At 37.0% G+C, this 64,788-nt stretch overlaps 4 protein-coding genes across 9 annotated transcripts in view; 3 read left to right on the forward strand and 1 right to left on the reverse strand.

The window, feature by feature from the left end:
- LOC129249443 (chromodomain-helicase-DNA-binding protein 1) overlaps window positions 1-22,082 on the forward strand; it is a 23,215-nt gene extending 1,133 nt beyond the window's left edge. Inside the window, exons 2-9 of the mRNA XM_054889260.1 lie at window positions 13,057-14,015; window positions 14,085-14,252; window positions 14,354-15,464; window positions 15,903-17,369; window positions 17,694-19,570; window positions 19,745-20,059; window positions 20,128-20,250; window positions 21,011-22,082. Coding sequence (XP_054745235.1) covers window positions 13,057-14,015; window positions 14,085-14,252; window positions 14,354-15,464; window positions 15,903-17,369; window positions 17,694-19,570; window positions 19,745-20,059; window positions 20,128-20,250; window positions 21,011-21,239 — 6,249 coding nt within the window. The 3' untranslated portion in view covers window positions 21,240-22,082. The remainder of the gene's footprint in view (window positions 1-13,056; window positions 14,016-14,084; window positions 14,253-14,353; window positions 15,465-15,902; window positions 17,370-17,693; window positions 19,571-19,744; window positions 20,060-20,127; window positions 20,251-21,010) is intronic.
- Window positions 22,083-30,612: 8,530 nt separating this feature from the next.
- Window positions 30,613-54,589, reverse strand: LOC129249440 (A-kinase anchor protein 200). 5 transcript variants are annotated; one of them, XM_054889256.1, is made up of 6 exons: window positions 54,374-54,589; window positions 35,701-35,869; window positions 34,152-34,544; window positions 33,514-34,086; window positions 32,071-33,384; window positions 30,613-30,845 (listed from the first exon to the last, which is right to left on the reverse strand). In XM_054889256.1, the coding sequence occupies exons 2-5, from the start codon at window positions 35,851-35,853 to the stop codon at window positions 32,167-32,169; spliced, it is 2,337 nt and encodes a 778-aa protein (XP_054745231.1). In that variant the 5' UTR covers window positions 35,854-35,869; window positions 54,374-54,589; the 3' UTR covers window positions 30,613-30,845; window positions 32,071-32,166. The 5 variants fall into 5 exon arrangements, with proteins under 5 accessions (XP_054745231.1, XP_054745228.1, XP_054745230.1 ...); XM_054889253.1 differs by adding an exon at window positions 31,093-31,182 and having other exon boundaries at window positions 32,071-34,086; XM_054889255.1 differs by having other exon boundaries at window positions 32,071-34,086; window positions 34,152-34,535.
- LOC129249442 (uncharacterized) lies at window positions 53,223-57,606 on the forward strand. Of its 2 annotated transcripts, none has more exons than XM_054889259.1 (3): window positions 53,223-53,414; window positions 53,482-54,094; window positions 57,488-57,606. In XM_054889259.1, exons 2-3 carry the CDS (start codon window positions 53,793-53,795, stop codon window positions 57,525-57,527), a joined length of 342 nt encoding a protein of 113 aa, XP_054745234.1. In that variant the 5' UTR covers window positions 53,223-53,414; window positions 53,482-53,792; the 3' UTR covers window positions 57,528-57,606. The 2 variants fall into 2 exon arrangements, with proteins under 2 accessions (XP_054745234.1, XP_054745233.1); XM_054889258.1 differs by having other exon boundaries at window positions 53,513-54,094.
- A 14-nt stretch (window positions 57,607-57,620) lies between these two features.
- On the forward strand, window positions 57,621-60,578 carry LOC129249441 (uncharacterized). Its single transcript, XM_054889257.1, has 4 exons — window positions 57,621-57,928; window positions 57,987-59,557; window positions 59,618-59,660; window positions 60,135-60,578. The coding sequence occupies exon 2, from the start codon at window positions 58,014-58,016 to the stop codon at window positions 59,535-59,537; it is 1,524 nt and encodes a 507-aa protein (XP_054745232.1). The 5' UTR covers window positions 57,621-57,928; window positions 57,987-58,013; the 3' UTR covers window positions 59,538-59,557; window positions 59,618-59,660; window positions 60,135-60,578.
- The last annotated feature ends 4,210 nt before the right edge of the window (window positions 60,579-64,788 follow it).

The raw sequence follows: 64,788 nt of genomic DNA on the forward strand, positions 1-64,788 counted from the left end.
AGTTAACTTTCATATAATTTTTTTTAAATACTCGATTTTTAGAGATTTTTCGAGATATTCTTAGTCAAATCTTGAGATGGACCATACAAATCGTGGTTTTTTAAGACAAATCTCACAATTTATTGTCCTTTTCCACGGTTTCTGGTGAGGATTTGCTTTTGTACTAAAGACAGCTGTGAAAAATTTGCTGAATACGCTGTATATATTAATTTTAAGTCTTCTAATCCTAAATAAATCCTAATTTTAGATGCGTGTTTATGTTATTTTAAAGGTTTTCTTGTCGCATATATTTCTGGAGAGGATTGGATGCTCCAATACTAAGTATACTTCTGTTTAATTGACAACTTCCTAGTACATTTATATTAAATACAAATATTTTTCTTAATTTCATAAAGACAAAACATCCATTCCATCTTTGTTTTTATTTATTTTTCCGAGAATCCCTAGAATATTTTAATTTTGAGTTTGTTAAGCCCTATTTATGATAGATACACTTGGTAAAGTATAAGCAAAACTTAATCAGATTAATGGTTTTAGTCTCAAAATAAGTTTATTCTTGATTCATAGTTGTGCCCTATGACAATCGTTCAAAATAATTATAATAACACGATCGGCTAATCTGTTATAAGAAAGCCTAACTACATTCGAAATGTTAAAAGAGTATCAACAAACACAATATATATAATAAATGGGTCAGGGGTAATCCAATTGTTTTAGGAGGTTTCAATATCTGGGGTTTTGCAAAAATAATCTAATTATTTTTCACATTTTAAGGTAAGCTTATTAGATTTACATAAACTGTACATATTTTAAAAATCATATAATATTTACTACTGCATGTTTTTAAAAAATATACCAATATATAAAACTATATAGTCCGATAACGAACTATAGTACTCGAGTGTTATGTTAAGAACTATCATTAATTGAACATTCTTTAAAGACAGTGACTTCTTATATATAACCTTGCAATTTATTGGGCGTCTTGTTTCCAAGATAATCGAAATAATGATATCGGAAGTAGATGTATCAATAGTAATAGTCCGATGATTTTCTTCTCTAAGAAGAGACCTCAAGTTTAAGCAATTTTTATTGTATAGAAGTAGAGCGACTCGATTCGATCTATAACTTTTACTCCCGGGACCTCGAGACTCCTCTTGGCAAGACCATCAAAGCAAGCTAGTAATTTCTTGAAGTTTTTTCACCTCCTACCACCAGCAAGTAGGACATCGAAAACTTTCATCTATTCGTTGTAGCAGCATGGTGTTCCGTCAAGTATTGTCATCAAGGTCATATAATGTTCCATTACAGCCGCAACTACATACGTTATGGGACGACCTGGATTTATATCCGGTCATAGACTCAGTCCTACAGCATTGCCCAAACATTTATGGGGAGTTTTTATGCTGTTATAACAACAACAGATCATGTAAATGTAGGTTGTTGCAATTTTTGCAGCATCGATGGGGGAATGCTGCTGCAGTGACGGTTCTTGACCAGATATAAATTCGAGTCGTCCGGTAACGTAGAACCTATAAACAGAATCGTAGATTCGGTTTATTTGCTGTTTCGATGATGCCAGACCATAGGTTTTTGACGAGATGGTTTGTAGCAGTCGGAGTTTCTTCACGAGATTAAATTAGAGAACCCCATTGTTTCTTTAGTCGTGGTCCGAATTTCTGCATTTTACAGTGGAACGGATATGCTGAACAGTTTTCTGTCGGGAGAAGACTTGGCTGTTCAATTGCTTACTTAGTTAAAAATAATACTTGCTGGCCTGGGTAATTCCCCGCAATTTCAACATGGCGCTAACATGTGATTGCGTTGATTCTTCGTTCTTCGCCACGAGTGTTGGCAACGGGTGGAGTCCCTACACCACTTCCTTTAGCGTTAGCTACGGGGAAAATCAACTATTTATACAGTAGTTATTCAGTCGTTGTAGTTCCAGTAGAAAATATTGTACCGCTACCGGAGCGCTTTCATCAAAGTCGATTAAATAACTGGGTACGTGGATTGGTTGAGCATCTCTACCTCGGGTACCCCCGAGTCTTCCTTTTCATGTCGACCGAGTGACACCTGCTTGTTTAACCCGTTATATAAATATGGTTCAGGACTAGCCATTAATAGCTAATATTTATTGAAACAATATGCTTCGACTTGTCTTTCTACGTTGGTAGTTATGGGTCTGGACGTGCCGAACCGACTTATTAAACACATTCAGTTATACAGTTTCAGCTGTCATATCAGGAAGGCGAATGACTTCCAAACATCTTGAGAATCGGTCTACATGGTCGGAAAAAGTTGAAACCCTGTCAGTGTAGTGTAAATCACCAGCCGTCTTCGTCTAGCTCATCTAACGGTAGGCCCAGGGAACTTCCTGCTTGGACATGTTGGGTCCAAAGGGAGATGAGTGGGTTTGATGGTGCATGTGAAGAGGTGGTTAGTACCGTGCGGGGTGCCCTCACATTACCATGGCAGCCGGTTCTACGTTACCGGAATGGCTCGGGTTTTCCCCGAACAGAGGGCTGAGCCAAAGCAAACTAGCCCTGTCTAGTGTATCATACTCCAAATTAAAACTCTCTTTGGGTGGCTCATAACTTTGCAACGTTTGTATGCTGTACTACATGTCGCAAGCCGCTATACGTTCTTTTCCAAGCGAAATTTTGTAATTAGGTTTTTTCTAAAAGCGGACGTCCCTTCGCATGCCTGGACAAACGTCCGAGTGTATTTCTGCCATGCAAAAGCTCCACGCAATAAACCAATTACTGTTTTGAAGCGGTATCAAATTAGATTTTTTAATTTGGGGAACAACATCAATATGCGAATCAAAAATTGGAGGAGGAGCTCAACAAAAATTCTAACAAAGGATATACTACGATGCGTTTATACAGGGTGGCCCATATAGTTAGTGCTTTTATTCGAAAGAGCAATCATTCTCATTATTTATGGAACACGATTTCACTTATGCTTTGTGGACGGTTTCTGGGTCTTTGCCACGAAAGTCTTGCTTGATACTCGCCTTAAGGGACTGAATAGTTAATAGATTGTTTGCATAACATCCGTCTGTTTTTTTCTAAAATTGATCGCTCCTCAGCAGGTATTGACAAACCTCCGAGTGTATTTCTGCGGTGGCAAGGCCCCTCACAAAAATCATCTGTCATTCGGAATCGGCTTAAAACTATAGCTCACACCATTTTTGGAATGACATCAAGACGCACACCACAAATAGGAGGAGGAGCTCTATCAAACACTAAATAAAGGGTGTAAGCGTCAATTAAATATGTGATATATACATAACTCAGGCTGAGGATTTTGCCTATAAGGAGATTTCGAAATTTGTTAGGGACAAAAGGTCGAATACGGTTACCAGAAACAACGTATGTTAGTCCGGTATAGGTAACGACTGAGTTGAATACAGAGTTCGTTCCCACGACAGTCTGGCTGTGTTCGTAAATGCAACATGACTTGCAGCATAAGCATCAGTGGCAACACTGCAAGTTTGACATTTGATACTTCTTATAGAATTTTTGACAATTTGCAAATACGTTTGTTTGCATTTTTGAACGCGTATAATACTAAAATGGAAATTTTGCTGAATCTAACACTAGACGAAATTTGTGAAATTGAAGTCAAAGAGAAAAATGTTTAGGTACAAATGTTTGTCTTTAAAAAGAAAAATACCTAAAAACGAATCGTTTATTAAAACAATAAAGTCGTTTCCCGAGGACATTTTCTATTCCCATTTCAAAATGAATTGGCCCCTTTTAAAGTAAGGTTTTATAAGTTTTATGAAAATTATAATAATAATTTATAGTTTCACTTTAATTAGGCTTTGGAAAAGTCTTTGACTCCACACTGGGTAACTGCAAGGCTTGGCCGTGATGGTCATTCGTTAGAGAACTGTCTGTACATGACATTATGGAAGCTATGCAATAGCAGGGTGACGTTCCGACAGCTTTCGGATCGCTTCAACATTGCAAAAGGAACATCACACCGTGTATTTAACAAAATAATCCAAGCCATTTGTAATCTTAAAAGCGAAATAGAATGGCCATCTGTTGACCGTCAGCAAGAGGTCATGACAAATTTTGAAAATAGCAGAGAAAGCCCCTTTCCTTTTGTTATAGGATGTTTAGATGGAACGCATTTTAACATACCTACTCCAAGTGTAGATGCGATTAGTTATTATGATCGCAAAGGAAACCACTCAGTATCCATGCAGGTTTGATTTACATGCTTCCACCTCATTATTTTTATCACTTTAATTTATTATCTTCCAGGCTATATGTGACAGCCAATATCGTTTCCTAGATGTGTTTATTGGATATCCAGGGAGCTGCCACGATGCCAATGTTTGGACAAATGGCCCAATATTTCAAGCAATAACATCTGGCGAGTTACAGCTGGCACCAAGTGCTGTTATATTGGGGGACTCTGCGTACCCCATATCGCAATTTCTAATGATACCTCACAGAGACAATGGGCATCTCAGTAGGGAACAGAAGACTTTCAATGCCCGTTTAAGCTCAACGCGAGTATTTATAGAACAAGCTTTCGGGATTTTTAAGAAAAAGTTTAAAATTTTAAATTATATTGAAGCTTCGAGCATTAAAGCCACATCTAATGTTATATTCGCTTGCGCTATCTTGCACAATTTTATCATAAATAGGGGAGGTTATTTTGAACATATTAACGATACAATAACACATGCCGATATGGAAACCAACAATTAAATCGGAGGAATTCAAGATGCCCCCATTCGCCGTGTTGATTCAGATGATATCAATGGAATTGATAGAAGAAACTATTTTACAACTCTGTTTTCATCATAAAAAATTTACTTTAGCTCACCTTCATTTATTTGAATAATTTTTTGATTACTTTTTCTGATGAATTTCATTTTAATTTTTATTGTTTTCATTTAAAAGAAAAAACATTTATTTAACTTAACCTAGTTTCAATAAAAAAAATATGGCGAGCTTCTTACACATATAAAAAATAAAAAGGTACATTTCATTTCTCTACCACAGGCCAACTACTTATCTATTTATATTAACACTATTTTTTTAAATAATCTGCCAACACCGATTTCATGTCTAGTAGAGCTTTTATTCTTTCTTTTTCTAGCGACAGCTTTTCCCTCTCCAAAGCCATGACCTCGTTATGTCGAACTTCTTCTTTAACCGCGTCTGCTTCCAAAAACTTTAAAATGTCTTTGTTAGACGTCGCTCGAGGACGAGTGGCTCTCTGACTGCTAGTCGGTGGAGAATCTGGTGGCTGCTGCTGTTGTTGTGGCTCGTTATTCGAAGTCGTTCGAGTACTGGCGGCCGTTTCAGTGGTAGTCGGTGGAGAATTTGGCGACTCATATTTAGTTCACTTGAAGATGTGGACGACCTTGACAGTACCAAATCCAAAGAGGCTTGCAAATTTGCTGTTGGAGGAGTCATTGAGTGCCTTGTACCATAAACTTCGTCGAAGTCCTCAAAATACCTCCAGGATGTAGCTTCTCTACCGGAAGAATTATTTCTTTTTTTAATGCGCTTGTACGTTACCAAGAGATTTAAGAATTTTCTCTGCGCTGTGGTGCTGTCCAGTCTTATATTGGGATTTACATTTTTAACTTCGGTCACAACTTTCTTCCACAATAAATTTTTTTTCCTTCTACCCGATTTTAACTCGTCCTCCATATTCAACCGTACTCTCAGCAATAACTGTGTCTCCGCATTACTGAGATTTTCACTAAAAATTTAAAAATAATAATTTATACAATTATTATTAACATAATTTAACTAAATTTCTATACAAAAATTAAAATAAAACAATTTTGCACTTACTTTTCATCAGACGTCGTAGCTAATGCAGTAAATGCAGTAAACAATTTTTTGATAGAAATTATGAGTAACAACTGATAGAATTGTTGTCTTTTTGAACGCTTGATTATTGCAGTGCTGCCATATTGGCATTTCTGAACGTTCTGCTTGTTATGCAATTGTAGTTTGCGCGTCATGTTGCATTTACGAACACAGCCTCTGTTCTACGTAACCAGAACGACCCGGATTTATATCCGGCCAAGGACTGTCACTTCAGCAGCATTCCTCGTATATGCACGAGGAATGTTTATGCTGCTACAACAACAACAACTGAGTTGAATACTTGTATTGTTGCTGTGATACAGTGAGTGGAGTGACTTGTTCAAAATGTATGTATCCTAATTCAACAGAGTCGATTCTTGGGGGCAAATCCGGAACTATGTTGCTATTTCCTTGAACGTGGCGAGTGGTATTTGTGAATTCACTAATATAACTTAATTGCGCTGCAGACGTGAATTAAATTTTTCGCTAAATTTAGTGAATGCAAATAACAATGGCTTGTGATCGCAGTAAACTTCAAAATCGTGTATTTTATTGAACGATATATTGCCAACGGCTTTGCGTTTGCAGCTGAGTGAACTAATAACGAAGCAGTTGCTAACTGCTCCTTGTACTGTTTGAAAGCCTGTCTTGAATCTTCAGTCCACGTGTGAGGTATTTTATTGTTTTTCTAATTATTCTGAATTAAAACTTATAATCTTTTTGCGTTTCAGCTGCATTTCTAATAAAGCGACGGTAGAAATTAATCACTAACATGAATTGTTTTAAGTCTTTCGCTATAGTCGGTTCTTTGAAGGACACTATTTTTTCCACCTTTTCAGGTAGCGGCATAACACCTTCAGCTGTGACTTCATGACCTAAAAATATTATATTTCTAGGAGCAAATATACATTTTTCAGCGTTAATCCGATTGTGTGATTATGGACACACAAGCGCTTGAACACGTTTCGAATGTGTTCGATATGCTGTTCGCATAATTTTGATACACTAAAAATTTCGTATATGCACGCAGAAGCTTAGTCGAGTCCACTAAGCACTTCATCAATGAATCGTTGAAATATTTGTGACGCATTTCGCACACTAAATGAAATAAAAACATACTCGAATAAGCCGAATGGGGTTATGATGGCCGTTTTTTGAATATGCGACTCTCCGATTGGGACTTGATGATAAGCTTTGCGTAAGTCGATGGCGCTGAAGATGCGTTTTCCGTGGAGGATATTTGCAAAACCTTGCAGGTGAGGAATAGAATATTTATCGGGTTTTGTGCGTAAATTCAACTGTCACCGCATGGACGCCAGCCTCCATTAGTTTTTGGTACCAAATGCAGCACCGAGGCGTAGTTGAAAGTTTCCACGACAGTCGGTTCTACGTTACCGAAACGACCGGGTTTATATCCGGCCAAGGACTGTCACTCCAGCAGCATTCACCGTATGTAAGTATGGGGAATGTTTATGCTGCTACAACAACAACAACAAGGCGTAGTTGAACTTTGATGGTATAACCGTCTTGCTTTTGCTGTGAGCGATGTTCTCGTACTTTCGATAAAGTGCATATCATTAGCCCTTCTTTATCTCGCAAAAAGGGTTTATAATCAAGTATTGCTTTAAACTTAGGTAAAAGAACTGACATTTTTTAAGTTGCATCGATTGTAGTTACTTGGGGTGTAATTGAAGTATCTACTACCTTTGGCAGACGCTCAATTCAATGGTGCCTTTACCCGTTTACGTTGGACGTTTACAAGCAAACCATATTCGTTTAAAAACTTTGAAGCCATTATTTATGATGCTCGCTCAGTAAACGTATAACATAGTATGTATGTTTGTATCGACGATCCGTTTGTGGCGTAGTATTGTGCATACTCTTCTGTATTGCTTTTGTTATATAGGGCCGTCGAGGTAAATCCGGAAAACATTTCGAAAGCTCTGGAACAGTAGCGTTAAGTCTAAAACCGCTGATAAAGGGACATATTTTTAGTGTATTGTTCCCTGATTGATATTGGAGTGCCGGAGTAAGTGCTAGTGAAACGATGAGTCGAGAGCAGGACAGAAGAGCTGCGATACTATAGTCACTTCGCGCCGGAAAAAGCCCTAAAGAGATAATTGAGGGGTTTGGCTACAAAAAAACGCAAGTTTACGAAATTGAAAAAGTTGCTGGAAGAGAATATGTGTTTCAGCAGGACTCCGCACCTGCTCAAAAGGCAAAGAAGACTCAGGCTTGGCTCTAGAATAACCTACCCTACCACTGGTCACCAGATTTTTGGCCACCTTCAAGCCCAGACTGCAATCCTCTTGATTATTACGTGTGGGGCACAGTTGCAGCAAAAGTTACGGGGAAGCCTCATAACACTAAGGACGCTCTGAAGACAACCATCGAGGAAGTGATGACTACAATGGACAAAGAGGAGGTAGCTCGCGCATGTGGGCGCTTCAAGTCCCGGCTGGAGCAGGTAATTGCACGAGATGGAGGTTACATTGAATAATTTTCAACTAGGATATGTGTACTCACATTATACAAAGTTAAGTTCAAATAAAATTATTTTTGAGTAAATATCCAATAGTTTTGTTTTTAGGTAAGTTCAATATTCCGGATTTACCTCGACGGCCCTGTAGTATAAGTTCCCTTATACAGTAAGTTGATTTTAGTATAGAGTCATCAGCACCTGAGTCTATTAAGAAATCATGCTTGGAAGACGTGCATAGTGTAGGCGCCTTGAGAACGCACGAATTAGTGTTATGCCTGTAGGTCGAATGAGCATGGTGGAAGATATTTTAGATGCAATCTCCTAATTTTTGATACCGACACAAATTATTGTCATCGTTTCTTTCTTTTCCTTTTCGTCTGGTACTGGATAAACGGCCACGCTGCCGATGTAATGGTATTTCTCGACGTATAAACCGGCCAGGTTCTGCGTTTCAATTGCATTCAGACGAGTGGATAATATGTCTAATTTTTATTGTATTGCATCCAGCGTCCTTTCCAATGGAATAGTTCTTTCCGCACTTTATCAGAAACTTCTCAAACTAGGTGGGCGATTTGAGCTAAATCATCTAGTCTGTCTTTTGATGCGACCAGGATCCCACGACACTTGGTTCTACAGTTGTGCTCATAGAATTAGGCCACTCGTATGACCAAACCAACGTGGCATGGTAATTCATTGAAACAAGGCAAATAAAAACAACAATTACCATTTTAAGAAAGGAAATTAGTTTTATTTAATTGTTTTAACTTACAAATATGCAACAAAGTACGCATTAAAAAAATAAAATACAAATATCTTCATGATGATGAAATTTTAGTGCTCATGTAATTAAGCCCCCTGTGAGAAAGTTGTTGTAGTTAAAGGAAATTCGACATTAACGTGTCAAAAACTAACCAAAGCTAGATTAGTATTTTGTTGGGAAACCCTTTTTCAAAATAACTTCCCTACAGCGACTGCTCATTGTTCGGACTAGTGTCTTGCATTGGTCCGGTGTATTTTTACCCCATTACTCGTGTATCATTGCCCACAATGTTGCTTTATTACACGGTTTTCTAGCAGAAACTGACCTTTTAATAATGCCCCATATATTTTCAATGGGGTTCAAGTCGGGGCTTTGAGCCGGCCACTCCAAACAATTTATTTTCTTTGCCACAAACCAGTCCTTAACAACTCTGGAGCAGTGCTTGGGGTTGTTATCTTGCTGAAAAATCCAAGCTAACGGCAGATCATCAGCATAGTCGCCATCCAAATGTTCCGCAAGGATATCTTTGTGCATAACACCTGTCATTTTTCCATCTATTTTAACAATTGGGCCTACGCCAGATGCGTTAAAACATCCCCACACCATTACAGAAGACCCCCGTGTTTCACAGTCTTCTTAGTATACCTTGGACTTAACTCAGTTAATGGGGGTCGCCTTACATAGGGTCTGCAATCGTTTCCAAATACATTGAATTTGGATTCATCGCTCCATACCACTAGATCCCAGAATTTTGCGTCTTTCTGTTGGTGCTGCTTCGCAAAGCTAAGTCTTCTTGCAATGTTTTTTTGGACACGTTAGGTTTCCTTCGTGCGATACGCCCATTTGAAACTTTTACGTTATGGTACTCCTCCATTCGAGTCCTTATTTCAGTAGAAGTCAAAAAAGGATCCACCTTACTCATGTGAACAATTTTTCTGTCATCGTAACACGTGGTCTTTCTTGGCTTTTTACGCGGCAAATTCTCAAAACTCTTTTGTTTTGAAATGTTTGAGTGCATTCTTAACTCTTCCTCTCGAAAAAGTCAGAAGCTCTGCTACTTTTGTAACGTTTTTATGCTTTTGAAAGCATTCCCATATAATTTTTCTTTCCTGAGGAGTTGAACTCTTATTTTTCCCCATACTGACGAAAAAATTATTTAAATTATCCGAAAACCCGTTCAAAATAACTTAAAAGTAACTACTTTGTGCTTTACTTTTATAATAAATTATTATCTTCTTTACTTAACCTGCACTGGCTTAATTCTGTGAGCAAACGTGGCTTTACGTATTTTGATACTATTCTGAACTTTACCCAAATGCATTGTTAACTTTTGTTTTTGTTTGTCTCCTTATTTTCGTCATAGGTAACAGTTCTTAATTTTATTACCGTTATGCAAAAGCTTGGTTTATATATGTTGTGTTTTTGTTAAATCCACATGCTCTATGTAGTGGCCTAATTGTAGGAGCACAAGTGTATGTTACCGAAAGGACCCGCATTTATATCGACTATGTATGGGGAATATTTTTGCTGCTACAACAACATAAATCGCCCACTAGGCTTAAGCACATGGACGCGCTACTAATGCAGGCGAATGAACAAATATAACCTTTTGCATAGTTTGCTTCTCTTCCATTTGATAATTCGTTATGATAAGGATCCGCAAAGTCGACTGCGCTCCACTAGAAGGAATACGCAAACGTGCCCTCGACAGTCGGTTCTACTTAACCGGATTGACCCGGATTTATATCCGGTCAAGGACTGCCACTTCAGCAGAATTCCCCGTATACTTTCTGCTCAAATATGAACGAGACGTTATCAATAAAACGGTCCGCGGATGACATATGGCAAAAATAAATTTTTTGTTTTTTGGTAGGACTGTTATAAGCTTACATGGGAAATTTCAGCGTGATATGTTACATAGTTTGTTTTCTGTGCTACTGTAAAAAAGTCAAGCTACCAAAAAACAAAAAATTTATTGTATTTTTGCTATATGTCATCCGCGGACCGTTTTATTGATAACGTCTCGTTCATATTTGAGCAGAAGGTATGTATGGGGAATGTTTATGCTGCTACAACAACAACAAGGAGAGTGCAAAATTGACACGGTTTCATAGCAAATCTCCCATAGATCCACGAAACACTTCAAACGCCCATCAACGGAGAGAATGTCTTTTCATCAAGGCATGGTTAAAAGCGCAGGAGGTTATTTTTAAGCTGTATCGGCTTTTTTTCTCTGCAATGAGAAACTTCTTATCTCAATTCTGAAAGTATTGAAGAATCGTAGGACATAAGCGACAACTCTTTTCAATTTGGAATATGATGAAAACCTGTTGAACACTGCCCCATTGTATATTTGTTGCGTGCAGTCCAAAATTCTTGTGAATCGCTAAGGAACTCTGGACCAATCCACCATAACCGATGCTCCATCAGTTCCAGCAGGGTTAAACCTCTTGAAGCGCAGTCAGCGGAGTTAAGCTCGGACCATCTTTTTAGCTTTAAGTCTGAAAGCAACTTCAACTGTTCTCGATGATGGCACCCTTCAGGGACTATGGGCGTCGACACTAGATCATCCAAATCCACTTTGAAGCGCCACAAGTCCAGAAGCCAAATTTTTTACTGTTTCTAATAGAAGTCCGGGCAGATCAAATAATAAGCTCGAATTGGAAAGTATACACGTTTGGTGAGGAGAGGTGCTGGCCTGTTTATATTTACTGCAAACGACAGATAATGTCCTGTGTTCCAGATTAATGAGAAATCTCCTTTGACGTGTTCGGTATGGATGATACTAGTTGTGGGCAATTGGACGTCCAGAGCCTTAACTCGAACCCGCCACTCCCAACCATGGTACCTTGTGAGGAAATAATCCATATATAAATCAGGCAGGATGATAAACGCAGCTTTGTCGTAAAGCCATGCATATGGAATCCTTTGGGATTTGTTGAATAGTTCTTACGGCAAGATGTGATGCTGTAGCTACACCGTACGCGACTCGCCATTTGCAATAATCCTCAATAGGCGCGGATGGGCCTGTACGTCGCACAATACGTTGTAGATCAGCATGCTGCTTTGAAATGTATACTTGTCTACATTTTCGGCACATTTGCATTATAAGCATACTGATGCATTTTGAACCTTATTCGAATTGAGCATAGGGCAGGTTGGAGCTGATGATGAATAACCAAGACGTGGTTAACCTGTACTTGTTTTCGCGAATACATTACACACTATCCTTAATTTTGTTGTAACTGAATTCCTTGTCAAAAGATGTCGCACATAATAGCAATTATGAGAACAATTAGAATTTGGAGCCTGCTCCAAATGGTTCATCTCTATTAATTCGGCCATAGTCAATTCGGACATAGATAAATATATTATTGCGCATCGCGAAGCCGCCGTAGCCGAAGGATTGGTGCGTGACTATCATTCGAAAGTGTATTGATTCGAGTATCCGTGCATTAAACACTAAAATAATAGAAAAGATTTTTTTCTAATAGTGGCCGCCCCTCAGCAGGTAATGGCAAACCGCCGAGTGTAATTTAGGTTGTAACAAACACTATTCACTTGTAAAATAAACTATATATCTTGCTAAATTTGACAAAAATATTTGATGTGACTTCTAACACTTTTTTGGAAAATGGGGAATTGTCGTTTTTTCGCAATTGTTCAGAACTATGTGAAGTTAACATGGACCGTATTTAAACATACAGATATTTTTATGGGTGTGGCTATATGTCCAAACTTTCGTTTCGACTTAAACTACCATGTCACAGATATTAGCATATATGTACATATACATGTATAACTTTCTATGTATTTGGTGCTAGTACTACATCGGAATTGAGCCCATTTCTATAATTATTTCTTAATCCCGATGAAAGTTTAAGATTACTACCGAAATATTTCTTGAAGCTCACAAGCTTTATAAACTCATCTATTTTATTTAAATTTCATTTTCTATTTAGGAACACAATGAATCCCTCAATAGTATAGGACCAGAAGAAAATGATGATAATCAAGAAGAACAAAACGCGTCTGGCAGTGGTAGCCTAAGTTCTTCAGGATCTGATTCTGATTCAGACAGCTCAACGTCATCTTCAAACTCGAGCCGAAGACATAGTTCTGCTGATCATGAGTCACATGACAGCGACCAAAGCTATGATAGCGGTGACAATGCCCAGCATGGTCAAACCCAACAACAAAGAAAAGCCCGCAGAGTTACACCGACCGAAAGTGGGCCAACAGCAGATGGCTTTCCGCCCACAGCTGCAGCAGCTCAAGAGGATACAAAAACTAACGGGTACTCCGATGACAACGAATCAGACAGCGATTCCAATTCGGACACTAATTCAGACAGCAATGAAGAAGAAGATGAGGAACATCGTGGTGAAGAAATTGAGAAAGATGCTGCAAAATCCACCCGCAATCTTACTAACAACACATCAGCCACATCTAATACAACCACAACTACATCTACGGATAACAATACCTCAAATACAACAAATGATGGGGATGAAGATTCCCAAGATGAAGATGCAAGTGTTGAGGATGAGTGTAATGGAAACGAGAGCACAGTTCATGACGGACAGGACAAGAGAAGGGCCGGTAAAATGGCAGCGACGAAATCGTGTTCAAAGATGGTATCTCAGTCATCCTTAGCTACAAAAGCTTTGTCTAAAAATAGAACTCAAAATGAAGGCGATGATGCCGTTGATGATGATGACGCCGAAGCATCAGAATCATCTGCTGATAAAAGTTCTTCGTCAGCCGCTCAGTCACCAACTTGCAGCAGTAGCAGTAGTAGCGAAGACGATGAGGATGACTACCAGCCTAAACGTAGCACGCGCACAGCAAGAAAGACGCAAGCTGTATCATCAAACGAGAAGGCCACAAAAAAGGCAGCCAAAAAAAGGAAGAAGCAAAAGTAATGAAATCCTGCCTCGTAAATGGAGACAAAGTTTATTATGAAATACCAAATTTGGTTTGTTTTTAGTTGGGACTCAGATGAAACTGACGAAAGTGAAGCGGATAGCGGTTTATCAGCACCACAAAGACGAAAAGCGAACACAAAGGCTGGCCATGCCAAAGCATCACAACGTCGCGGTAAAAAGGCTTCCTATTCTAGCGACGAAAGTGATGATGGTGAGGAAGACAGCAAACGGTAAGATTGAATGATTGAATATAAAAAAATATATAAATATTGCATATCACCCAGTTATAAATAAATAAATAATCATAGAAATATATTATTTCTGCACTCAGGTTTGGAACACGTCGAACTGCTGCAGCGGTCAGCTATAAAGAAGCTTCTGAAGACGAGAAAACAGATTCAGAAGATTTGTTAGAGGTTGAATATGATGAGAGTCAAGCGGCAGCAGCTGAAGAGGAGGAGAAATGTGAGACAATCGAGCGTATATTAGCGAAACGTCAAGGTCGCAAAGGCTGTACTGGAAATCCAACAACAATTTATGCCATAGAGGAACAGGGGGCCGATCCTAATGATGGGGTCGATGAGAATGATCTGGCGAATACTGAAACACAGTATTTGATTAAATGGAAAGGATGGTCGTATATACATAACACATGGGAGTCAGAGACAACTTTACGAGAGCAAAAGGTCAAAGGCATGAAAAAACTTGATAACTTCGTTAAAAAGGAACAAGATATTGAATATTGGCGTCGTTATGCCGGTCCTGAAGATATCGACTACTTTGAATGCCAATTAGAATTACAAAACGATTTGCTTAAGTCGTACAATAATGTGGATCGCATTATAGCGCGTAATGAGAAGCCGGACGGTATGTCAGAATATCTCTGCAAATGGCAATCGCTACCATATGCAGAAGCCACTTGGGAAGATGGTGTATTAGTTCAACGCAAATGGCAACGTTGCGTAGAACAATATGAAGAGCGTGAAATATCCAAGTGTACACCGTCACGGCATTGTAAGGTGCTCAAGTATCGTCCGAAATTCTATAAAATCCGCGAACAACCCGATTTTTTGACCGAAGGTTTAACTTTGCGTGATTATCAAATGGACGGTTTAAATTGGTTATTACACTCATGGAGCAAGGAGAACTCCGTCATACTTGCCGATGAAATGGGTCTTGGTAAAACCATACAAACCATCTGCTTTTTGTATTCTTTATTTAAAGTTCATCACTTATATGGGCCATTTCTGTGCGTAGTACCGTTAAGTACTATGACAGCGTGGCAACGAGAATTTGATCTCTGGGCGCCCGATATGAATGTGGTGACATATTTGGGTGATGTGAAATCACGGGAAATGATACGCCAATATGAGTGGCAATTTGATGGATCGAAAAGACTGAAATTCAATTGCATTCTAACCACATATGAGATTGTGCTGAAGGTAAGTTGAGAAAATAAACAATTATATTTAAATTTTACAAAAATATATATGTATAGTACTTAGACAGTGCTTACTATACTGGTTACGGTGTACAATTATACAGGGTCTTTCAAGCTGAGTTTCTTTTTAACGTTGCTTTGTTTTGATAGCTGTCACAGCGCGAGTACGTTTTTTTTACAGACGTATAATAGAAAAACCTACAATTTACTAAAATGAGTTCCAGATCGTTCGAAAATCGTATAAAAATAATTAATAATACTTAGAAATGTTCAGCCAAAGTTCGGTGGTTCCTTATATATACATTATAAAAGTATTTTTATAATTGCATATATATATTATTTTAGCAAGCAATAGCTAAGTTCACAATAAATTTTTAATTCTTATATCTTATAATAACTTAAGCAAATTTTCCGCCTTAACCCCTTTTATTTCTACTAGGATAAGCTTTTCCTCGGCACCTTGCAATGGGCTGCATTGCTAGTTGACGAAGCGCATCGCTTAAAAAACGACGACTCTTTGCTATATAAATCTCTGAAAGAATTTGAAACAAATCATCGTCTACTAATCACAGGCACACCATTGCAAAATTCCCTCAAGGAACTATGGGCTTTGCTTCACTTCATTATGCCCGATCGATTTGTTACTTGGGAAGATTTTGAACTAGAACATGGGAATGCTGCAGATAAAGGGTATACTAAATTGCATCAGCAGCTTGAACCATATATTTTACGTCGCGTTAAAAAGGATGTCGAGAAGTCGTTGCCAGCAAAGGTAGAACAAATATTGCGAGTCGAAATGACGTTACTTCAAAAACAATACTACAAGTGGATTTTGACGAAAAACTTCGATGCCTTGCGCAAAGGTAAAAAGGGTTCTACGTCAACATTCTTAAATATTGTCATTGAATTGAAGAAATGTTGCAACCATGCTGCACTTATACGGCCATCAGAGTTCGAATTGATAGGTCTGCAGCAGGAGGAGGCACTGCAGACGTTATTGAAAGGGTCCGGAAAATTGGTACTTTTAGATAAGTTGTTGTGCCGTCTGAAAGAGACCGGCCATCGTGTGTTGATTTTCTCGCAGATGGTACGTATGCTGGACGTGCTTGCTGATTACTTGCAAAAACGTCATTTTCCTTTCCAACGTCTCGATGGTAGCATAAAGGGTGAAATGCGACGTCAAGCCTTAGACCATTTCAATGCGGAAGGCAGTCAGGACTTTTGTTTTCTATTGTCTACACGTGCTGGTGGATTGGGTATTAATTTGGCAACGGCAGATACCGTTATAATCTTTGATTCGGATTGGAATCCCCAAAATGATTTGCAGGCACAAGCACGTGCACATCGGATTGGCCAGAAAAATCAAGTAAATATTTATCGGTTGGTAACGGCGCGTTCTGTTGAAGAGCAAATTGTGGAGCGAGCGAAACAGAAAATGGTACTTGATCATCTTGTCATACAGCGTATGGATACGACAGGTCGTACAGTTTTAGATAAAAGTGGTGCAAGTTCATCAAATGCTACACCCTTCAATAAAGATGATTTGTCAGCAATTTTGAAGTTTGGCGCCGAGGAATTATTCAAAGACGAACAGGAAAATGATGATGAATTGGTATGCGATATCGATGAAATCTTACGCCGTGCAGAAACTCGCAATGAAGATCCAGAAATGCCTGGAGACGATTTGTTATCTGCATTTAAGGTTGCCAGTATAGCGACCTTTGAGGAGGAACCTAGTGAAGCGGCTAAAGACGATGACAATTTGGGTGGTGAGGAAGAAGATACCAAAGACTGGGATGATATAATACCCGAGGATTTTCGAAAGATAGTCGAAGACCAAGAACGCGCCAAAGAGATGGAAGACTTGTATTTACCACCACGGCGAAAGACCGCAGTAGCCAATCAGGTATGTCATCTTCTACTTACATTAAGTACAACACAAAACATGTAATAGCTTTTTATAAAAAGTTGTCACTATTTTGAATTTTTGAAAATAGATTTTTTTTCCTCTTTATGCCATTCTGTTTATTTAATACAATCAAATGTTGAAAAAACTGTACTTTTCTTGGGAAATCACTACATAGTGATTGAGGCTGGAAAAGTAATCGGAACAGATCTGATATAAATTGAGTGTGTTTAATTTTGTGCTATTGTGTAAACTACTTATATATAGTACTTCATATTTAGGCTAACGGCATTGTTTTTTTTTTTTTTTGTTTTTTTTTGGAAGGACTCCAACGCGCCGGGTAAACGTACCGGGAAGAAGAGCCAGGCAGACGAATCAGGCGCGGACTCGGAGTATGAAGTTGGCTCGGATGCCAGCGGAGAAGATGGTCGGCCGAAGAAGCGTGGTCGTCCTACCAACAAGGAGAAGATAATTGGCTTTTCTGATGCTGAAATACGACGCTTTATTAAGTCATACAAGAAATTTCCAGCACCGCTCGAGCGCCTAGAAGCGATTGCTTGTGATGCTGAGCTGCAAGAGAAGCCATTGACAGAATTAAAGAGGATTGGCGAAATGTTACACGATCGCTGTGTACAATTCCTCGAAGAACACAAAGATGACCCACCAGCTACACCTAAAATTGCTGCCGACGACACGGTAGCGGCGAAGCAGAGACGTACTCGTGCAACATATTCCGTAAAATTGGGCGGTGTTTCATTTAATGCCAAAACGCTGCTATCTTGTGAAGAGGAACTAAAGCCACTCAACGATATTGTACCAAATGCAAGTAGTGAGCGGCTTAGTTGGCAATTAAATATTAAAACTCGACCTGCGAATTTCGACACGGACTGGGGTGTTGAGGAGGACTCCAAATTGCTATGTGGTATTTATCAATATGGCATTGGTTCATGGGAGCAAATGAAAATGGATCCAAGTCTGAAGTTGACAGAGAAAATCCTCTCCAACGATGCACGAAAGCCACAAGGAAAGCATTTGCAATCACGGGCGGAATACTTACTAAAAATTATTAAAAAGAATGTAGAACTGAAAAAAGGAGTCCAACGCAAGCAACGCAAACCGCGTAAGCCGCGCGAGGCAAAAATTAGCGGAACTGCTGTCGGAGGTACGGCTGTATCAGTGACACCCGAACGAAAACCCAGAAACATATCCGAGACCCACATTGGCGATGACGCATCACAATCCGCTCACGAAGGTGCGGAACGTAAGCCACGCTCACGCGATAGTACATCAAAAGCTGAAACTGCTGAGCATGATGTTATCGCTAATACTACAGAGTCTACAGATGCTACCTCAGCTACAGCTATGAAGAAAAAATCTAAACGTAGCTCTGGAAAGGAAGGCAAAACTGGTGCTCGTACGAAGAAATCAAATGCTTCTGAATCGGCGGCGAATAACAAGCCCATGCATTTTACAGCAAATAATGAGCCACGTGCACTTGAAGTGCTTGGTGATCTTGATCCTACTATATTTAACGAGTGCAAAGAGAAAATGCGACCGGTTAAAAAAGCGTTAATTGCGCTTGACCGGCCAGACACAAGCCTTTCCAATCAAGAACAAGTGCGGCACACACGCGAATGCCTACTATCCATTGGGCGTCAAATCGATGCTTGTTTAGAAGCATATAAAGAGCCCGAAAAGAAAGAGTGGCGCAGTAATTTGTGGTATTTCGTTTCGAAATTTACAGAGTTCGATGCGAAAAAATTGTTTAAGTTGTACAAGCACACGTTGAAGAGTACAGAGGAAACAGGGGGCGTAATTGGTGGTGCTAGTGGGAGTGGTGGTGCGAGTGTTCCGAGCTCAACAGAGAAAAGTGCCAAGGCGAATTCCCAATCGCCCACAAAACGTACACGCAGCGATGCCAAGGTGCAGCATGAAAATGGCATTACAGCTGTTAGTGAGAAAAAGAAGAAGAAAAGGGAGAAAGATAAGGATAAGACAAAAGAAAAAGATAAAATTCGTGATAAAACCGAAAAACATATCGGTGCAGCTGGAACTACAGCGAGTACGGATAAATCAAAACGGTTGTCAGGCTTAGAATCGCCCATGAAGAGGAAGCGGGATGAAAATGACGTAGGTGGTGTAAATCCCATCGACGGAAAAGGCACACCGTACAAACGCCAGAATATGAACGCTGTTAACAGGTATGACTAGTTACAGTTCGAGTATGTGCATGTTTATGTACATCAGTATATACATACATATCTGTAGTGTTTTTTTTTTTTAACAAAAGACATGTAAATATTTATGTAGTTGAAAGTGTAATTTTATTCTATTTAAATAAATATATTGATTACTGTAATTTATCTCCTACATAGAAGCCGTGATCGCAACGATGAGCGCAAGAAAATTTACGGTGGTGATGGCTCTGGTCCTCCTGTTCGTGGAAGCGGAACCAGTTGCATACCGCCTGTTGGTGGCGGCGATCGACGAAATTCTATGAATTCACCGTCAACTCCAAACAATCGTGGCATCCATGGTGTTAACGCACGACTACCGTCGAATATCGCGGGTACGCCTGCTGGAGTTGCAAGCAGTGGAACTTATAGCACGCCTGCTGGTGCAGGTGAAGCGCGTAACATGTCATCACCTTACATGGATGGCAATGACCGGTGGGGTCATGGACGTGATAGGTAGATGTCTAAACAAAATCAAATGTCTAAACGAATCAATTATGGCAATGTTTCATTTGTAATTTTAGATACGGTAATTCGGATTACAAACGAGATCGTTACGAAAATTACGGTAGTCGAAATAGCAGCGGTGGTGGTTATCATCGGGATCATCGCGATCGGGATAGAGATCGGAGACCCGATAAAAGACGGTAAGTTATAGTGTTTATGAACAATATGTATCTCTTAACAACAATTCGGAGACGTAGGTTCGAATTTCCGTGCGTGAAACTCCAAAATGAAGAAACAGTTGTTTTTAAATAGCGGCCGCTCCTCGGCAGGCAACGACAAATCGCCGAGTGTATTCTGCCATGAAAAAGCTCCTCATAAAAATATCTGCCGTTCGGAGTCGGCTTGAAACTGCAGGTCCCTCCATTTGTGGAACAACAAGACGCACGCCACAAATAGGAGGAGGAGCTCGGCCAAACACCCAAAAGGGTGTAAGCGCCAGTTATATATATATTTACTTTGCCTTTTTGCCGCATATGTTTTAAACTCACAAGATAACGTTGTATTTAAGCTAATTAGAAGGAAATCCCAAGATTTTTCGATAAGTGAGTGTGTGATTCAGGTATTTCTAAACATCGTACACAAGGTTCCATTTATCTCGAATTCGAAAAATATGCTACCTTCACGAAGATAAATATTTTGTTCACTCGATAGGTGGCGCTGGAGTCGAGACATCTCTAAGAATCCTATTTTCGGTCTGAGTTAGGTAAAATTCAAAACACCTAATTGTACTCCTATGATTTCTTCTTATATTATACCCTTCGTTGCCAAATTATAAGCACACCACTTAATTTTTATAAAAATATAGTTCATATTAGATATAACATAATGATAATAATCTGTTTCCTGTATTTAAATTTTATATGAAAATATTTAACAATTTTAATATGTATTTCCCAACAGCTATCATCCAGCTCATGTGCCACCACCCCCACTTTCGTATACCGGTTATCACATGCCTCCCAACTATTACATGGGCAATGGGGGCTTGCCTCCTGGAGCAGCACCGCCACATGGCCAATATCGCGGAGATACACGCTATGCATCTGCAGGTGATTGGCCGCGCGACAGTCGCATGGATTTCCCGCCAGATTATCGAAGAGGGGACTACGATCGACGGCCGCAAACATAAACTCCCTGCCAATTCATTACAAGCACTTTATTGCAAACATTTCTTTTACTGTGTTATGATCATAATTTCTCGTCATATGTCTATAGTTACTAAAATGCTAAAAACGCAAAGAACAAGCCGAAACTATTGGATAAGTGGATATAAAAATTAAAGCATAAGTTAGTTTTCTTAACTTTAAAATATTTATAAATCTGTAAAAAGTAAAGTAGTCGTACACTTATTTAATCACATCCAATAAAAAATTCCAAATTGGAATTTAGAATATTGTAATATTTCATTTAATTCAAACTCAACTCTAAAATATATACGTACTTGTCTATAAATTAAAGCGTCAACACAATTTTTACTTCTGCATCAATCCATACACCAAACATATTAATGCATATGTATAAAAAAGTGGGTGATGTAAATTAGTTAATTAGTCTTTAATGAGTAGATTTAAATAATGTGTGTAATGAATTAAAAAATATTAATTATTTTGTATTTATATGCAATGTTAATAAGTTTTATTGTAGCCTTAATTACTTTGCTCTATATCTGTAGCCAACTGATACAATATTACTAGTTAACGTGTAAGTTTATAAGAACAAAAAACTTAAAAATAACATAAAGCAACAAATACATTTTGTTAAGCTGTAATTAGACTTGTACAGATGAAAAAATATAACTTGATCGTTTTTAAACTAATTTCAACAACTAGATATTAGGTCTAAGCAACAGAATCGCATAGGTAACATTATTTTTTTAATAGTTTGATTTTTTGTTTGGTTTAGTTACAGTCGCATTGTTGAAACGCATGTGATTGGAATTCGGAAAAATAAAAATGAATAAATATAAAATTAATTATAACATACTTTTTATATATTATATAAGATTTTTCCATAGTTAGGTATGGCGACCGAAAGGGGGCGGCAGGCGATAGAATAAAACAACGTTATAGGGTAATTTTGAACTTTTGTTTAAATTTGTGCCAATCGAGGAATGAAAGACGTAAATAGAACGCCAAATTAAGGTTGTCTAAATTTTTTTCGAATTGTAAAGAATTATTAATGGCAATGGTTGTACGGGTCCTTCATGCACTGCGACCAGATTAACCTATTCTGTGCGCCTAAGTGGTCAATTTTAATTATTTAGTATTGCGAGGAATCGAACCAGCTTCTTAGGAGGGAGCATTTGTAAGTCTTCATCCACTAGTAGGTACGGAATTCTGTGTCTCCTGTGACCTAATGCTTCAAAATTGAGGATTTAGTGTTCCATAAGACTCCTCTTCATCACCGCAGAACCTGCATAAACTTGTAATAGATAGTCCTGTTGTATGTTTAGTGCAGGCAAAGTGATCTGTAAGTGCTCCACAGAGTAACCCGAGTCCGTTTTTGTCTAGGGTTAGAGCAAATTTTGCTCTGTTGGTATTAAAGTTCAGAACTTTTTGGAATAGTTAAGGCCGTTTGTGCCGCTCCAGTATTCCTTGGTTTTTATTTGGGTCCATTTTTTGGTTGTTTTTGTTAAAGCCGAAAAATGAGGTTACTCCAATAAATGATTCTTCCACCCGGATATAGAAGCCTGCTTTCTCGTTTCCTTAGTGTCCCTCATATGTCGTGGAACTCAAAAGCAAAACCTGATTAAGAGTCTCCAATTTTTTTAGTGCACTGTTACACTTTATAAAGACCATTACGGCGAAAAGTTCCGCATGGAAACTTGTAGTATCTGTACTCGGAGTTAAAGATTTGTATACTACTCTGTGCCCCGCTATTCCCGCTCCTACCCCCTGGAACGTCTTGGATCCATCTGTATACCATTTTTGCGAGTCATCATGTAGCCATGTTGGGCTAATGTTCCACTCTTTTCTAGCCGGGAAGATATCCTTGTATCTCTAAAAACGGTGAATAAAATAGTTCGAAATTCAGTGCATTCTAATAACGGCAAGCAAAGCACATTTAGAAGCCATTTGTGCTAGTTTTCAGTCCCAATAAAACAGTTTCGGATTTCCCTTCCACTTATTGAATTGTAAATTACTTAATTATACAAGACCACAAACCGGTAAGAATTTTATGAGTTGAGAAAATAAATTTCGACGGCTAAATTGTCAAAGAGTCTAACGTTTTCTATGCTACTTTCCACTCCAATATATATATATATATATATATATATAATTGACGTTTACACCCTGTTTGGGTATTTGACTGAGCTCTCCCTATTTGTGGCGCGTGTCTTGATGTTTATCCGCTCCATTAAGATTCAAATAAGAGGCAATTTCATCCATTTTTCAACCCTTTGGCAGATTCTTCTAAGGAAGTAGGTAAAGTACTCAACTGACGGTTACTGTAAAGCGAGATTTTAGACAAGCGAATCTAGTATCTGGGTAGCTTCGTGTTAAAGGCAATTATTATTGAATAAGTATGAGTATTCCAATAAACCTGTTTTACTCTGTATTATTGAATTTTTTTTTAATTTTTAAATTCCTAAATGCAAAATTTGAGCATAAGAAATGAGCTTCGCGCAATACCAAAATAGAAATATTTCACTACAGAGCTCATATCGCAATGAAAATGTTCTTCTTTTCAACAAAATTATGATATTGACATCATCGGCCTTATCAACCGCGCTGTTAGTTCTGCCTTTTCCAAACAGGATAAAGAGGCAAAGCGAAGGTCTGGTGGTGAACGAGGACAAAACCAATGGAGAAACTCTCTTGCGAAAAAAAGTTACTTTGGACTAAGTAAGCAATTGAATAGTAAAGTCCTCTCGTCGAACAAAACTAACATTTTATAAGGCCCTCATCATGCCCGTCCTATCGTATGGCGCAGAAGCATAGACGATGACAACATTCGATGAGGTGCCCCTTGGAGTGTTTGGAAGGAAGATTCTGCGGAATGTTTTTGGACCTTTGCACGTTGCTTATGGAACCAGCTGGTGGTAGCAAAGGAAGGGAAAGGCCTACTCTGCGTTGGAAAGATCAGGTAGAGAAGGACTTGGCTTCACTTGGTGTTTCCAACTGGCGCCGGTTAGCACGAGAAAGAAACGGCTGGCGTGGTTTGTTAAACTCGGTCAAAATAGCGTAAGTGGTTATCGCGCCAATCGAGAGGAAGAATAAGTATGGAGGAAGAGAAAAGAAAATTCTCAGGACGAGTTATAGAGACGAGCAACGATGTCCTTGTTCTTTAGTGGACTAGAGTAGGCTAAACCCGAATATCAAATTTATTTTTTCAGGATTAAAAATTTTTTTCTGAAGCATTCCTACAATACCAAATTCATATTGGATATGGGAATAAGTTTCCGTCCTTTCTTTACCAAAGTTACGAATTATTTAAACAATTAAATAATACATAATATTATGTGAATTATGTGCCATTGGAAGCTACAACTTTATTCCATCTTTCAGGCAGCATACGGATTCCTCTGACGAAAAATTCGAGTTCTTTTGACTTGATCCATTCATTGACCAAGTTTGCGAGGTTCTCGTAAGAAGTGAACCGCTCTCCAATAAGGCCTGACTGCATTGATCAGAACAGATGGTAATGCGAAGTTGCAATGACTGGGGAATACGGCGGGTGGGGCAAAATTTACCAATTCAGTCCCTCTTAATATTTCTGGACCGATTTAGCAACGTGTGGCCTGGAGTTGTCATGCAGCAATTCAGTTTGTCATGCCTACCGTCTCATTCCGGCCGCTTTTCTTTGAGATCTCGATTTAAACGCATAATAGATGATCCCCTTCTGATCCCACCAGATGCGCATGAATATTTTTTTTCGCGGTCGATGGACCTGGTTCACCTGGCAGGCTCCAACATTTTCGATGCTTGGGGTTATCATAGTAGATCCATTTTTCATCGCCAGTGACGATGCGATGCAGGAAACCTTTTCTTTTCTGCCGTTCAAGAAGCATCTCACAAGTCGCGAAACGTCTCTCGATATCCCGCTTCTTCAATTGATGTGGCACCCAGTTACCTATTTTCTGGACCATTCCCGTCACGTACAAACGTTTACCGACGGTTGATTTGCCAACACCCAACTCTTTAGACACATCATCATGGGTTCGACATGCGTCTTCATCCAATAATTTTTGAATGTTGTAGTTGATTATCTTCGAAATTTTTCAGTGCCCCTTCGCGATCTTTATCACTTACGTCGAAACCACTCTTTACAAGTTATATTTGGTGGAGCGTGATTATTGTAAATATTGATCAATATACGACACGTTTCAACTGTACTTTTCTTTAAAAGGTAATAATAAACCCTGACTTCACGCAATTCTTGTTTTTTCGGCACGAGCGTAGACATTTTTGACGTCAGATAAAAAAGGATATTTACGCTTCAAACGAATGTTAACTACTGCGATCGAGACCTCGCACCTTCAAATCATCAGTATATTACTAGAGCCCTCTTTTACGAGGGCAGAAACTTATTCCCATACCCAATACAAATAACAAATGCTTTGCTTGCTCAGAAAGCGCTGTCCAACGCAAGTGCAGTGCCGGACACACACAAAAATATCACGATTGGCTAAAATCTCTCACGAGTTCGCATTCGTGTCATAAGCAAAATATAAATGTAAGCATATGTAGATACACTACATGCAAAAAAACGGCACTCTTGTTTTAAAGTAAATTTGTAACCTCACGGATTCTACTTATTTCGCTATTACATAGAGACATATATTAAGGAATGAATTTGAAATTTGTAATATTACAAAATGTCGAAGACGTAACTCTTATATGAGCTAAAGGTCTTTTTTTTTCCTTTTAGTTTATACTCCTGCACCCACTTGACACACATAGCTAAAGCTATCACCATTTGCTGCGACTGTTGCGCACTTAGTAGACGCATTTACACACATAGGCAGGGCCGTAGAGAGCATATCCGGGCCCCGGGGGAAAATTCCGGGCCCCGGGGGAAAATTCCGGGCCCCGGGGGAAAATTCCGGGCCCCGGGGGAAAATTGCAAATGCGGGCCCTTTCCAATAATGTCTAATTCATATATATACGTATAATCTCGAGTCCGGGCCCCTCTGAGAACTCCGGGCCCGGGGGAAAAAGTTAGCTGTGTCGCTCCATTTACATACATACACTGCGTCGCAGAAATCGAACGATGGCGAGTATGGTCGTCAAGCGCAGAGTAAGTGTCGCTGTTAAAGAATTGCATGAAACAGATAAGTTTATTTCATAAAATTGCCAATTTTATTACTAATATTTATTTATTTCACTTATGTTAATCAAAAATGTAAAACTACAAAGTTCAAAATTTATTTTTCTGTTGTAGATTGGTATTCCCGGAAACAAGGTACAACACACAAAGGCACATTGCAAACAGAACACCAGTAATGAGATTCTTCCCTGATCTTACGTTTATTATAACAAAGGGAACGCCTTCGTGTGGGGTGGCTTGTACTCGAAATTCCGGGTATATAATCTGGAAAATAATTCCCCAGTAATTGGGTTACTTAATGTGTAGATTGTCGCATTGTTTGTGTTTCCTCGTTGTATTGGATACGTCGCAATAGTGTCCTCAATAAATTCCATCAAAAAGCTTATTCGGGTCCGGCACTCGAAGTGTAACCAATTAAAAAGGCCAAAAATTTAGTTTGGAAAACTACTTTTATTCAATTCGAAGCAAAAAAAATAATATAAAATTAAGAATTAATTTACTTTTGCTCGATATGACTACCTTTTGCCTTGACTATAGCCTTAAGACGGTCCAGAAACGAAACGCAATGGCTTTTTCAGTGCCTCAAGACTGGTGAATCTTTTAGTTTGACCTTGCTCTCCCCAAAATGGCCCAAAGAGAATAATCCATCGGACTCGCGTCTGTTGAATTTTATAGCCATTGTGTGAACGTTATGAAGTTCGGAGCGTTGTTATTTAGTCATTCATGGTTCATTCGAGCTGTGTGAGACGGTGCCGATTCCTGTTGAAACGTCCATGGTCTGCCACCGAAATATTTGTCTGCCCACGGCTCCAAAGCAACCTCCAGAATAGTTTGCCTTTTGGCTCTTGTAAGGCTTGATTTTGGGATCATTTTTCAGTATTCGGCGGATGCTACGGTCAGATATTTTTAGTTCTTTCGCCATTTGATTGGCACTTCGTCGCGGGTCGGGTATTTCGCTCAAGTCGCTTCTTCACTTTTGGAACCATTCCACGTGACATTGCAGTCTTTTGACGACCACCTCCGTGACGTTTCGCGATGCTACTAGCATCATTATAACAAGTAATGGTGCGATGAACAAAGGCTTTATTTACTTTAAGGTACTAGAGCTCACGAACAATCGCTGGTCGTGATTTTCTAGCCAACTATATTATAATGCGATCACACTATTACCTTTGAAATCCATTACATATATATATATATATAATTGGCGCGTACACCCTTTTTTGGTATTTGGCCGAGCTCCTCCTCCTATTTGTGGTGTGCGTCTTGATGTTGTTCCACAAATGGAGGGACCTACAGTTTCAAGCCGACTCCGAACGGCAAATATTTTTATGAGGAGCTTTTTCATGGCAGAAATACACTCGGAAGTTTGCCATTGCCGAGGGGCGACCGCTATTAGAAACATGTTTTTCTTAATTTTGGTGTTTCACCGAGATTCGAACCTGCATCCTCTCTGTGAATTCCAAATGGTAATCACGCACCAACCCATTCGGCTACAGCGACCGCGTTTACTCTCGGCAAAATGCTTCCGCGCGTTTGTCAATGCTCTGGACTGTCATTTAGCCAACTAACAGACAGCTGATGCCCCGTACGTCGTGAGCCGTGTTCTTGCTGGGGAGTACGCTATGAAAACTACCATCGCTCAAATCCACGCCGCCCATTTTTTTATTAGTCAATCACTACCTCTGGTTTTTTGTTATTATTTTCCTTTTTTCTATTTGCATAGTGTCGTTATTACGTAGGGTGCTTGCGAGATAAACGTTCTTCTTTCCATTTCATAAACATTATTTTTTGTTGAAACCTAACAAAATGTTCGCCTTTTCTAATAGGCGTTTTTGTTATATCTGAAAGAATGGCAGTCCTATTTTTGAGAATAGTTCCAACCAAATCCGTCTTATGCTCGCACAATTCTTTTATCAGTGGAATGCTAGTGTACCAATTGCCTATGTATAGTCTATATCCACGATGTTGTTGTTGTTGTAGCAGTATCTTCGCCCTGTCAGTGTAGTGTAATTACCGGTCGTCTTCGTCTAGCTCATCTAACGGTAGGCCCAGGAAACTGGCAGTTTCGACGGGTTGGGTCCAGACGGAGAGAGGTGTTAGATGAGTGGGTTTGATGGGGCATGTGAAGAGGTGGTTAGTGTTGTTGTTGTAGCAGTATCTTCGCCCTGTCATTCCCATGGCAGCCGGTTCTACGTTACCGGAATGACTCGGGTTTTTATTCCCGACCAAGGGCTGCCGCCCCAGTACACTAGCCCTGTCTAGTGATCCGTATCTATATCCACGATCTAAAAGATCGCTGCATAATTGAAGCACAATACGTGCAAAAATTGTAAATTCTAAATAACGCTGGTCATAATCGGGATCTTTGCGGGTATATATGTATAATATGTATGTAAAAATTCCATACATATCCTATCACATAAAAAAAATTCATACCGAACCGACTTCGTTTCAACGGAATATACTGCTTCCAGGATAATCGTCCTTTCCACATTAGCAGTGACTATACAAATATCAAGTTGCGGAATATATAAACTTTTACACTTTTCTACAATATTGTCATAAACCGTTTTGATTTTAGCCAATTGGTTCTTGGCGTTCTCTGATCGTGAAATTAATTATTTTCAAAGTGGAGAAATTTGCACAACATTTGTAATGTTGGCTTTTTACGATGCCCTGCAAAATCAAGAGCGCAATAAAGCATCAAATCTCATTGGTATCCATCAGATACTATTTATTCAAACTTGAGCCTCGTCTTTGTAAAAATTGATTAGCATATAAATTCGTTTACTCTACTATAATACTAATAAGCTCATCATGATTATATTGTTCAATATAGAACTTTTACCTATTTCTAAAATTCCTTGGTATTATTTGTTACAAATAAGGCTTCGCAGAAAATTCAAACTCTATATTTCCTCCCCTGATATTCCACAGACCATTTGTACCCAGATCGTCAATCTCACTAACGTTGTTGTTCTGAGAGTCAGTTATACTGGAATTTCACGATCGCTCTCTTCATCAGTAATGTTTTCAGAGGACGATGAAAATGCTTGCAACCGCTTCTCTACATTGTGGGCGAAGTCACGTCATCGTCGCTATCGGATTTGCTCATCATGAGGATAAAAAAATTAAAACTAAAAAAATAGTAATTTACAAATATTTTCTAGAAAACTTTATAACTTTATTAGATTCCGTAATATCAAGGATGATAGATTTACAAGGTTTGCTCTTTAACTGAGCACATGAGCGAAAACTGTGTTCATTTTTTTCGTATATCACTAACACAATCTTAATACACTTGTCGTTCAGACGGCAACAAAGTGTCTTTTTTTTCGTATATCACCAACACAATCTCTGTTTTTTTGTAAACACATCCCATGTGATGTCAGCCAATCGGCTGATTCTGTCAAATTTGCTCGGAGCCGAATAACGGTCTGTGCACACCGGAAAAAAAATATTTGCCATGCCAATATCGCAGAAGTTATTTCACGCCGAACATGAACTTAATTTTGCGCTAAAAACAGTAAATAAACATTATTAAACTTTAAGTAGTATTTATTAAATAAAAACTTTTATATTGCCATTGATTAGCTATAGTAGTAATGAACATCGGAGTGTCAACATTTTACTGACAGAACTTTGGGTTCTGTTGCATTTTTCACAACAATAACACTACATCTCATAAAAAGTAGCACTGCCGCAACTATTACAGCTCGAACACACTCGATGTATAAATATTATATATAGTATTGGTTGACAAAAAATATTAATGTCATATGTGATTATAAATTATTTTACTCATAATTAAAAAAAATTGAATATCTGTAAGAATTTTTTTTTTAATTATTTAAAAATTAAAAGCATCTATGCTATTTATTAGGTACCAAAACTGTTCATTGATCATGATCATTCTATTATAGAGGCTAGAATCATGGACAAAATCCAGTGCGGCGGCCAGCAAAGTGGTTGAGAGAAAGGTTCCGTGGATTAATATTTGGGCGTAGTGCGAATGTTTATACTGCTGTAACAACGATTACTTTTTTGGTTAGTTATCGTGCTTTTCTTAAGTCAATTAGTGCATGCAGTTCACATTTTGCTGATGTGAATGTAAATGCGCCCTAGGAAATTATTCAATGAGGTACTTTTTGGTAACGACAGAGGGCCTTCTCTACATGGATCGAGTGAACTCGACCAAGAGTATGCACCAAATAAAAACATAACAATAATTTGTTTTTAGAAATTTTGTGTATACTTTATTTTGCATATAATCTTGGATTAGGGATATGAAGTTGTACAAAATGATTAAAATATGTAAATGTTAAAAATGTATTTTCTTTCGTTTTTTGTTTTTGTTTATATAATATAATTATGAATAGGATTATTCGCATATAACGGGAAGATCCTGGGTTGTGACCTCTGCCGCAGCACTCTCCTTTCGATCCTTAGTGTTGGTAATATCCTGGACAAAAAACATTCAGAAAAAAGAAACAAATTTTGTAGAAGCAATTCAAACGAAAATATTTTTAAATTAAACATTTAAACACTATGAAGCAAGAGAACACATTTCGTATTTAACTATAACATATGAATAATGCGTTTTGAAACGTTATGCCTACAAATGTTAAAAATAGAAAAGGGAAAAGGGCGACTAGGAGCTTGTACTAATCAGTTAGCACGTGAAAATGTGTAAAAAAAATAAGACTCACGTGATGAGATAGTAGGGCGAGTAGAATACAGCACATTTGAAGATGTTTTTTCATGTTTAATACGAGTGATTGCATTGGTGCAAGGCGTTACTGAAATACGTACAGGTACAAACACGTTATGAGTTTAAGTAAGGTTTATTTTTTGATTTTGTTGACAGGACAGACACAGTGAGTGTAAAAAATAAATTTAAATATTCAAATAAATGAAGATTATTTAATTCAGTAAGATTTAATTTCTATTTCCAAAGGAAAATCCAATCATTCAACATTTCGTTAATTTCATTAAAATGTGTGTTTAACAAATAAATATGAGGATGCTGAAAATAATACTGCTCGTGCCAGCCGGTTTATTTACAGTTTGGCAAGCAATTTTGACATGAATATTTGACAACTTCCGAAAGATGTATTATGAAAAATTGTTAATCAAATGTTCTAGTTACTTTACTGCGCATTTCGAAAATGTTATATAAAGAGGCGATTGTTAGTAACGATTCTACGAATCAGTTGACCGATTAATTTGAGGTAAAATTTCGCCTCAATTGCTTGAACCCCTTTTGACTTTCAAACTAAAGTTATAGAGTTATATACGCCGGACAAGTTATCAAACTTTAGAGCTTTTCATTTAAACCCAACTAAATTATTACTTCAATAATTATGGTATATTTGTTTCTAAATATCCAAATAATCCCAAATATTTTGAAACTCAAACAATTTTACAAAGCATTATAAAAAAGATACTGGACATTTCGAAGTCGACAGCCGTAATTAGAATATGTATTTATGTATGTTCATTTCATTAAATCAATCGGCCAATCAATTCGACTAATACGAGTAACAGCGCAATGAACCATGCAATCAGTTATCCAGAAGCAAGTACAACAACAAAATGGCTTATGGAGTATGCACGCATGTCTTTCAAATTTATCTAAACCTCTTACAATGCGATTAGTCTATTTAGTTTTGAAGTTTGGTATTCACCTTTGATGCACAAACGGCAAATATTTTCGTTTTCGTATTTAATCATATATTTAAAGTGCTGTATTTATTGTTCGTTAATTGCATGTTGTCGCCGCATTAATTTTGATTATCATTAACACTGACCACACTGTCACTACAAATTTCTGTAGAAAATGGATTTTCCTCCTCAACTATATGCTTATCAGTCGTTTTTAGGCAGTCATGTAAAAGGGACTCAACAGCCAACGGCGCATTTTTGATCGAATCTGTATCCTCACTTTTAGTAGAAAACGATTCCATTTGAGATTTTACTTCCTCTACGGGAAAACTTTCATCATCATTAACATGATTATCAATTCCGGTAGCTTTATTATCAGTCTTAATATCTTCATCATTTGTTGTAATAATTTGGTCAGATTCCTCAACTTCTGATTGTAGATGTACATCTTTCTGTTGTTGAATTAGCTCTACAGCTTTTTCTGTTATTTCGTCTACCACTGCTGTGGCTGCCTTTACAAATTCATCATCTTCATTCTCCGAAATGTGCTCTGGAACCCGTGCAACTTCGTGCGCCGAGTTAGGAAAGTTGGCCGTCGAAGGTTCTTCATCGGTTACCAATATATTCTGCTGAATATATTTACTGGAATTCTCCGGCGCTTCGGAAGCTTCTGGTTGCTCAATGGTATCTTCCACTTGTTTGATGAAATATTCCGGTGTAATGGCCTCGATAACAATAGTTTCCGTGTCAGATTCACTCTGAACACAAGAAGATGGAAGGTCGCACGTACCATCTTCTTTGTTCAATATTTTTTCATCCGTAGATTGTAAATCAGGCATGCTAACGATATCATTACATAGAGCGGTGGAGGGTGGTTTTGACGTTTCGATTTCAGCAAGAATATCCGTGGAAGGAGCACAAATTCCTTCTTCCTCAACTTGATTGTTGTCATTAAACGCAAAAACCGACACCTGTGAAGGTGGAGGGGAAACAGGTAGCGGAGGAGGTTTTGGGGACTCATGAGCCGTTGACGTTGCACTTACTGCTGTATTCGATTCGTCACCTTCGGTTTCACAATGGCTTTCGGTTGGGCTTTGATCTGGGCGCCTTTCATTTTGGGGTTCAGGCTCCGGCGGCTCTTCGTTCCCTGCATAAACATTACCGTCTACAATTGGATTTGTGTCTGAGACTGTAGATGTTGATACAGGTTCGATTGCCTTAAAAGCCACATCAACTACAACACTTGCGGCACTTTCAGTAGCAATAATTGCTTCTTCAAATTTCGTTTCAGTCAAATCTCTAATCACACTTGTGCTGCTTGGTGCGCAATTCTCGATCTTCTTTGATTCAGTGTTGTTGGGATCAGGGGATAAAATAAGGGTTGATTTGGGTGAGGAGGAAGTAGTAGCGGTAGTTAAAGTAACTAAATCATCAGTGAGGGCAGCTTTATCTGTTTGGAATATTACCTCAACTTGTGATTTGGACTCGATTTCGGTTTCGAGCTCTTCACCATTTGCGCTCGTGCCATTTTGATGTACACCGTTGTTATCGGACACCTCGTTTGCAACATTTGGAATGCTTTTCATTTTTTCGACAACGTCAGACGTTTCAACAATTAATTCCGCTGCTTTGTCTATAACTTGATCTTTCTGCTCATCGACAGTCGATAACGTGTCTGTTCCGTTATTTTCGATTGCCTCACCATTACTCACGACAGCGGGTGCGCTTTCAAAAGTGTCTGCGGCTGCAATAGTGGCAGTGGTAGTAGTTTTCTTCTCAGTCTGATTAGTTTCAGTGGTAGTGGTTGAGTTATTCTCAACTGAGTTTGTTGTTTCGGTGGTGTTTTTCGTAATGTTGGTGGCGTTTTCGTTGGAAGAGATTTCCTTTGCTGGCTGCTCTTCGATTGGTGTGGTTGATGTAGATGTTTTCTCCCCATTCACTTCTTTCTCAGAGCTATCGCCATTTTCAATGGGCTTTTCACAAGATTTTTTTGCTTCAGGGTCCCCAGCTGCTTCAGTATTTTGAACTTTTTCTCCCGCCTATAAAACAATAATATTTGTAAGTCAATAATAAGAAAAACTAAAAAGTATTTATTCAAATCCACCTCTTCTGTGGCTGCCCCTTCGCCAACTTGAGCTGCGGTTTCATCATTTGTGGCCGCCGCATTTTCAGTTGCTGCGTCTTCGGCCTTTGTAGGCTTTTGTTTATCTTTTTTTCCGAATGAGATGCTGCGGAACGACCATTTCTTTTTTACCTTCTCCTTCTTGGGCTTTTTGTTATTCTCGTCGGCAAGAGGCGATATTTCCTCTGCCGTTTTATTACCATCTTTAGAGGCAGCCGAGTCGTCTTCCTTAGAAGCAGGCTCCGCAGCACTTGTATTACATTGGCCAGTATTACTGTCACCACCGCCATCTTGGGCACCACTTTCGCCGCCACTCTTTTCGGTTGTCAAATCTTTATCATTTTCAGTTTCATCGCCCTCCTTTTTCTGTAATGTCTCAAGAAAGTACACATATAAATAAATAAATATTTATTATAAACATAATTACAATATAAAAAGGTTGCGCAATGTGAATTGGAATATTTTTATAAGAAAATCAGCACAGCCAATGATGAAAGAGAAAAACACTAAAAACTAAAATATTAAAAAAAAACATAACTTTTTAGGAAAAGTATTGCGACTGAAAGTAGTATGAATAGATATCTCTGCAGGCCGAAATGTGTTCCGAATTCTGTAACAATTTCTTAGGAACTCGTAAAGATATTTCTATAGGATTTCTGAAAAAAAATTCTAAAAGATCCCATTAAGAATATTTTGTCCACTTTGTGAAAGAAAATTTTAAAGAACTTATTTAAGAATATCCCATTTATTTTTTTAAAGAAAATTCTACATATCGTAAAATTCTTGATTTTTTTTGGTGGAAATAATCGTCGAAATGAGTCGACAATTTAAAGGTTGGTGAAAAAATTTAAAGAAATTGGTTTTTTCGAGAATAGAAAAAGGGCTGGCAGAGCAAAAACTGGACGTTCTGTTGAGAACATTGCTGCTGTAGCGCAAAGTGTTGCTGAACAATATTCAATATCGGTATCTCGACGTTCTCAACAATAAGGCATCTATGAATCGATTGCTTGGCGGATTTTACCTGTAGTCGTACTCATAGTGGACATTTAAGCGAAGTCATTTTTCACATATAATTGGTAAGAGCCGTATTTTGAATAAAAAACAATAATGAAACCTGAAGGTTTCAGGTGGTCTCGAAGAAGCTCTTTTGAAGCCAGAGCTGAGAAAAGTACTCGCTTGGCGCGTATAAAACTCTTTTACACCTCAAAAGGGATTATAAATGAACTAAATCTTTATATGGACTAGTCAACAATCAGAGAGAAACTCATTGCAGCTGAACTTTGAGGAAGAAACACGAGAAAGTTATAAATTTTGTTGAAGAGCACATGCATTATTTCTGGTTGATAACTGTTTTTCTTATAAACTTAAACATCAACAAACAAGACGAAATAAAATCATAGATGAAATATCGTTCTGATTTATTTTTCCTTCGATAGAAATGCCGACTATATAAATACATATGTATATGACGCTGATTATTTCGAAGCGAATTTTATTTCAATAGATATGAATGCTTGTATTATATATGTACCTCCGTTTCAGCATTATCCTGAGAGCTTGCATCACCATTTACTTGCTTCTGATCGAGATCTTCGATTTTTTCTAACTTTCCAACCTCTTCGTCAGGGGTCTTCTTGGCTTCGGTGGTTATATCAACGGATCTTTTGCTTTGAGTTTTACCCATGTTGTCTTTTTGATGCCTATAACATAACAAATATAATATACTAACACATTAGAAATGATGTCAAATATATACAAGAGAATCGTATAAACTGGCCACTTTCTCAATGAGGCGTGTTTATTTATAACTAACTGATTCGATAAATAAAAATATATCTCATGCAACGAAAATACTCCTTTGTAGTGCATTCAAAATACAATCACTTTGGACTCGTAGGTTTCTTATCAGACTACAAAATGGTTGCAGAGAATGCTGTAAAATATGTGAACATCAAGTGCATATGCATGTATGGTTGCATGTAGGTATGTACACAAGTAAAAGATGCATCGCGCATTCTTAAAGCTACATAAGTATCTGTAGAATACAACGGATGTAAATAAACTATAACCGCGCCTGCCTGCTGCCTAATTGATTACGAATTGCAGTGCGAGTAGATGACTCTTTGTTTCAATCGTATCGCGCGACATAAATTTTCAGCCCCTGTATACATACTATGTACATTCATGTATATATGATATGTATGTGTATGTGTGCCCATACATATCAGCCGGGGTGTCATGACTCATATCGACTTACATGTATAGATGTGCATATAATTGTATATAATATATATATGTATATGTACTTATATAAGTATACATATATATGCATATATATGTACATACATAGTATATCGTTTTTAATTTGGACAGACTTCCAATTTGTGCAAGTTTCTATAGGTGTCACTCCATGCTCGAAGTAAACTGTAAGTTTTCAGCTTTTCCACTGCAGCCTTACATCAATTCTGAACCATTAAAAATAGGAGAATTTTGAGATTTATTTCACGGTACACTTGGAATAATCACAAGGAACCTTTACTATATACATATATTACATGCGAGAAGCTGTCTTGTAATATCCCGACTGTGCTGGCGTAATATCATTCTGGACATTAAATCGAATTAACTTTCAACCTACCCAGAATAAAACTGATATAATCAACATATGTATTATATATGTATACAATGCGACGCACGCAAAGAAAATATTTTTCTCATGTAACTTACTCCCTCTGGTCTAAACCCAGCCGATACAACCTGTTTCCTAGGCTTAGATATATAGGTTTGAGGTTTGCGCTTCAACCTCATGGTATTTCTAGGCTTACCATTTAGTGACCTCGATGACAACGCTTGAGTTTCAACGATCTTACCTATGTTTTGTAAAGCAAAAATAAAAAACACTCAACATTTGAGACACCAGGCAAACACATAAATATTCACATACATATGTACATATGCACACACATAACACTAATCACCACATTTTACTTTTTCCCTTATCTAATTTAGAGGCTTACTTTTTATCATAATATAATTCGAATATATGTACATATGTTGTTGGCCAACGCCTTGCAGAACCTTAACGAAATCTTTGATAGCTTTGGAAGTTAATGAAGATAGCATTTATGCATACATTCGAAATATTATCATTGAGGAGTCCTGACTGATACTTTCATTATTTTGAATCACATAACACATTACACATAACGATACAATTTATATATGTATGTATATATATATTTTTATGTATTACACTTGTATAAGGCTAATTTAAATAAATTAAGGCAAGCAGAAATAGGGAGTAATTGTAGGCGAAAAATCTTTATCTCATCGAATTATAAACGGGGTGAGAAAATGACTCAATTCGAAAACCCACCCTTTAAATGAAAAACAAACAATGAATCATTCATATCAATTTCGTTACGTATGTATGTACATATGTTTGCAAATATATCATATATGCATATCCATATCCAATTTATTATTGTATTTTACAAGAAATAATAAGATCGGTCTCAATATGTCCCACTATTATTCGTATTAAATCCAAGGTCATGAATAAAATGTCTAAATGGCAGATATATACAAATTAAATCCCTTTTGGTAAAAATTGTAGCGAAAAAATGGTGTTGTTGTTGTTGTAGCAGTAATACAAGCCCGTCAGTGTAGGGTATATACTGTTCACTAGACAGGGCTAGTCTACTGGGGCGGCAGCCCTTGGTCGGGAAAAACCCAAGTCATTCCGGTAACGTAGAACCGGCTGCCATGGCATGGGAATGAGCGAAAAAGTGTGCTTGTTTTTACTAAAATGAAAACAAACTGGAAGCGGTCTAAAAAATAAATTGAAGTTAATATTTGAACATAAATAACATATTTTATTGCCAAGTTTGAATTAAAAGGAAAAATGGGCTATGTGTTAATCCTAGAATTATATTTTCTGATCAAATTTTTAAATTAAACACCAAGCCATGATTATTCCTACATTACTAACTACTTGACAAAGGACCTGTACTTATTGAAATTAATTATTATTATATATTTACAGGGCTTTTTAAACTTTTTATTTTTATATTGGATTTATATGTGTAAATTTGTAATTAATTGATACATTCTTATTTTTGAAAAAGCTTCTCAACATCGGCGCTACATTCACGTGCTCTGGACACTTTATTCACAAAACTTGCGGACTGTCATTAATTACTTATTGCTAAATATACCATTGTTGATCATTTCTGTAAAGAAGCAAAAAGCAATCTTTTTTATTAAGTACTTCCGCAATCTATATTTGAAAAACATCGGTCTCAGATTGTCAAAAAGTCTACCTTTCTCACGCATTGGCCGAAAAAAATGCTCTATGATGTCCAGATTTAAGTAATATGTCAGGAAGCATTCCATGTCATACTGATCCTAGACATACCGATGGAAATTGCTGGGCTAGTTTTTCCTATAAATTTCACTTATCCTCCACTTTTACTCGAGAGTGTTTTTTAAACGTGCCATTAAAATATATACCTACATAACCAAGTCAACTATTGACTTTTATTCCTCGAGAAATTATTAACGCAGTTGAAAGGTTGAGAATAATCGAAATTCCTTAAATAATCTCTCTTTCCATGTCAGTCGCAACACAATATTATTATATGAAATGACAATGACAATTATACTTCTAGCGGTTAAATGCAATGATTCCTCTATTGTCATTCAATTTCCGACACTTTGTGGTCGTAAATTTACTTTCATTTGTAGTTGCACTATATTGTTATTCATACTCGGTTTTGAATAAATATCGTGAAAAGCTTACTTCAACCCTGACAGAATTAATATGAAAATAATACATGTATGCATACGTATATTATGTATGTTTGTATTTACGAGTTTATCTTCACATACGAATAGTACGCGTTTTTACTTATAAGGGTATTTTTTTAGCTGCATGAGAATGATCGATATCGATAACCATGGTTTGACAGCTGAGAATGGCAAATTGTGTTGGCATTTCTGCTCTGTAAGGTTTGGCAAACCATCATGAATCATAGCCGCGGCGGACATATGTCGGATGTCGTATTAAAAAGATAAATTCCATGCAATTATCTACCAGATTATAATAAAAAAATAATTCATTTCAGCAATATTTCTGTTTTGTATTATCATTTTAGGTTCTCAAGCCCTTCAAATACACCAGATACTATAACATCAAAATAGACCAAATTTTAGCCATGGGACTTGAAAATTACATTCGTTAATATACAGCTTTCAATCATCATTTAGAAAATCCATAGCATATATTCAAACTGAGGTTTTAAAGATTATAACTCAGTGATCAAATAAAGCTCCGCAGAAATAATGTAAATTAATTTCAACTGCAGCTTCATTCAGCCGTGTCACTGAGTCCGTCGTAGAAAAGCTATGAGTACAATCCACCGCTACGAATATGAAAAATTTGACATCATTGAATCCATGTGAATTTAAAAAGTGCTGCCACAAATGCCATATTTTGATGTTTCGACATCAGCTGGCATGAAGGAAACAAGCAAGTTTTACCGTAAAAGTTATTTCTTTAACGTTGTTTTACAATTACTTTTCTCTTCTTGCTAATATAATTGATTATATTGGATTGACCGCATATCTAATATTTTTTAAATGAAAAAGGCAGCAACATTTAATAATACTTCGAATGCAGCGAAAAACATTGTGAAGACCCTTGAATCCCTTGGAAGTGGATGACACTTTGTGAGGAAATTCTTGGTTGGTAAAAAATATAATTTTAGAAGTTTTAAGTTAAAGATTTGTTAAAAATTTACGGTTGATCAAATGAGAATTTATGCATGTACTTGAGGTGCTAACGGAGGATGTTGTTGTTGTACATGCACGGGGAATACTGCTGGAATGACAGTCCTTGGCCGTTCCGGTAACTTAGAACCCACTGTCGTGGGAACAAGATCGTCGTCAATGCATTCGATTCATAAACTGGCTCCTGAACTAAGACTTTTCTCGGTAGCCGGTTACTAGCACGATGTTTATGATGCACGAAAGATTATGATGTACTAATGGCCCAATCAACATTTTCTACAGTTTCGAAATACATTTTGAACACATTGCAGTCACAGCTATGCCTCCTATGGATTCGGCTTAAATGAGTGATGAGGAAAAACGCAGTGCGAAAATGGATTTCTATGCAAAATATGGATTTTCGGTGAAATATTATGCGTGGACGGAACGCTATAGAAATAGTTTCATGTGCGAATAAGTATCTGTACTAACAAATGAAATATTAACATTGGTGGTTGTATATGTTTAAAAATATTTTCCACGACGACACAATCTTCGCATTCCTTTGAATCCATTTGTCCAGGGCTTTTTAACTTATGGCTGCAATGGGTTATTGATGCTCGTCTTACCATCTGACGATCTTGCATACATCATTTCACGCACTGCATCGATATTTTCCGATACAATAACTGGTCCTGGGCGACCTTCCCGGACTTCATCGGTGAGTGAACATCCACCACGACAAAATTCGCTGCATCAGTTTCTCGATATACATATTTATTTATTTTTTCATCAGACAATGTTTATTTTCAACAAGACGGCGCTACGTGCCACACAAGCAACGAAACCATTGATCTATTACGGGAAAAGTTTCCGGACCGTGTGCAGAGAACAATACTAGTTGGACGAAAAAAGAACTTGCTCGGCGTGCACCTTTAAGCATCTACTTAACTACTCAAAGAAAAACTCGAAGGGGACAGAGCTCTCCTTCTAGACGCATATAACCGCAATTGCCACTAAAGTCCAAAACCGCAATAAGGCCCTCAAATCGCTAACCGGTAGAACTTGGGGCAAAGACAAAGCAATGTTGCTGGCGACATTTGAAACAGTTGGTGGGCCGGTTCTGAATTATGCAGCGATGCCTCCTGTTGACCCCCCTACCAACATTTTCACAGTGAGGCTATGCTCCCAGTTAAGGATCACAATAGGATATTTAGCAAACAATTCCTGCTGGGATGCTACCGCAGGAACCACTCCTACAGGCACTTGCTGGAGGCCGAGCACACAACACCTACCAGACCTACCTGTTTACAGACAGGCTATACACGACATTCATCAGGATCCTCTTACAACCTTCTTAATCTCCCGCCTTCCGAATGTCGTAATTGGAGTCCAATAACCACCCATTGTAGACGAAGAGCGTCAACTACCTTGTAAGACTGGCGCGATCTTGGCACAATTGCGTTCAACCTCCCAGCAAACCAGGAGACGTCTCTTCAACGACGTTCCCACGACAGTCGGTTCTACGTAACCGGAACGACCCGGATTTATATCGCGCCAAGGAGTCTCACTTCAGCAGCATTCCTCGTATATGCACGGGGAATGTTTATGCTGCTACAACAACAACAACAACGTCTCTTTAACTACACTGCCGAGGTCCAGGTCCGAACAACATATAGACAGGCATTGAACGGCATTCATCGGTGGTCTCTGCTCACCTTACTAAACTCCCGCCCTCGAACGGTATAGTAGGTTAAACTCCTACTTATACAAAACGGACCCCGACATACTCAACATATGAATAACCGGCATGTACAGGCACTCCACTCGACACTAACCATTAAATCACGTGTCCCCTTAAACTTATTCACCCAACACCCCTTTCCGTTTAGATCCAACTAGCCGAAACAGCATTTGCTGCAAAAAATTGTACTGTTTATGGACCCATCATCGAATGCAACAACGGAGCGGTGATTACAACGATTCCGTTACGGTCGTTCCCCCCCACTGTCGGTTCTACATTACCGGAACGACACGGAGTAATATTCGGCCAAGCAATTTTACGTCCAGAAAATGTTGAGAAAATACTCGAAAAATTAATTCTAACTCTTCGTACTTGGAGATTTTACAAAATATCGTTAAGAATTGTGCGCGCAAGATAAATTATATATATATGTGTGTAGCAGTTACATATGTGCACCCATAAACATCATTCACTTTTTGGTAACTTAAAAGCTCATGTGAAAAATATTTGAGTGCTTTTTTGTATATGGAATCTGCAACATACAAAAAAAAAATATTGATCGAACTGTTTGCTTCACCGTGTATACTTTCCGTTCTTCTTTGTTGATATGAATTGTGGTGCTTTAAATTCATATCATAGCCTCAACTAATTAGGAAGTATTCAAATAGTAACATCCGCTTTAATGCCTTACAGTCATACAAATATACATATGTATGTATTATAAGTTTATATGTATAAATATGTTGCGAGTATTTTCTTTTGGAAGTTTCATTTCTTTTAAGATTTAAGCGCGCATATGGAATCACAACTCGGTTTGCCTGTTTTCATTTCACGATATCTGTAGGATCTTCAACATTCATGTATAATCTTTCATCAACGGATGAAATGCTCAAATTAAACGCAATATGCCGTTTCGGAATTCTAAATACTTTCATCTCAAAGTTGCGTATGCCGAAATCAGACAAAAAACCAAGCATGCAATGTATGGTACATATTGATATGCAAGCATGACATATAACACAAAAAAGCAACTGAAAATAAATCTTTCAACAAAAGAAATCTATGCTTGGTGCGACTTTTATAATATACCCCACTATAAAAGGCCAAAGCATCTTAGTTCCCCTGCTCTTTGTTTTATTTATTAATGATATCAATAGTTGTTTTTCCTTTGCTAATTTTCTTCTACATCCCTACTTAAAATATTTTCTGCTTTAACCAACTCTTCGGACTCGCATTGACTTTGAGCCGTTGATAATAATTTAGCTATTTGAAGTCATAATTCGCGCCTATCTTTAAATATTTAGCTATTTGAAGTCATAATTCGTGCCTACACCCGTTATTGCACTGCAGCATGTTGATAAAATAACAGGCGTTTTTTCGATTCGCGTTTTACATGCCCAAATCATATTAACTTTATTATCTTGAAATCGTTTTTCATCTTACGTTGTATAAGAAGTAATAGCTCAAACTTTTCGCATCCTTATATCTTAAAATATTATTTACTGCTTTCGTTCATTCCAGATATAACCCATTCCCCATTGATAGAATTGAACGTAAGCAAAAAGTTTTCCTCAAGTTTGCTCTGTATCGCTAATTTTCTCTGATGCCGTAGCTTCTTGTAAGTCCCGATTGCTTCTTATTAATCTTAAGCCGTTGGAAAGTAGAAGAATGAGTTCGTCCCTATCCTCCTGGTTTAGTTTTATAAAGCCAAGACCTACTCCCACGATCTATTAAAAAGCATTCACTTTACCGTCCACCGGCCGCCATAGCCGAGTGGGTTGGAGCGTAACTAGCATTCGGTAATCCCCAAGTTCGGAACATCGGGCATGAAGCACAAAATGATAGACCAATTTTCTTAATAGCGATCACTCCTCGGCAACAATGGCAAACTTCCGGGTGTATTTCTTTTACAAAAAAAACCATCAGACGTTCGGTGACGTAAAACTATAAGTCCTTCCACATCAAGACGCACAAAACAAATAGGAGGTGGGTGTAAGCGCAAATACAAAGCAAAATTAATCACTCTATCAGAAGACTTATAATTTTTGCAAAAAGGGTCGCACGTCAATCATATTACACATTTGACTCTAGAGAGCTGTGTATATACCCAGACAAACAATGGGACGCTTCAAGATCAAAATAAAGATGCCCATCACTCAAAATCATTTTTATTTGTTCAGTAAAAAAGTTATTTAACCACAAAATTTCTTAATTTTGCGCCACCTTGTATATATAACTTTTTCGCCCCTGCCAGAGCATTTACATAATAACCATCCGTTCTATTTAAGAAGATCCAGACCGAGTTGCTCGTCCCTTTCACGATTTAAATGAGATCTCTAATTCAATAGAACTTGATTTTTCAGGGTCGAAATAGAGTTTTTCTTCACAATCAAACTCTATATTACCGATAAACATGACTTCAATTATGTTACACTATTAATAATCAGCAAGAGCGTATGTTTCTCGAAATAATATATTGTTATGAAATGAATGAATAAACCCAACGAATTCCGTCTTACGAAAATATTTCTTTCAATAAATCTGTACATATAGTATACCACAAAATAATACTGTAATATTTTACTACAAAAGTATATGTATATTACTACTGACTTTAAAATAAGAAATTAAATGTCCAACACTATTCAATAATTCATAACCATTCTTACTACTTCCGGTAGAATTTTCCCGTTTTCATTCAACATGTCAGTAATGTAGACATCTACCGCGGTGATGGCTAAAACAAATATGTGCATACATATGCGCATATATATGTGTATACGTAGCGGTACGCTATTTGTAAACTGCGGCAAATTCACCGCGCAAAACTATGTACATACATATGGACATTCGTAATGACTAATCATCGCTCCGCCGCCACCGCCTTGGCATTTAACGTATTTGAGTTCAGAATTTCTAATGTAGACATACACAACCATGTGTAATTTCGGCAGGAAAGAATTTTAAGGAATACAATTTATTTGGTAATTGGCAACAATTCGGAAGTACAATGGCCCATAGCCCACACCGATTATACCTGAAAATAACCGTTATAACAACGACTTTTATTTGCCACAGTAACATGTATTATTAGAAAATATCTAGCACACGTTACTTTCCAACAATTGACCTTCACATGGCACTAACCGCCAAATTAGATAAAAAGAAAATACCAAGCGAAGACCGGCAAATAAATTAACGCATAGAAACACTCACTAACATACATACATATGAGCGAGTACGTATAAACACATAAACAAGGGCAGTTTATCTATAACTAATATGTATGTGCCTACATACATTTCTGCATATGTATGCACACACAAAATCTATGTATATGTATGTATAGTATGTAAATTAGAGTCGGTAAACAGATACCACTCTGCGAGTTAATGCGCTTCAACTCGTAAACGAACAGCCCGACGCAAAACACTTTGTTGTACGTTCATTGACCACTGCACATGGTTACGTATGGATGTGTTGATTGAATGGCAGCAGTGAGTAAACCGACGGTCAACTAAGACCGAAGACCTAATCAAACCAGCGATGTCTATGCAGTGACGTAGCAAAACATAAAATATTTACTTTACTGCTCCATCGGCCTCTGTGTTCAATGTCCTTTTGACTAAGGTAGTAATAAAAACTTAGAAGTTGGATTATATTTATATTATTACTAGTATAATGGGCAGGTTCTCTGATTCACTTCCGAGTGAATTTCAATGCAATTGCCACGAAATTTCAGTTTCTCTGATTCACTTCCGAGTGAACTGCAATGCAATTGCCACGAAATTTCAATGAATTAACTCGTAGGTTAATCAGAGAACCTGCGTGTATATAAAACGTTGGCCGTTTGTTTCACAAGCAACGTACATAGATTTATAGTCAAGGCGAAATGCATCGATGGTTTGCCATCGTTGTGGAGACCAAACCGATATTAAAAAACCTTGTCGATATATATATAAAATATATGTATATAAATAAAAAAATATCAGGGGGAACGATATGAGGTGTTACCTATTCAAAACACCATAACTTTTTTCTGGGAAATTAGTTTTTATTGATTTCAAAGACAAAATTGTTCAAAAATGATTACAATTTTAACATATATTCACTTTATCTCGATATGACCACCTTTTGCCTTGACTATAGCCTTCAAAAGGTCAAAAAATTAGTTGCTTACTGCACGAATGTGATATTGAGGTATTTTGGCCCATTCTCGTATAATCGCTTTCTTCATGCTGGCATATTTTTTAGTCCTCACCTTGCTCTCCAAAATGGACCAGATGGAATAGTCCATCGGATTTGTATCTGGCGAATTCGAAAGCCATTGTGTGGACGAAATGAAGTGTGGAACATGATTTTTTAACCATTCTTGGTTCACACGAGCTTTATGAGACGGTGCCGAGTCCTGTTGGAACGTCCATGGTCTACGGCCGAAATGTTTGCGTGTCCACGGCTCCAAAGCAACTCCTAAAACATTTTCCCGATAATAAGCCGCATTCACTTTAATACCAGGCTCGATAAAAACGATTGGAGAGTGTCCATCAGTGGTCACTGCGGCCCAAACCATTACTTGCGATGGCAAATTGCTTCGAGTGGCCATACGTAGGCTCAAATTCTCGTATGAGCGTTCGGTCAAGTAAACACGATCGTTTTGAGTGTTTATGAACTGCTCAATTGCGAAATTTTTTTCATCAGAAAACACAATGTTAGGAAATTCGCCACGTTCGTGCAAGCGCAACAACTCCTTTGCTCTTTCGCACCGAACTTTTTTTTGGTGGGGTGAAAGATCGTGTGCTTTTTGGAACTTGTAAGTCTTGACCTTGAGCTAATTTTTCAATATGCGTCGAATGCTTTCTTGCGATATTTTCAGTTCTTTGGCAATTTTTCTTCGACTTCGACGTAGATTTCGTTCAAGTCCAGCCTTCACTTTCTGAACCATTTCTGGCGTTGTTGCGGTTTTTTGGTCCACCTCCATAGCGTTTTGCAATGCTACCAGTATCATTGTAGCGTTTTATAGTGCGATACACAAACATTTTATTCTCTTTGAGATGACTGAGCTCACGAACAATGACTGGTTGTGATTTTCCCGCCAATATAACGCAATCACACTATTACGTTTGAGTTCCATCACAGAAAAAAAAAATTCAACAAAACTGAGACGCAAATGCTTTTGATGGCTTATAAACAATATATTGAACTGTCCTTAGAACAATTTTGACGTTGATGTCATGAGCTGTTTTACAGATACAATCAGTGTGAAGTTGGTAACACTTCATATCGTTCACCTTGTATATATAGAATATATGTATATAAATAAAAAAATATATATATATATTTATATATAAATATTCGTAAAAACTAGAACAAAAATACATATTTATAAAAACAAATTAAAATTAAAAAAGTGGCCGAAGATTAAAAACTGTGCTTAAAATTTGCGTCAAATTATAAAAAAAATTCAAATGGACTACTGAAATCTATCGCTTTATATTACAAGTCAATAAGAATTATGCTCAAAGTAGAGGTGCCATAACAATAAGGTCATAAACTTGGTGATCGAACCAAGCAATGGCAACACTGAAGGTGACATGCCATGTCGCTGTCAGCTCAGAATGAAACATGGCGAATTCATTATTTGTGTTATACAGTAGGTTCTGTTTTTATGCGGTAGATACGTTCCGCAAGAAAGAGCATAAAAAAAAAACAGCATAAAAAAAGCTACTAGTTCTATAGTAAAACTATAGATACGTTTCAAATGCTAAAACCGCATAAATCTGAAATAATGTAATAAAATCGCATAAAAAAGGGCACTAGTCCCATATTATAACTATAGATACGTTCCATAGACCGCATGAATCTGAAATAATTAAATAAAATCGCATAAACAAAATATTGTATTTTTGAAAATTATATCTTTATTTAAGAAACGTCAGAATCGAAAAATAAATTTAAGTCAGAAATAGAATCAGACAATACCCATATGTTGCGCGTTCGTTTAGGATTTGGCGTAAAATCACTTTCGTCACTTTAGGAAATGTACACGTCTGATCTAGATAGTTATGCAGGCGGTTCCATACTTGTAGGGTTAGCATTTCTGATGTAATCTGTGATGAGTTTTTGCTTAGTTGGTTTAGAATCTTGTTTATATGTACAATTCCCGATAGGTCGACATGCATTTTGTAATTTAAAAAAAAACCGCACTATTTCAAAACCGCATAAAAACAGAACCTACTGTATTTAGTTTTTCAATACTTTGCTTTCAAACGTACAGAACATTGTTGTTGGTCTAGTGCCATCACCTATAATGAATGCTCCTCCAACGAAAATTTTGAGCGAATTTAAACTTGCACTTGGTTACACTAAAATATAACAGCACTTAATTATACTAAAATGTAAGTTTCGTACACAAATTTTTCTATTTTAATTCAATGAAAATTTGTCGAACCTTGTACAAAGACAATCTTGGAACTTTGATTATTAAAGTCTTTGTTTTAGACTGCACCATATTTCTATAAAAAAAAAATTGAAATAAAGTAAAATAAATCAATAGTTAACCCTTGCCAATATGTGGTGCCTTTATAAAAATTTCGATGAGGTAAAAGGACAACTCACAAAAAAAAAAATTAGACAACTCAATAATACAGCTTTCTTGACCTCATGTACGCCACCAGTGATTAGTTTACTTTGGTTGGGCATTCATCTTGGGGTATGAACAACGTCGCAGAGAACAACATGGGGCCTTTAGGAGGGGTGCGGCAACGTTGGAATGCGTTTCCCCTAAAAATTCTTGTACAATTTACGAGGAATGGGTCGACACGTTGCCGTCGTGCAAAATTCAGCTATTTCAGCATTTGATACCATTTGAGATATAGATTTTTTTTATTTATTCAGAAACACTTTGAAATTGTCTCTTAAATCATTAAGTATGCAGTATTTCTAGCTTATAAGCATTTTCCGCCAATAAAAGCACTAGAAAAACTGAAGGAATATGTTCCTATTTAAATATACTCTTGAAATCAAAAATGATTAATTACCACGATTGACCATCTGCTGTTGTGAAAAATAAAATTGAGCTAGTAACTTCGGCTGCCATGTCACCAGGGATTCGGCAGCAAAATTCTGCCCGCTCATTTCACACGCATTCACAGTCGTGCCATCAGTTGTTGTCCAAACGCCAACGAAGATGAGCAGGGACTGTGCTGATTTTTTTCGTATATCACCAACATGTACAATGCCAGTTTTTTGTAAACAACCCGCTTCCACGACCCTGGTTACGTTAGCTAATCCACCGATCTTTTCAAATTCGCTGAGAGCCGGTTAACGGTCTGATCTTGGCCACACCTTCTGAATACTTTTCAGTCATGCAATAACGATATAAGCATTCCGCTTATAAATATAATAAGTATTTCCCGCTTCCAAGCAAGGAAAAATTGATCACCTTCTTCTCTATAGCAGTGAAATTTAATTTTGCACTTATCTATACAAATAAATGTATGTTTCAGATTGAGCGGCTTTTTTAAACCTACTACCTAACGAATTTCTACATAGTATAAACATACATAAATAGAACACAGTAAATATTTTTTTTGCGGATGAGAGGGGTTTATAAAGTGCCTAATGCATCATCAAAGTTGCCGTTGCAGCCAAATTACCGGAGACTAAATATTTCCCCCTCGTTTGGAACCGTCGCCGACCATGGAACCGCTTTCGCATTACTTTAGAGTAGCATTCCATCTTCCTCATAACAAGCTCTATGCTTGTGTGCTTGCGCCCAGGTTCCGCTTTTTCATCCGGAGAATTTTTGCTACGAACCACTGATGATTCCCCGCGATTACTCGCTGCTTAGCATCTTGTCTATTACATTTTCAGTTGTTATGACCGACTGCATTCTCCAATGTACTACGTTCTTGTTCGCAACGCATGCATGTAGAACCCAATGAATGAACCAAAATTCGGTATAACTGTTTATTGATCTCTGTTCTCTGTTGAAAATTGTAAATATATTATTATAAATAAATAAAATTCGATTGTTTATTAATGGACATTTTAAGTAGTCATTCTTTTCGTTCTATCAGATGCCGCAACGGACTCAATCTGGCGCGCCTGTGACAGCTGTAACCTTACAAGAATTCAGTTCGCTCATCGTTTTAATAGAGAAGAGATAAAAATGGATACTGATGTAGTTGCTATACTTATCATCAACCCTAATTTAATTTCTAACTCTTTACTAAGATTACTCAAAATTTCACTATCTGGACACATAGCCATTTTTTAAACATAGTTATAGATATCACACTTGCACTCTTCCCCCCGATTGAAATAGGACTAATGACTATCAAATCATCGGTCAAATGACTGTTACTGTTGTTGCAGGAAAGTCACCAGCACGTAAAATTCCTGTAAGTACAAAATCTTACTGTTTTCGTTTGTGGAGGTATTTTCATATACATAGTTGCACTTTTCGAGGCACATGTGGCAACGCCTAAGAACTGATATGGGGTTCTAGCTTAATTCACAGTTATAACTAAATTTCTGGAACTTAATTGTCACACCGAACTTTAAAGTGAAAGTGTAGCATAATAAAAATATTGGTTATTAATATCGGCAGATAATTTCAATAATTGCACGATCATTAGGTGAATTTGGCTTGTGTTTTCGATGATCTACTGCCCAAACATAATTGCATCAAAAACCTCATCACAGAAAAGGTTTCTAAAGCCAATATAATATTAATTTTCAAGTGCTATTTCTGTTATTGTGAAAGCCACTGAAATACATACGTATTCAACCACAATAGTCGGGAGAAATAGCTACACACTCATATCCCTTATTATCCATTGTTTGTAATCGACAAATTCAACACTGGTGGCCCCAGCACCAATTTGATATTGTTTATTAATTCAATTGATCAAATTTCCATTTTCTATTCTACGCATACATATACTCGTATATCCTCATAATAGAGCATAATATGTGTAAATATTCTATAATATATGGTATAAAATATACACATCCAATGAGTATATTTACATATACAAGTGACATTCAATATATATAAAACGCTAATATTTAATCAAGTAACTTGAAGGTAAGCATTACAGATGGGTGCGGAAAAGTGCATTCCATCCCGCCTATATCGACCAACCTACTTTGAGATTTGGCTCATGTCTTTGTTTATTATTATTTTTTATTAGGAATGAAGCTATCTTTATATTGTTAAAATTAATATTTTTTTACTTTATTCTTGCATCTGCTACAACGCCAAGCGAACACCTAAGACCAAGTAATTTCGGTGTCTAAAGTTGAAACTGCATTCACATATTTGAATGCGATTTCCTATGTCTGGCAGAATAGCAGAATAAATATAAAATTCCTATACTAAAATATATTATATTCTAGTCATGATATAAGCGCGAATCTTTACTGGCATGTTTAATGGTAAAAATAAATTCATTCAGTAAGCTATCAGCGAAGCTTCTTCGTATGACTTTCAGATCAGTACTGAATTATCTTCACGACAACATAGATCTCACAACAAGAAAATAATTAATAGATACTGATGGAAATATGGTGAATTTGTGAAACCACTGTATGTCTCAAAAAGGAATATATTATATCATCATAAAACATTCCCGACAAAGCTTTGGAGAATGCCGTTGAAGAGGCAGCCTTTGTTCTCGGAAGCAAACATCATAACGTAAATTAGAGAAGACGAGCACATTCAAAGAATTACTAAGGGTTCTCGCCTCTCGGGAGCTGTCATGAACAATATATTCATAAAAATTATCTGCTATATGGAGTTGGTATACAAGTGTAAGTGCCTCTATTTGGTCAAAATCAAGACGTATACAACAAATTTGAGTAGAAGCGCAGCCAAAAAACTAATAAAAGACACAATGTACAGTATGCAGAGGTGTGGCCAATAACGGAGCGTTAAAAGACTCTCAGCGATTTTGAAGGGATCAGCTGATGGTCTGACCTAATTTTACTTACGAAAAAAATTAAATTGTGTTAGTGATATCAAAAAAAAAAAAAAAAAAAAATATATATATATATATATATATATATATATATATATATATATATATAGTATATATATATATATATATATATATATATACTATATACTATATATATATATATATATAGTCTCCACTCATATTACTTTGTTACCTAAATAAGGACTGATTTGGCAAGTGTGCGAATACGTGTGAAATAAGTTCGCAGAATTCTGCTGTCGAGTACCCGGTGACGTAGCAGCCGAAGTTACTCTCACAACTTTGCTTCGGATTGCCAAACCTGGTAATCTACCATCCTTGAATAAAGGATGGCGGCCTAATTATACACTAAACAAGAATACAAAACAACAGCATAGGCTTAAGGTGACGGTATCTTAAATGAGGGCGAGTTTTGTTTGAATCATTGAATTGGACTTGTTCACAATATTAGCAGTATTGCCATTAACCGACTCCCGAGCCGAATTATTCTTATGCTAAATATAAATACATGGGACGTTTCAAACATTGTACCTATTCCATTTCAGAACCGCAATAGGATTTTAATGAGCATTTTCGTCATGGTAGAAATATTTATATACCGAGGAAAAATTGTTAAGGAAATTTGTCAGGCGATAGATGCATAAAAACTACAAAACATTCACAAAATCCAACCGTAATATTACCTATCAACAGACCGACAGTTTTGAACCTTTTTTGCATAATATGGCAAAACTGGTATCTATTGTTTTGTATTGTTTATGTGCTTTTCTAGCATACAAATTTATGCACTCCTCACTCGAATTTCTAACTAAAATCTGCAATGATATAAATAAATATTAAACAGGTCTGATCGAAGACAATTTTTACAAAGTTTTTTACATATCACTCATTAACATTTTTTTTATTATGACACTACTGAAGTAAATGAGTGATATGTAAGTTGTATGTGAATGTGTTCAAGAATCACTAAGCGAAAAAGTCCTCTTCTTACAAGGCAACCAATTGAAATCCCGTATGCCTATAGAAACACTCACACATATATTTTATTTATCAGCTCTTCCTTATACATATATATAAATATATTATATGAATATATATATACATATATAGCACATACATGTAGTATATTGACAAGGGAATCATAACGCGTATGTAAGTATAGAATATTTTATAAAAACACTTAATCTACTTTGTGTAAAATAATGAAAATTTCCAATAGCAAACTGATTAAAAAAGTACTGATCATGAGTTGATAATATATGCATTTTATAATTCAGCCATAACATTCACTTTACATTCAATATATTCTTATATTTTCATTATACCTTTTAAAAACATTTACAACATATGTATGTGTATTGTGTGTAGTTAATTACATATGTACATATCACTCGCACACTCCATGCAACCAGGGTCAACAAAGAAAATATTTTAAAGGGTATATTAATGTAATTGTAAATGAATAAAATAAATATCCCACTTACATATGTATGTACATATATATGTATTATATTAAATTGCATCGTAATGTAAAATTGCTCTTAAGCTCAAGTTAAGTCAATATAAAATGACTTGTGGCAAAATAAATAACCATTCATTGGGTTTAGAAAAGTGATAAGTCGTATTCAATTTGGGCAACAAAATAAGAAAATATTTTCGGTAATAACGCCCTTTTTATAACGCTGAAAGGAACTGGTTACGATGAGTGATACTCATATTTGCGAAGCATGGGTAACTAACTATTTTTCTAGTTGTTCCATCCATTTCATACACAACAGCGAACAACTTGTGATTAAAGCTACAATATGTTTGTTTGGTATTATCCACAGGGCTTAAATCATTTATATATCTTTTTGCTATCACGGTAATTCGATAGTTGTATTTATTGATTTCGTATATACAATTATATCGGTAATTACCGACCCAAGATTATATATGTAGCATAAAATTACTTGAAGAGCCATTCCAACTCTATCTCTCTAAATATGTACATACAAGAATTACAAAGAAAACACAAACAAAAAGGATCAAAAAGGAATAAGCAATTGAAAAATAAACGAATAAGAGCGAGTAGAATGAACAAACTTCGCATATGGACGAAACAAACGAATGGGAATAAGCACGAAGCTACAAGGCGAAGGCAACAGCGATGGTCGACTTCAGCTCGAGTGCAATATACACCAGCAACAACAAAGCCGTACAATCCAACTTGCTACTATACCGGCGCCTGTGACTTCGCCTTTGGCGACGACGCGACCGCAACATTGGCAGCGCTGCGGAAGGCACACCCAAATTGAACACATTTCACAGCTCTTAAAACGACAGGAATCCAAGAGGGGCGAAGACAGCTTTTTACACAGACGACCGACGACAATCAACTTCTTTCATGTTGTATTTCTAGTACTACGATGGTAAGTTGCAATCTTCCGGTTACAACTAATATAAATATGCGTAATTTAATTTACTTTTAATATGAATGCCATTCTCACAGCTAAACAAAGAAAGTGCATTTACTATATAAGTGCAACGCTACAACTGTGCGTCACCGGCGCTCATTACTTTCTTAATAACACATATCGTTATACAGAATTTTTCACAACTCTCTTGCACAGCTACTCCTTTTTACAAACTTCACTTTTAATTACATTCTTGACCTGAGCAAATTTTGCAAATCAAAATTTTCTAATTACCTGCTTATTCTCGATTATATTGTATTAAACTTAATTCTATGCGGCGTTTTTGCAAAAATATCACTTTTCGCCCGAATTTCGAAACAACTTCCAAAAACTTTCTTTTTATATCGTTTTTCCTTCACACACCAGTGTTTCAAACAAAAATGTCTGCTTATTTCGACCGTAACTGAAGAATTGAAACGCTTTGCTACATCCAAAGGCGGTGCATATAATGCGATGACAAAGACGCCAACAAGCGTTGCCGGATAATTTGTAAAAATTAAATAGCTTCAAGAATTTAGTATTTCATTTAAAAAATTCTGTATTTATATTACATATAGCCTTTCTTTCAAAGACATGACATATAGCTTTACTTAGTAAAATTTCATTTATAATAATGAACCTACTTGGAAATTTGTTCAGACTCTACTTACTGTAAACCTAACTAAATTTGCAGTAAGGTGGCAGTACATTTGAGGAGCGACAAAACGACACCGCCTTTCCATTTTCGAAAAGATAACTCGAATTCGATATACAATAGCGTCTCAGTGTTGTATTTTCAAAATGATAGCCAGATCATTACGAACAAACCCTGCAAAACATTTTTGTTTGTGTTGCAGCTATAACCCTGTTTTACACACCTTGGAACTTTCAATCACAAGTCGACTTGACTTCTTGGAAACAAACTTTTCTTATAAATTTTGAATTTTCTGTTAAGTTTCACTCATGCTACTTTTAACTGAACTCAATTATAAGAAACACGATACAAAGAGAGAAGTTTCGTTACTACAATTTTTTTATTATAGAGCAGATTTTTGATCTTTTTCCACATGTAAACATTAAGTATAGCTTTGCCACATTGGAATTTTTCCAGAAGGTTGTGAAATATTTCATTTATTACAATAATAAAATTCGCATACCACAAATAGCAAATTTATGTGATGGGCAAACAAATTTTAAAGTTTTCTCAAGCGCTTAAAAGATCATTTAAAAAATATAGTAGTGTGAATATGAGGAAATAAGGTGAAATGCAGGTTTGATATTTTTAATCATTAAAAAGATTATGATACTAATGAATAATGATTTTATTTACTAAATTATTCTGTAACGACACTATCGATACTTCTCTAGAAAATTGCTAATCGATTGATGGTCTGACAATAACAATACTATAGTGATAAACAGATGTGTTATCTTAATGAAAATTTAGCCTAAACGTAATTAAAATTAACTTAAGAGTTTGGCAAGGGCTACTAAACACTCCAGTATTATTTCGTGACACCTAATTTTTCTTTCATATTCTTCTTTGAACAGTTTCTTCTTCACTATATTTTGAAGTGCTCTTTGAATATTAATAAAATTTTCAAGCAAAATTAAAATGGGTCACACGATTTTAAATTTAGAGTAGGTTTATAAAACATGCAAGACGCCGGAGTACAATAATATAGAGAGAAATAGATAATAACTCGCCAAAAAAAATTTCCAAAATAGTTTCTACATTCATTTAGTTTTAAGAATTACGAAATCGCAGAAATGGTAGGCTCGATTCTTCAGGTAACATCTTTCATCTTTCAACTTAGTTTTAGGGGTTAGGTGGGTTTGAAAATTTCAAAAAATCGAATTTTGTTTTTTGTCTCATTAAATAGTACAGTATGTTTAAAATACTCTCCTAAAATTTTAAGTCAATCCGAGTAAAATTCTAAGAGATAGACCCTTCAGAAGTTCCGCCCATTAGGCCACGTCAGTTGAGCGCTTCGCTCGTATACGTGTTTATCTCAAAACTCCATTTTTTAAGTCGGTGGACACGATATCTCGAAAAGTTATAAAGCGATGTAGTTCAAATTTTGTACAAATCTTTGAAATAACATTATCTAGTTATTGAACGAAGGATTTTTTTTTTTGTTAATTACAACAATTTTTTTTTTTAGCCAAGGTATGTCGAAAATTTCACTAAAAAATGTGTTTTTTGGTTCAAAGCCTGTCATAAATTCAAATTTTGATTCTTTTTTTTCCTTCGTACAACAACGAGATTTATCCATGTACTAACGAAATCCGTTTGGTTTTCTGATTTTAGATGAACCAATAATGAGCTATGCTATCCACGGCAAGAGCATTTTTTTTTTTTGAGACGTCAAGGAAGATGAGGTACCAACGGCTGAGTTTTCGAAATTTTTAAATAAAAATTTCACAAAATACTGTTTATATATGTATCTTAGATACAGTGAATTGCTTAAATAAAATATATGATTTTATATACTAAAAAAAAAAAATAGTCAAAATCTTCTTTTTTTCAACCTCTGAAACCCACCTAACCCCTTTAGATAGAGCTATTTAAAATAAAAAAATAGAGTGGCAAATTTTGATTATTTTAAAACTAACTAATTTATACCGACAATATGAATGTCTCTGGCTATATAGCGGACGACTTTTTTTTAGAAATACGTTCCAGCGGGCATCGCTGGTGCATCCACCACGTGTATATGCTGTATTCTTTTGCAACCGACCTGCATTGAATATTACGCAGACTGACTTGAAAAAGAATGTTTAATAAGTTAAATTAATTACATGGATAGTAACAAGGCAAAATAAGTTATGCAAGCTGATATACATGGTTTGAGCTGTACGAGAACATGTAGTGATTAATAGTTTTGTAAAGTAAAGAAAAGTAACTATTGTAAATGGGTACAAGGAAAGCGATTCAGAAATTTGAGCTAAAGGGCACTGCGGTAACTCTCATTACTTTGCGTTTACTCGTGACAATTTTGCGAAGACAATATATATGGCATTTACACTTTTTTACTAATACATTCACAATTCCATCATTGTCTTCGTCACTGTCTAGGAGCTTCGAAAAGAGTAAATTTAGCAAATGATTTGACTCAAATGGTCAACGTTTTTTTATGACATAAACGATTTTTCCCTTTTTTTGGCAGCTAATTCATATTTTCAATTGTTCAGAGCATTGGCCTGTGTTAACTCTAGGTTAAAAGAAAGTAGAGCAACTAAACATGAAGTAAAATACCAATTATATTTCAGAAAATAATATATTTATTATATATTTTGTTAAGAATTAAATAAATATTTTTACCAAAATTCTTTGGAATTATTCATTTGTTTTGCTCTCATTTTTAGGAACAGACAGGCGGCAGATGACACCAGTGTTGTAACGTAACTATATATAGTACGTATATGTAAATTATAAGTGAGTTTGGACGTTATTTTGCACGTCATTTGTATGTAAGTTATTTTTCCGTTTTTATACGAGTCTCTGTCCTAATTATTTAAAATATAGATATAAATAGAATATTACACAAGAAGTCGTCTTCTAAATTTCTAAGCCACAATGAAAAAAGGATTGATAGAACGAGCCGGTCGAAAAAAGTCTTAGAAAACTGGATATTTTATCATTTTATTCTATTACGTTAATATAATTAAAACGCCATTGAAATAGATAGATGGTCAATTTACGTTATATCGATTTCGTTATTGAATTGCTTGGGTTTTGGCCTTAATAAAGTGGTTCACGATATTAAACAACTTGATTCGTACAACTTGTTGTGCAACTCTTATGTTGTAAGTTGTTCTGTCAATTCACAGAATTAATCGCAAATTTGAGAATGTTTTGCTTTAGTATTCCGAAGCCGTTTTTGCGTGTCTAATGGGATGCATAAACAGTACAAAGAAATTAAGCGATTTAAAAGGCGAAAACGTTTTCCGAGCCGTGCGACTTCACTCCGATTCGACAAACCTGGGACGCACAGGATTCTTGGAACTAACGCCGAGGGAATTGATTTTTTGTACACGGTCAAATCAACGTGTTGTATGGGCTCTGCAGCATCTACGCAGATATGGTGTCAATGGCGATGTTTTTTCTTTTGAGGCTGGTCGTCGTTGTATGACAGGCCCTGGAATTTATAAATTTCGCTGTCAACGGGCGGATCAGTTGTACCATCTCTTTCAAAGTTACATAAATGCAGTGGCACTTGTGACGGACGAAGTTTTTCCGTTTGGTGAGCGTGAGCGTGACCGCGACCGTGACCGTGATCATCCATCACATATACTTGGACGATCAGAAAATGTACACCCAACGAACAACTATTTAGAGCCAACACCGGTAGTGGATACGACAGCAGGAATCTCTGTTTTACATCGCGCCAGAGCATTGCGTGATTCTTTTAGTAGCAGTCCACTAAGTCTGGATTCTCCAGACTCTGCACCAAGTTTATCATTTGCCACTAATGAAGTAGTACATATTCAAAGCCCACGTTATCCTAGCGGGCGAGGAATGTATGTCAACACACCTAATTCTTCCAATGCGCTTGCTAATAGTAATGTATACTCGGAGCATCCTTTGCGGTCACAAGTTGAGCATAACAACAATTTATCAAATGCTCCCAACAATGCATTTAATATATTAGCGAGTAAAAATTTTATTAAGCATTCGTCTTTGGACATACCTCCTGAAGAATGTGCACCTATGTTAACTCCATCATCGGAGATTCTGCACATGTATGCAAACGTTGATAGTGGCACATTTGGTGCTAGTAATTTTGGTTTTGGAGGTATTGGAGATGTACGGAACGTAGGACGAAATCAGGAGCGTTGCTATGAAAATTTAAACCGGGAAGACTTAAATATTATTCTTCCTCCACAAGCTACGTCGTCTGCTATACCAGGGAGAACTGTTAATGTGATAGATATGTCCAAGGATCAGCAGTCGAATCAGTTAAAATCAACAGAAACAAGTGCAGTCAATTATATTGTTCTTGACTTAGACCAACCTCGTAGTCCGACCTTGTGTTCTCCTAAGCTACATGTAGGAAGTGGTTTGTCATTGCCAACAGTTGATTGCATTGAAAGTATTGACAGAGGGTGCCCTACAATTGGCCCTCCTGATACACCACGAAACAGTGCCACGTCTGCGACAAAGGTGCTCACCACTGTGACAACATCGATTACAAACACAACGAAGACAACAAAGAAAATTGATGGAAGTGCAGAAGAATTGGAAAATAAAGAAGAATCTTCATTGGGTTACTCAACAATAGATTTTATAAAAACATGTGCCCTTATTAAATCGTCTACACACGGTGCTGATTTCGAAGCGGAACCTGACAGCGAAGAATGTCGGATCACCCGTCATAGTAAATGCGTGCGGAAAGCTTACTCGATTAGTGAGTAGAATATCGTGCACCTTATCAGGTATATTTATTGAGTTAATATCTATTTATTGAGATTTTACCAATATATCGTTATCCGTAGATCTATCATGTTGGGAGAACTCAATTCCTGAAATCAAGATAAAGTGAGTTGTTTTGTAAAACTTTGGATAGAGATATGTAAAATATTTAGATTATAAATACGCAATTTAGCTTACATTAATGCAGAAAACCTTTAAATTATTATGAAAAACGGTAGTTCGTTTTAAAACTGATGCATACACTGCATAAACATACCTACATATTTCACAAGTTAATGTTTTTATTTTGTCATGTCAATTATTGTCAAGAACTTTAGTCCAAATAATGATTTACTGTGCTTAAATGTTAACAATAAAGTTAAAAGCTTCTATTTTTGAAAAAAATTCTAAAAAAAAGTTACAGAAACCGATTTATCGACAGTCTAACAAGATCATTCATATATATTAAACTTTTTCTAAGGGAAATATGAACTATTTCTCTGTCCATAACAATATTATACACATATTCTTATATACTTATGTACGTTATTGTGCACATACGAAATAAAAGAAATTATATAAAATTTTATTTCTTTGCAGTGTACCAGCATTTAGTACAACATTTTAGATATAAGGGACATGATGTCGATTGGACTTCTTTTGAGATTTTAATACACATATACTGGCATGTATGAGCAGATTCAGTTGAAGAAAAAGGCGTTTTCTGAGCGGATATTTTGTATTTGTATATATATGTATAACATTTAAAAAATAGCATATTTTTATTTTGTAGAGCTTTGTAAATTAAAATTATATTTGCAATGCAATTGAATTTTTATACATATGCTATATGAAATCGTATTATTATACATACCATGCCATGTACTTATGCCAAAGTTCGTTAATATTTCACATATTTTGTAGGCTTTAAAATCGTTTGTACTTAATTTTTTGTGTTCTAATTTTTTATTGCAATTGATGCAGGCATTAATACTGCATTTTTATTAGCTGTAGTATCAAAAAAGCCAAAGTACTCATGTATTCGTTGAATTGTATAATACTATTTAAGAATAATTTTGAAAATAAATTGTATTTTAACTAAAAACAGAAATTAATATGTATTAAGTATTTTATTGAATATTTTATTGTCATTTAAAATAGTTTTTGCGACAACTCCGCCTAAACGTCAGAGCATCTGATTCTTGGTGCGATACTAGAAAACAGGAGAAATACTTTAGCTTACCAGTGCAGCTTTTTTAGACTCTAATATTCGGTTTCAGCAGTAAACTTTAAAATTTATCAGGCTGTTAAAACTTAAAATAGCAAAGTTTCGTTTTGAAATTGTACAACTTTAAATTTGAATAGTTTGATAAATTTAAAATTGATTAGTGAAACTGAGCGTAAGTTGATCTTACGCGAAGCTCTGTGAAGAAAGTAGGGTATATTAAATCCGCATAAAATCGAAAAAGCTACCTTACTATACCATTGGGTGTCCCACTAAGACCGCCTGACTGGAAACATCAAAAGAGCGCAGTGTTTATTTAAAAATTTTGTTGACCTGATAAATAGACGCTCATGATGTTGAAGAAAATTTCCTCTATAATTTTTAGCAATTGTCTTTTTAATTTTATCTTAATATGTCACATTTAATCGATATGATAACAAAAATTCAGTTCCCATTTAATTTATATATAATACAATAATTAAACCAATTCTTATTGTTTAAGCTTACAATTGTCAATTGTCAAAATTTGTTAAAAAAACAAGTTCATGTTCAAACTAAACAACTGAAATATGTTGTTTTTTTTTATTTAAACTTTGAAATATTTACCAGAGAATATTTAAAAGGAGAGAAACCATGATGGAAATATAGTAAGGCAGAACCGCTTTGAGGCAGAGTCGTTCTCTCAATTCGTAAGACATGTTTTTTTATTGAAGTTTGACAGCATTATAACACCATGTTAAAACCAAGAATTTGAATAAAAATAATTGGTGCGTACACTTCAGTTAGGCGGAAATTGGAAAAATCTTCATATAAAGTGCTTAAGCCATTTATTTTATTTCTTAAACATTAACATGCTTTATATATATACATATTGTGACAAATCATGAATATTCTCGAAATACTAATACTCGATACTAAAATGAAAGACCGATTTGACCAAGCTGCGAACCCGAAGGTAACTTGGTACTTCTTTATAATCCATAAAGAAAGAAACGAAGCGTTTCCAAATCTGCAAGCATCCTGTGAAGGTTCACACAAGGTGATTAACAAGTTGAATGATGTGGTATATCGGTGCTTATACCCTTTCTGGGTGCAAGTGGTGGAGGAAGCGGTCACTCCTTTTTGTGGTATGTATCTTGATGTTGTTCCATAAAGAGTATATTATGGTATAGACAGCAATGCAAAACTAGATGGGAAAAGGTTAAAGTTGTTCACCTTGTTGTTGACAGAGAAATTGGCTTTGATTAGGTATGACCAATATGCATCGATGCACCGAACATCGGTGATACATCGATAAATTTCGATGCATCGAATGTATTCAATATGTACATATTTCCGACGCCCCGATGTTTATATCCGATACATCGAATCAACAAATTGTAGTGTTAAAAAAATAAGTGCAAGTGCACACGTCGGAAAATTTGTTAACCTCACTACACACCCTCCTCTAAATATGTCTGAACACCAAACCAACCAGATTTTTGTATTTTGCATTCTCTGATGCAATAGCGCGGTAAAATTAAAATCGAATTGAAAAACTATGAAATAACAATTGATGTTAAGACAGCGATAGTAAGAAATGTAGTAATGTGTTTTAACAATGGAAATTTGAAGTCTCCTGTTTCCTATTTGAACTTTCCTGTTTTATCAAAAGATTTCTAACATAAGGCCTCTTCTTTTCGCCAAGCGTTAGCAAGTGACGAAGAGATGAATTCATGCTTGCGCCTTCTGAATCCGCTGTGTCAGAGCCCATTAATAAACGAACAAAAGGAATTATACGCAAACACAAACACAAGTAATTAAACGCACACACATACACTTTCTTGTCACGGCGTCTTCCGCATTAAAACGAAAAAGACAGGATTTGCACACTCTGTATTATTCAATTGTACTTTCCCATTTTAACACACTGCACTTTGTTTTTATAAGTATAATTAGTTTAAATGTCACAAATCACAATATTATCAAGCCATTCGCTGAATTTTCACGAGCTGATATTTCTCCTCCTTTTATTTCTTTTGTATTGGAAAGGGACTTGACGTTAGACTTGTCAAAATCGCATAAAATAAAGTAACTGTTTTGATAAAGCGTCACCTAAGGTATTCAAATCGCCTTCCGCTTTGCCGGAATGCGCTAAAACTGGCAACGTTCTACTTTTGCCGTACGGCACTTGCTGCGTCTGCTATAAACGGCTCCACCCGAACTCTACCTCGGTTAGGTGTAACAAGTGCAACGGTTGGAGCCATCTTAAGACCTGTTCAGGCCTTAGGTGATACAGGGATTGGTCCACACGGTATGTGGCCACCTGCTGCTCTCGCCGCCAGGCGTCTTCAGGCTAAACAGCTACCACATCCTCTAATGTGCCGGCATTACGAAGCACCGTCACAAAACAAATCCCAACGGTTAGGAGCTTATCGGTGTAACACAACTGCTCCAACATCGACCAACTGCAACCCCCTTGCTTCAGCCCTAGTGTGGGGACAAACCAGCAGCTCTTGGTTCCCCGCACAGTCTGTTCCGTGTGTCAGACCAGAGTACCTCGGAACTTGGCATCAGTAAAATGCAATTCCTGCGTATGCTCGACACGGTGGGTAAAGAGTTTGAGCGCATCATTTGTGACCGACTACAAAGCTATCTGGAATGCCCAACCCGCCTATCTGACAAACAATTTGGCTTCAGACGGGCTAGATCCACTGTGGGGTGTATTAGAACGGTGACAAATATAGCGCGCATGAAGTTCTATGCAATGATCACGCTTGACGTCAACAATCCGTTCAATTCGGCGAGGTGGTCAAACATTTTGCTAAGAAATCTCCCTGGATATCTAATACGCACAATTCGAAACTACTTTAGGTATAGAATCTTGCAGTATGATACGGATGACGAACTAAAGACATATACAGTTACTGATGGTGTCCCTCAGGCATCTTAATTGTGGAATGCCATGAACGACGGAGTACTCAGCTTAAAAGTGCCGGATAAAGTAACGCTGGTAGGCTATGCCGGTGGCATCGCTCTTGTAGTCACGGACAAGAAGCTAGACCACCTGCAGGGGAAGTGTAATGATGCAGCAGCGAGAGTCCAACTATGGCTCTCTGCAACGGGGTTGAAGTTGGCAGTACAAAAAACAGAAGCGGCCCTCGTAACTGCGCGAAGGAAAAAAGAGTTCATGAAATTGCGGATAGATGGCTACGAAATGTTTTCGCAAGAGGCAATAAAGTATCTAGGTGTAATGATTGATGAACGGCTCTGCTTTTAGCAACATTTAGCAACTGTGGGTTCCAAAGCAACGGAGGTCACCCTGATATTGGTACGCTCATCAGAGGTGATTGGTTATAGGTGGATTTAATGCACATCACGATCTTTGGCATTAAAGCCCACCAAACAAAGGAGATAGCACTTGGCAGAGCAGATAGACGACTCGATATTCAGCACAGTAAATGAGGACGCCCCCCCATGGTAGTGGGCGATTGCAGCAGCTCGCCTGACATTACAATTGCTAGCTCTGGCCTGATAAATAGCATATTCTGGCGACCTATGCTATCGCATCACATCAGACCACTTGTCCATTATCGTCTCGATTGAGAAACCTGCCGAATTGTTTCCGCAAATCACCGGTCATATATTAACTTCAACAAAGCTAATTGGGCCGGATTCGTGGAATTTACCGAGGACACCTTCGCCGCTCTCCCCGTCCCCACCGACATGCGCATAAGCGAACGCGCATTCCGCAAGGTGCTCACACCTGCTGCGGCTCACTTCATTCCTGCTGGAAGGATGTGTGACATTCATCCCGATTTCCTAGCTGAAGCAGCGTTTTAGCAAACTATCATGAAGGATCTCAATTTGGAGATTCGGCAACTGGTCACCCAACATAAGCGGACCAAATGGGCAGAGCACGTTAAGACCTGTAACTTCACTACTAGGGTGAGTAAGCTCTGATCTACCGATAAGGTGGCTATCACCTTGAACGGTTGCATTTCGTCGGGCCCGAAGAGATGCGCGAGCTATTTTAGCCGGCAATTCATA

The sequence above is a fragment of the Anastrepha obliqua genome, chromosome 5 (assembly GCF_027943255.1).
Source record: "Anastrepha obliqua isolate idAnaObli1 chromosome 5, idAnaObli1_1.0, whole genome shotgun sequence".
Taxonomy (NCBI): domain Eukaryota; kingdom Metazoa; phylum Arthropoda; class Insecta; order Diptera; family Tephritidae; genus Anastrepha; species Anastrepha obliqua.

What these genes read in the sequence shown, in the direction of transcription:
- LOC129249440 (XM_054889252.1), bottom strand. Translation starts at nt 35,853, where the DNA reads ATGGGTAAAACTCAAAGCAAAAGATCCGTTGATATAACCACCGAAGCC. An exon ending in AGGATAATGCTGAAACGGAG is followed by an intron (nt 34,545 to 35,700) that starts GTACATATATAA and finishes TACTTTCTTGAG; the next exon opens with ACATTACAGAAAAAGGAGGG. An exon ending in AAGGGGCAGCCACAGAAGAG is followed by an intron (nt 34,087 to 34,151) that starts GTGGATTTGAAT and finishes ATTGTTTTATAG; the next exon opens with GCGGGAGAAAAAGTTCAAAA.
- LOC129249442 (XM_054889259.1), top strand. Translation starts at nt 53,793, where the DNA reads ATGGGAATAAGCACGAAGCTACAAGGCGAAGGCAACAGCGATGGTCGA. An exon ending in GTATTTCTAGTACTACGATG is followed by an intron (nt 54,095 to 57,487) that starts GTAAGTTGCAAT and finishes TCTCATTTTTAG; the next exon opens with GAACAGACAGGCGGCAGATG.
- LOC129249441 (XM_054889257.1), top strand. Translation starts at nt 58,014, where the DNA reads ATGGGATGCATAAACAGTACAAAGAAATTAAGCGATTTAAAAGGCGAA.